This window comes from Sorex fumeus, unplaced genomic scaffold (assembly GCF_029834395.1).
Source record: "Sorex fumeus unplaced genomic scaffold, SorFum_2.1 ptg000019l, whole genome shotgun sequence".
Classification (NCBI taxonomy): Eukaryota; Metazoa; Chordata; class Mammalia; order Eulipotyphla; family Soricidae; genus Sorex; species Sorex fumeus.
In genome coordinates this window covers 39,619,784-39,691,266 of record NW_026606076.1, presented here as the reverse complement: position 1 = coordinate 39,691,266, position 71,483 = coordinate 39,619,784, and the positions used below count along the sequence as shown (strand labels likewise).

General features: G+C 43.9%; 7 protein-coding genes across 7 annotated transcripts; 1 reads left to right on the top strand and 6 right to left on the bottom strand.

Moving 5' to 3' along the window:
* Window positions 1–731: 731 nt before the first annotated feature.
* On the top strand, window positions 732–1,661 carry LOC130022279 (olfactory receptor 7A10-like). The gene has a single exon (XM_056113028.1). The coding sequence runs from the start codon at window positions 732–734 to the stop codon at window positions 1,659–1,661; it is 930 nt and encodes a 309-aa protein (XP_055969003.1).
* A 9,573-nt stretch (window positions 1,662–11,234) lies between these two features.
* Window positions 11,235–12,164, bottom strand: LOC130022278 (olfactory receptor 7A10-like). Its single transcript, XM_056113027.1, has one exon. It carries the CDS (start codon window positions 12,162–12,164, stop codon window positions 11,235–11,237), a length of 930 nt encoding a protein of 309 aa, XP_055969002.1.
* Window positions 12,165–22,635: 10,471 nt separating this feature from the next.
* Window positions 22,636–23,565, bottom strand: LOC130022359 (olfactory receptor 7A10-like). Its single transcript, XM_056113105.1, has one exon. The coding sequence runs from the start codon at window positions 23,563–23,565 to the stop codon at window positions 22,636–22,638; it is 930 nt and encodes a 309-aa protein (XP_055969080.1).
* Window positions 23,566–33,140: 9,575 nt separating this feature from the next.
* LOC130022277 (olfactory receptor 7A10-like) lies at window positions 33,141–34,070 on the bottom strand. The gene has a single exon (XM_056113026.1). It carries the CDS (start codon window positions 34,068–34,070, stop codon window positions 33,141–33,143), a length of 930 nt encoding a protein of 309 aa, XP_055969001.1.
* Window positions 34,071–47,761: 13,691 nt separating this feature from the next.
* LOC130022462 (olfactory receptor 7A10-like) lies at window positions 47,762–48,385 on the bottom strand. Its single transcript, XM_056113235.1, has one exon. The coding sequence runs from the start codon at window positions 48,383–48,385 to the stop codon at window positions 47,762–47,764; it is 624 nt and encodes a 207-aa protein (XP_055969210.1).
* Window positions 48,386–59,409: 11,024 nt separating this feature from the next.
* LOC130022327 (olfactory receptor 7A10-like) lies at window positions 59,410–60,240 on the bottom strand. The gene is made up of 2 exons (XM_056113075.1): window positions 59,889–60,240; window positions 59,410–59,603 (listed from the first exon to the last, which is right to left on the bottom strand). Exons 1-2 carry the CDS (start codon window positions 60,238–60,240, stop codon window positions 59,410–59,412), a joined length of 546 nt encoding a protein of 181 aa, XP_055969050.1.
* A 6,679-nt stretch (window positions 60,241–66,919) lies between these two features.
* On the bottom strand, window positions 66,920–67,849 carry LOC130022276 (olfactory receptor 7A10-like). Its single transcript, XM_056113025.1, has one exon. It carries the CDS (start codon window positions 67,847–67,849, stop codon window positions 66,920–66,922), a length of 930 nt encoding a protein of 309 aa, XP_055969000.1.
* Between the last annotated feature and the right edge of the window lie 3,634 nt (window positions 67,850–71,483).

Genomic DNA, 71,483 nt, shown 5'->3' with positions numbered 1-71,483 from the left:
TGTTAGTTTCATATTATGTTACTTTATATACCACAAATGAGTGGTCGTTCTATGTCTGTCCCTCTTTTTCTAATTACACTTTGCATGATACTCCCCATGGCCATCTACTGACATGCAAATTTCATGATTTCATCTTTTCTAACAGTTGCATAGTATTCCATTGGGTAGATGTCTTAAAATTTCTAAATAGGAAACATTTACTGGGGTGTGTTCCCGGGCAGAACCCTACAAATCTCTGAAGAGGCTGGGGTAGAGCCAGGCCTAGGGAGAGACTAAGCAAGATTTTAAAGTAGTCTTGGGCAGGAAAATGAACAGAGACCAGTGGGACTAGTATGCTTGGTCTGGCCTTCTTTTATCTCTAGGGAGTTGAGAAGAGGAAGCACGGGGTGCAGCCTGGTGGCTTCCGGTTGCCAGATGGGCCATAAGTCCTGCCCTCTGTGCTGGGGACAGAGTCGTTTTTTATTCTGGAAATGTCACTATTTCATCAGTTATCCACCATTCGGTCCCAAGGGAACCTTACAAGAGCAGGAAACTAGAGTTGAGAGATTTCTCTATTTTTCATCTGTTTAACTTTCTTCATTCACAATCCTGCAACCCAATGTGACCACAAAAAAATGTTAAAAATTAAACAAAAACAACTGCCCGACCCCACCCCAGACCCCAATGTCATGCCTGCCACTTTGGAAAGTAATCATGTATCTTAATTCAAAACTTGCAGTTTTCTCCAGCACATGGAACCAGGAAACCTGACAGGAATTACAGAATTTCTTCTTCTAGGATTCTCAGAGGAACCAGAACTGCAGTCCTTCATCTTTTACCTTTTCCTGTCCATGTACCTGATCACCGTGATGGGCAACCTGCTCATCATCCTGGCCGTCAGCTCAGACCCCCACCTCCACACGCCCATGTACTTCTTCCTGTCCAACCTGTCCTTCGTGGACATCTGCTTCATCTCCACCACCATCCCCAAGATGCTGGTGAACATCCAGACACACAGCAAGGCCATCACCTATGGGGGCTGCCTTGCCCAAATGTACTTTTTCCTCCTCTTTGGAGTGTTGGACAACTTTCTCCTGACCGTGATGGCCTATGACCGCTATGTGGCCATCTGCCACCCCCTGCACTACACAGTCATCATGAACCCCCGGCTCTGTGCACTGTTGGTTGGTATTTCATGGAACATGAGTGCCCTGCATTCCTTGTTGGAAGTCACAATGGTGTTGTCACTGTCCTTCTGTGCTCATGTGGAAATCCCTCACTTTTTCTGTGAACTCAATCAAGTGGTCCACCTAGCTTGTTCTGACACTTTTCTTAATGACTTAGTGATGTACTTTTTTGCTGTTCTCCTGGCAGGTGGTCCCCCTTTTGGGATCCTTTACTCTTACGTTAAGATTGTATCCTCTGTACAGAGAATCTCCTCAGCTCAGGGGAAGTATAAAGCATTTTCCACCTGTGCATCTCATCTCTCCGTGGTCTCCTTATTTTATGGCACATCCATTGGCGTGTACCTGAGTTCTGCTGTGACAGAGAACTCCCAGCGCACTACCATCGCCTCGGTGATGTACACAGTGGTCACCCCCATGCTGAACCCCTTCATCTACAGCCTCAGGAACAAAGATATCAAAGGTGCTCTGACAAGTCTCCTTGTGAAGAAACAGTGAAACAGCACTTGTCTTAGAATTGGTGAACTGCATCATTTCAGGACTCAACTCCTGAGAAAAAGAAATGGTGATTTTTAAAATCACCGTGTAAGCAAGGGACTGTGAATTTTAAACCCAAATTAATGTTGAACTTTAAATTCAACTTTAAAACGTGCCTGTTAAGGGGAGGAGGGGTTGGGGAGGGACCCTGGGGAAGAGTTGGGTGGCCCTGGAGAAAGACTCTTTGAAGCCTGTGTATGCAGTTCTGCTGCTGCCCCAGGGGACATTTCATCCCTGAATCCCTGGAACCCACAGCAAAAGACAATCTACCTGACCTTGGTGCTGAAAAAGGAAGCCTCAATTTCCCCTTGCCAGTTTTCTCCTTTCTGATGTTTCATCTCTGCCCCATCAATCCAACACACATTGTATCCCCAAGGTTCTGTCTTGGCATTCCCAGAGGTTCCCAGTGATGTCGGTGGGCCCCACTGGTGACTTATGTGAAGCAGAAAAAAGAAATAGGGCCACTTTCTCCCCATCCACCTCTGCCACCCTGGACCCAGGGTTACTGGGTTCTTATCTCGCCTTGCAGATAAGGAGTAGACGAAGAGTGAAGTAAAACAGATTTTATTTGGAGATTTTGAAGGGAAGGAGGGAGGGAAAGTGGAAGAAAGTGGAGAGTAATGTGCTCAAGAAAGAACCCAGGTTTTTCCGAGGGCAGAGAGAGCCCCTACACACATTCCAGCATTAGACATGAAAGCATGAATGTTCACAACTCAAGAGGAGAGATGTGGGTGACACATGTGCTCAGGTACTGATGTAGGCAGGTAGACAGGGAGGGCCCCCTCCCCATGCAACGACAAAAGCCAGCCCTGCAGAAAATAGCAAAACAGGAACTAAGGCTTGATAAGACCCTCACAGCAACAGACCCAAAGCTCCGCTTCACATAAGTCACCCATGGGGCCCACCGACATCAGTACCATATGTGCACCATTCCTTTGTTCAAGGTAGCCTTTATGGGGTTTCTCCAGCTTGTCCCCATGTGGGGCTTCTACCTAAGTAAAAGTCCCATTTCTAAGGAGGTTATCAAGGGGTTTGGGAGTGGTGATGGTCTTCTTTGAAATTCCTTAACTGGCCTTTTGTTTCTGCAAGAGCTTCTCTGGGTTTGTTGCTATAGATTGGTGAGGGTCTTTTCTGGCCTTAGTTCCTGTTTTTTCCTGTTTTCTGCAGGATGCAAGTTTTTGCCATTGCCTTGGGAGGGGGCCTTCCCTATTCTGCCTACATCACATTCACGGTGCATATGGTTGCCCTCTCTTAGATCAATAAAGATGAAAGACAGAGCAATCATCACAAAAATAAATTAATAAAAAAAATCTGCCCATTGTGTCTGTACTCAGGATGAACTTCCTGTTCCTAGCTAAGATAATGCTGATTTTAGGAAAGTCTCTATACCGTAACTGATGCCATCCTGTGTGTGCGTCACTACGCTGCTTGAGCATGAAGCAAAGCAGTGAGTTTGCCTTAAATTAATTAAAGTAAAGGCCCTCCCGTTGATCATCGATTTGCTTGAGCGGGCCCAGTAACGTGTCCATTGGAGACTTTGTTGTTACTGTGTTTGGCATATCGAATACGTCACAGGGAGCTTGCCAGGCTCTGCCGTGCGGGCAAGATACTCTCGGTAGCTTGCCGGGCTCTCCGAGAGGGGCGGAGGAATCGAACTCGGGTCGGCCATGTTGGCTGCGTGCAAGGCAAACGCCCTACCGCTGTGCTATCGCTCCAGCCCTTACACACCTATAAAAACAGGCTCTGGAGCATCTGGGCCTCATCTAAAACTTCAGATGCTGGCCTAGCCTAGACCCAGGGGTCTCATCTGCTGGTGTAATAAAGACTGTGTTCCCCCACCATAGATAATCTTCTTGCTCTATGGGAACACCCTTTCCAACAAAATAGCCTAGGAAAATATCTGTGCAATCTGTAGTTGGAGCAGGTAGGCTGCTAATAGGGAAACAGGCCCCTGCTCTTCCCCACCCCTACCCCCATGACAGTGAGTTCTTTCCAAGTCATAAAACCATCTAGCCCTAAGGCTGCCAGGACCCACCTCTGGACACAAGAACTAAAGACCAGATAAGACCTCTAACTGGAATCAGAAAGGACCCAGAGAGCCTAGAAATGAGCCCCTCCCCCAGCCTGCCCCCCCACACCCTCACCTTCCCAGAGAAGCTCCAGCAGGAACAAAGGCCAACAAAGGAATATCAAAGAAGACCATCAAATACCCTCAGCTATTCCCCGAGGCAACCTCCCTACAATGAACTCTTTCTTTTTTTTTTTTTTTGCTTTTTTGGGTCACACCCTACTATGCACAGGGGTTACTCCTGGCTCTGCACTCAGGAATTACTCCTGGCAGTGCTCAGGGGACCATATGGGATGCTGGGATTTGAACCCGGGTCGGGCACATGCAAGGCAAACGCCCTAACTGCTGTGCTATCGCTCCAGCCCCACCAATGATCTCTTGCCCATGGAGAAAATCCCACATAGTGAAAGATAGCCTCATGACAATTGGGCCCTAGCAAAGCAAGTCCCAGCCCATATCCTGTCCTGCAGCTGTGGCAGGCTAGCAACACCAAGTACCCCCATCCCCTCCCTGCACCTGGAATTCGCCAGATAAGGCCACAAGGCCGGGAAGGCCTAATGAGGCATCTCCTTGTCCTGGAATCTGACTAACAAGGCCCAACACCAAGTACCCCCATTCCCTCCTTGCACCTGGAATTCACCAGATAAGGCCACAAGGTCGGAGAAGGCCTAATGAAAAGGCCTAATTGACTGCCCATTGGGAGGGCCTGGTAACAGGTACACAAGAGAGTGGCTGGTGCTGATGCCGTGTTGCAAAATGATTGGCTGCCTGCGTGCAGCATCTAATGTGATAATTCAAATGTATTGGGTGATTTGTGCACGGGCTTTCTGAAATGCGCGGGAAGATGCCCTATAAAAAGCCCCCTTTGAAGAGGCTCAGGGCTCTCAGTCACTGACGGTTTGCGGTCATGCTGTGAGCCCAAGCATGCTCGAATAAACCTCTTGCTTTTGCATGGACTTGGTCTCTCAGAGTTTTCCTTGACAGGTGAGGCTGTCCTGAGCTCGGACCCTAACAATAGTAGGGTAGCTCAGGAGAAGCCAGCTTGACCAAAGGAAGCAGGTCCAGGTGCCAGCTGACCAAGCACTTGTGGCACTCAAGCACACATGCCACTCACATTCTCCTCTAGATATGTGAATTTTTATCCTTTTATGCCTGGGACTCCCTCTTCACTCTTGAGAAGCCCACATTTTCTTTGAGTGCCTTATTCTCTGCTCCCCTCTTCCTCAAAACTTAATAATAAAACGTGTTATACTTCACTGCTTGTCTCCTGACCTTCCTTTCCTGCAAAGGGCAAGGCTCACAGCTGACTCTTACCAGTCCTACATTTCCCCCTCCATTCCCAGGGTGTCAGAGGAGGGTAGAGAGAAAGCCATAGATTCCTTCTCACCCAGGGACCCCAGTGGCTTCAGAGTCAAATGTCAAGGAAAATGGTTTCTATGATGGTGGAATATTATGCAGCTTTGAAAAATAGAGCTACTCCCAAAAGGCCCTCAAAATTTAAGACTGGAGAGAGATGTGAAAAGAAATAGAAAATATGAGTGAAGGGTCATTAGTCATAAGTAAGCATGTGGATGAACCTTCACTTTGCCTTTAAAGCAAGGTTATCACTGTGAAAATTATTTAGGTGATTGATTAATTCTTTCAACTAAAACACATACACAGAGTAAGACCATCTCTATTGACTAAAAAATTAGTAAGATTTTATGCATCCTCCCTAACATAACAGTATAGGCATAAATTAGTCAAATGGAAAAAGAACACGTGAGAATTGTCATTGTTTTCAATGAATCTAAGAAAAACATAATGGTGGTAAGAAGGTGCACTGGTTATGGAATTGATTTTGTAATATTGAATGTAATGAATCATAAACAATTTTATAAAATAAATAAGAAAAACAGGAGAGAGACCAGAGCAATAGCACAGTGGAGAGAGCATTTGCCTTGCACACAGCCAACATGGGTTCCATCCCCAGCATCCCATATGGTCCTCTGAGCACCGCCAGGAGTCATTCCTGAGTGCAGAGCCAGGAGTAACCCCTAAGCATCGCCAGGTGTGACCCAAAAAGCAAAAAAAAAAAATCATTGTTCCTCCATCATACTAAACAAACTACTTGAGAGACAATTTATATGAAAAATCGACACGTGGCTCAAGTATGCAGGTATATTTAGTCACACAGGATATGAAACAACTAGAAAATAAGGTTTATTATCACATCCCTTTCTACATGCATACTTTTCTTTGTCAGAAATATCTTCCTGAGTGGATACCATTGTATCAACTGTCTGTTGTTGCATATCTGTTTACACATTTCTTTATCTAAGTCTTTCTCGTGTACAGGTAAACCAAGTCAAGTGCACTGTATCGTGATAATAACAGAAATGTGTCCACAATGTGAGTTCAAAAAATATATGGGTGTTGTGTGACACGTGCATTCAGTGGCTGAGTGCCGCCTCCCACCCTACCCAGGCTCCTCAGCAGAGAGAGAAAGAGGCAGGGGACCACAGGGTAGTGGTGAAAATGGCCCGCTTCTTGCAGAGATGCCAGCACACTTGCAGAACATCTGAAGGGGTCAGAGGAATCGGACTACATGTCTGTGTGATTTACAGGGGTAGAACATTCCAGCAGAGGCACATCTCTGGGGGAGAAAAACTCAACAAATCTCACACAAACAAATCTCAGAACCCAGTGGCTTTTGGCAGAAATTCCTCCATATTTAATTATTAAAATTTCAGAATTCCAAAATCTTGCCAAGATTATTCCAAGATGCTGCTCAAGACCATGTGATGCTTGTGTTCATGTGGTCGCTCACGTGTGGTGCCCAAGAACATGTGTCGCCCGCATCTCCCCTCTTGAGATGTGGACTTTCATGCTTTCCTGTCTAATGCTGGAATGTGTATAGGGGCTCTCTCCATCCTTGGGGAAACCCGGGTTCTTTCTTGAGCACGTTACTCTCCACTCTCTCCCACTTTCTCTCCCTCCGCCCCTTCGAAACTCCAAATAAAATCTGTTTTACTTCATTGCTCGTCTACTCCTGAAATTCTTTGCTGTGAGGCGAGACAAGAACCCAGTAACCCTGGGTCCAGGGTGGCAGAGGTGGATAGGGAGAAAGTGGCCCTATTTCTTTTTTCTGCTTCACATAAGCCACCAGTGGGGCCCACTGACATCACTGGGAACCCCCAGGAATGCAGAGACAGAACCTTGGGGGTGCAATGTGTGTCAGATTGATGGGGCAGAGATGGAATATCTGAAAGAAGAAATTTGTGGCCTTCTCTCTGACTGGCAAGGGGAAACTGAGGCTTCCTCTTTCAGTGCCAAGTTCAGGTAGATTGTCTTTTGCTGTGGGTTCCAGGGATTCGGGGATAAGATATGACCTGGAGCAGCAGCAGAACTGCATACACAGGTTTCAAAGAGTCTTTCTCCAGGGCCACCGATCTCTTCCCCAAGGTCCCTCTGACACTCCTCTTCTTCTTAACAGGCTTAACAGGCACATATTAAAGCTGAATTTATAATTCAACATTCTCTCAACAAAATACTAGAAAATAGAATTCAACAACTCATCAAAAAGATCATACACCATGACCAAGTGGGATTCATCCCAGGGATGCAAGGATGGTTTAACATTTGGAAATCAGTCAACATAATCCATCATATCAACAAAAGAAAAGGTAAAACCCATATGATCATATCAATAGATGCAGAGAAAGCATTTCACAAGATCCAGCACCTGATGAAAACCCTCGCCAAAATGGGAATAGAAGGGACTTTTCTCAATATAGTTAAAGCCATCTACCACAAGCCAATGGCAAGATTCATCCTCAATGGGGAAAAACTAAGAGCCTTCCCTCTAAGATCAGGGACAAGACAAGGATGCCCACTCTCTACACTGCTGTTCAATATAGTACTGGAAGTACTTGCAATAGCGGTTAGGCAAGAGCCTGGCAAGCTACCCGTGACGTATTCAATATGCCAAACACAGTAAGAATAAGTCTCATGATGGAGACGTTACTGGGCCTGCTCGAGCAAATCGATGAACAATGGGAGGACCGTGACCGTGACTGTGACAAGTAGGAAAGGAAGAAATCAAGCTCTCACTATTCGCAGATAATATGATACTATACTTGGAGTACCCTAAAACCTCTACCAAGAAACTCCTAGAAACAACAGACTTGTATAGTAAAGTTGCAGGCTATAAAATCAATATCCAAAAATCCATGGCTTTTCTATACACAAATAATGAGAGAGAAGAAAGTGACATGAATAAAACAATCCCGTTCACAATTGTGCCCAAGAAAATCAAGTACCTAGGAATCAGCTTAACTAAGGACATAAAAGACCTGTACAAAGAAAACTACAAAACACTACTTCAGGAAATAAAACAGGACACAAGGAAATGGAAAGATATCCCCTGCTCATGGATTGGGAGAATTAATATTGTCAAAATGGCAATACTCCCCAAAGCATGGTACAAATTCAATCACTTAATCACTTAACTTCCTGTTAGTCGGCGATTTGCTTGAGCGGGTGCCAGTAACGTCTCCATTTGTCCCTGTCGCGTGCTAGTGTAGCCCAATGGCATCTGTTCGCTCTGGGAACATGAGGAGCCTCAAACCGATCGGTCATGATCTTTATGACGAAGTCTGACCATCTGGTAGGTGGGCGGCTATGCGGTCTTTTGACATCCCATGGAATCCAGTCTGTAACAGCTCTAGTCTAGCGGTCGTCTTTAAATCTCATTACATGACCAGCCCATCTGATTTTTGACACCTTGGCAAATGAGACAGTGTCCCTGATTCTTGATCGTCAACGGATTTCGGAACTCTGGATTCTTTCTCTCAAATTCAATGTGATCCCTATAAAAATACCCATGACATTCTTCAAAGAAATGAAGCAAACACCCCTGAAATTCATATGGAACAATAATCCCCCACGAATACCTAAAGCAACAACACTGTCCTCCCATTGTTCATCGATTTGCTCGAGCAGGCCCAGTAACGTCTCCATTTTGAGACTTGTTACTGTGTTTGGCATATCCAATATGTCACGGGTAGCTTGCCAGGCTTTGCTGTGTGGGCAAGATACTCTTGGTAGCTTACCAGGCTCTCCAAGAGAGGCAGAGGAATCAAACCTGGCTCGGCCAGGCTGGCTGTGTGCAAGGCAAACGCCCTACCGCTGTGCTATCACTCCAGCCCAGCTAACGCAATTCTTGAGAAAAAGAAAATGGGAGGAATCAACCTCCCCAACCTCAAACTCTACTACTACTACAAAATAATGAAAACAGCATGGTACTGGAACAAAGGCAGAGTCACAGACCAATGTAACAGGGTTGAATATACTGACATCTCCTCCCAAACATATAATCATCTAATCTTTGATAAGGGAGCAAGAAATGTGAAGTAGAGCAAGGAAAACCTCTTTAACAAATTGTGCTGGCAAAACTGGACAGCTAAATTTAAAAAAATGGGCTCAGATCTCTGCCTAACACCATGTAAAAAGTAAGATCAAAATGGATTAAAGACCTCAGCATCAGAATGGAATCCATAAGGTATATTGAAAACACGGTACATTGGCAAAACCCTCCACGACATTGAAGCTAATGGTATCTTCAAAGATGACACTCCACTGGCCAAGCAAGTGAAAACAGAGATATACAAATGAGACTATCTTAAACCAAGAAGCTTCTGCACCTCCAAAGAAACAGTGATCAAAATACAAAGACAGTCTACAGAATGGTAAAAGATATCGCCCAATACCCATCCTATAAGGAGTTGACATCAAAGATATACAAATCACTGGTTGAACTCCACAAGAAGAAAACATCCAACCCCATCAAAAAATGGGGCAAGGAAATGAACAGAAACTTTCTCAAAGAAGAAATTCGAATGGCAAAAAGACACATGAGAAAATGCTCTACATCATTAATCATCAGGGAGATGCTGATCAAAACAACAATGAGATATCATTTCACACCACAGAGACTGGCCCACATCCAAAAGAACAAAAGCAACCCGTGTTGGTGCGGATGTGGCAAGAAAGGGACCCTCCTTCACTGCTGGTGGGAATGCCGACTGGTTCAGCTCTTCTGGAAAACAGTATGGACGGTTCTCAAAAAATTAGAAATTTGGGCTGGAGCAATAGCACAGCGAGTAGGGCGTTGGCCTTGCATGCAGCCAACATGGCCGACACAGGTTCGATTCCCAGCATCTCATATGGTCCCCCGAGCACCGCCAGGAGTGATTCCTGAGTGCATGAGCCAGGAGTGACCCCTGAGCATCGCTGGGTATGACCCAAAAAGCAAAAAAAAAAAAATAGAAATTGAGCTCCCATTTGACCCAGCAATACCACTCCTGGGAATATATCCTGGAGAGGCAAAAAAGTATAGTCGAAATGACATCTGCACTTCTCTGTTCATTGCTGCACTGTTCACAATAGTGAAAATTTGGGAAAAACCTGAGTGCCTGAGAACAGATGACTGTCTAAAGAAACTTTGGTACATCTACACAATGGAATATTATACAGCTATTGAAAAGATGAAGTCATGAAATTTACATACAAGTGGTACTACATGGAAAGTATCATGCTAAGTGAAATGAGCCAGAAGGAGAGGGACAGACATAGAAAGGCTGCATTCATCTGGGGAATATAAAGTAACAGAATGGGAGTTGAACAACCCCAGAATAGTTGAGATAAGTACCAGGATGTCTGCTTCAGGGCTTGGAAGTTGGCAGCATGTGCTGGGAGAAAAAGCAGCTCAGATAGAGAAGGGAAGACCAAGTAAAGGATGTTTGGAGGACTCGCTCGGATGCGAGATGAGTGCTGAAAGTAGACTATAGACCAAACACGATGGCCACTCAATACCTCTATTGCAAGCTACAATACCCTGAAGAAAACAGTGAGCAAAAGTGAATTCCCTGCCACAGAGGCGGGGGAGGGGTTAAGGGGTGGGGTTATGAGGGCTACTAGGATCATTGATGGTAGAGAATGGGCACTGGTGGAGGGATGGGTACTCGATCATTGTATAACTGAAACCCAAGCAAGAAAGTTTGTAAGTCTACAACTGCTGGAGTGATAGCACAGCGGTAGGGTGTTCGCCTTAGAAGCGGCCAACATGGCCGACCCGAGTTCGATTCCTCCGCCCCTCTCGGAGAGCCCGGCAAGCTACCAAGAGTATTCGATATGCCAAACACAGTAACAACAAAGTCTCCAATGGAGACGTTACTGGGCCCGCTTGAACAAATCGACGATCAACTGGAGGGCCTTTACAACTGTACTCTTGTTGTTTCACTAATAAATAAATAAATAAATAAATAATAACAATAAAAAAATAAAATTCAACTTTCATTTTGGTTTAACAGTCGCAGTCATTTGAGTCTCTTGTTTACTTTGTGATTTTAAAAATCATCATTCCTTTTTCTGAGGAGTTGAGTCCTGAAATGATGCAGTTCACCAATTCTAGGACAAGTGCTGTTTCATTGTTTCTTCCCAAGAAGACTTGTCAGAGCTCCTTTGATGTCTTTGTTCCTGAGGCTGTAAATGAAGGGGTTCAGCATGGGGGTGACCACCGTGTACATCACTGAGGCGATGGTAGTGCGCTGTGAATTCTCCGTCACAGCGGAGCTCAGGTACACGCCTACGACTGTGCCATAAAACAAGGAGACCACGGAGAGGTGAGATGCACAGGTGGAAAATGCTTTATACTTCCCCTGTGCTGAGGAGATCCTCTGTACAGAGGAAACGATCTTAACATAAGAGTAAAGGATACCAAAGGAGGGACCACCGGCCAGGAAAACAGCAAAAAAATACATCACAAAGTCATTAAGAAAAGTGTCAGAACAAGCTAGGTGGACCACTTGATTGAGCTCACAGAAAAAGTGAGGGATTTCCACACGTGCACAGAAGGACAGTGGCAAAACCATTGTGACTTCCAACAAGGAATGCAGGGCACTCATGTTCCAGGAAATACCAACCAACAGTGAACAGAGTCGGGGGTTCATGATGACCGTGTAATGCAGGGGATGGCAGATGGCCACATAGCGGTCATAGGCCATCACGGTCAGGAGAAAGTTGTCCAACACTCCAAAGAGGAGGAAAAAGTACATTTGGGCAAGGCAGCCCCCATAGGTGATGGTCTTGCTGTGTGTCTGGATGTTCACCAGCATCTTGGGGATGGTGGTGGAGATGAAGCAGATGTCCACAAAGGACAGGTTGGACAGAAAGAAGTACATGGGCTTGTGGAGGCGGGGGTCTGAGCTGACGGCCAGGATGATGAGAAGGTTGCCCAGCATGGTGATCAGGAACATGGACAGGAAAATTCCAAAGATAAGGGGCTCTAGTTCTGGTTCCTCTGAGAATTCTAGAAGAAGAAATTCTGTAATTCCTGTAAGATTTCCTGGTTCCATGTGCTGGATAAAACTGCAAGTTTTGAATTAAGATACATGATTACTTTCCAAAGTGGCAGACATGACATTGGAGTTTGGGGTGGGTTGGGGTGGTTGTTTGTTTCTGTTTTATTTTTAATATTTTCTTGTGGTCCGAAATATTTTCTTGGGTTGCAGGACTGTGAATGAAGAAAACTAAACAGACGTAACATAGAGAAATCTCTCAGCTCTAGTTTTCTCACTCTTGTAAGGTTCCCTGGGGACCGAATGGTGGATAACTGATGAAATAGTGACATTTCCAGAATCAAAAACCATTCTGTCCCCAGCACAGAGGACAGGGCTTATGGCCCATGTGGTGAGAGGAAGCCACCAGGCTGCACCCTGTGCTTTCTCATATTAACTTCCTAGAGATAAAAGAAGGCCAGGCCAAGCACACCAGTTCCACTGGTCTCTATTAATTTTCCTCCCCAAGACTACTTTAAAATCTTGCTTAGTCTCTCCCAAGGCCTGGCTCTACCCCAGCCTCGTCAGAGATTCATAGTATTATGCCCAGGAACACACCCCAGTAAATGTCTCCTATTTAGAAATTTTAAGACATCTACCCAATGGAATACTATGCAGCTGTTAGAAAAGATGAAATCATGAAATTTGCATGTAAGTAGATGGGGAATATAATGCAAAGTGAAATTAGAAAGAGAGGACAGACAGAGCATGACTGCATTCATTTGTGGAATATAAACTAACATAATATGAGACTACACCTAAGGACAGTAGAGATGAGGGCCAGCAGGATGGGTCCATGGTTTGGAAGTTGGCCTCATGTGCTGAGGAAAGGCAGTTGGGTTCCTTGGAATGAACCACTAAGTAAATGATGGCTGGAGGGATCGCTTGAGATGGGAGATATGTGTTGAAAGTAGACTAAGGACCAAACATGATGGCCTATTGGTATCTGCATTGCAAACCATAATGCCTAAAAGGAGAGAGTAAGAAGGAAGGTGCCTGCCACAGAGGCAGGAGGTGGGATGGGGTGGGGGTGGTGGGAAGGGTACTGGGGACATTGGTGGTGGAAAATGTGCACTGATGGAGGGAAGGGTGCTCAAACATTGGATGATTGAAATATAATCATGAAAGTTTGTAATTGTATCTCATGGCGATTCAATCAATCAATCAATCAATCAATCTATGAATAAATAAAAGCAACTAAAACAAAAAAATCTTGCTATTTCTTCAGTTTTACTCATCTCTGTCCCAGTGTCTGTATCTGGTGAAGTCTCCAACATATCAACTCTCAGCACTGTGATTCTCTGGAAGGATCACTGTCTTCTGGCCTGGTAGGATATTCTCTTTGCCTTGGAGAATATTCAGAAGAGCCCTATTCTCGACCTAACTTGTTGCAAGTTTGCAGCAAAAATATCCTTGGTAACAGTGTTTAGAGAAAATATTCCTCATATTAACTCAGTCTCACAACTAATTTTGATGGTTATATTTATAATTAAAAATGTTAGCCACACCTGGCAGTCCTCAGACTTACTCATGGGATCACTGTGCTCAGGGATCACTCCTACTGTCACTGACAAACCAGGTGGGGTGCTGGGGACCAAACCAAGAGTTGACCATGTGCAAAGCAGCACTCTACTTGCGGTACTAACTTGGACCCTATAATCTTTATAAATATAATGAAAGAGCCTCAAAATCTGTCCCTCCGTGACTTATTATAACCAACTACATAACCAACCAGCCTCACACTAGTGTCTCAAAGTCAAGTTCATATTGAGTTACAAGAATATTGGAAAAAGAATAATTCACATAGAAGCTCTAGTTTCATGTTCTTTGCAGATGCGTGATCTCAGACATGCAAGGAAAATAAAAAGTCATCTGTAGTCAATTGTTCAAGGAGAATGGCTTCTATGATGGTAGAATATCAGGCAGCTTTGAGAAACAGATCTAGTCCCAACAGACCAAAGGAAATCTAAGAATGATATTTGGCAATGATCAGTCTGGATAAGAACTTAGTGCTGAAAGTAGGTAAAGGGTTATACACGATAACCTTTCAGTATCTGTGTTGCACACCACAATGCCCAAAAGGGAGGCACAAAGAGAGAGAGAGAGAGAGAGAGAGAGAGTGAAAGAGAGAGAGAGAGAGTGAAAGAGAGAGAGATGCCTGTTAGTGGCTGTTACAGAGACAGGCTGATAGGTAGGGGTATGGTAGGAGGGAAGCCAGGGGCATTTGTGGAGGGAAATGTACACTGGTGATCAAACGGTGTTAGAACATTGTATGACTGAAACCCAACCAGGAACAGCTTCATGTATGTCACAGTGATTCAATTTTTAAAATGATAAAAAAAATTAAAAAAGAAATGTGAGAATGAATAGAGAGGTGAGAAGAAAATAGAAAATATATATGAAGGGTGATTAGTCTGAGGTATTTATATGGGTGAGCCTTCACTTTGTTTTTAAAGCAAGACTATCCCTCTGAGGAACAGTGAAGTGAATGATTAATTCTTTCAACTGAAACAAAATCCCCAACCTACAGTAAGAGGGTCCTAATTGACTCTTAAAAATAAGTGATGTTTTATACATCCTCCCTAATATACCTATACATGCATAAATTAGCTAAATGGACTCAAATAACATGAGAACTGTCATTCCTCTGAATAAATCTAAGAAAAACAGGAACAAAACCACCCTTCCCCCATCATAGTAAGCAAACAGCTAAAGAAACAGTTTTCATGACACTAGAAACGAGTCTCAAGTATGCAGATGTGTTTTGTCACACTGGAAACTAATCAATTAGAAAATAACTCTAATTAGCATATATTCCTTTCCACACATATATGCTTTTCTTCCCTACAAATATCTTCAAGAGCGGATTCCATGGTATAAAATTCTGTTGCTGCAAGTTCTATTCACACATTTTTTTGGTCTCAGTCTCTCATGCATAGGCAGTCATGTGCACTGTATCACAATAGGTAAAAGGTAAAGGCCCTCCCGTTGATCATCGATTTGCTCGAGCGGGCCCAGTAACGTCTCCATTGGAGACTTTGTTGTTACTGTGTCTGGCATATCGAATACTCTCACAATAATAATCAAAAAAAGTTTCCACAAGGTAGCCCCAGACATCAACTGCAATATTTACACATTTCCATTAATTTCAAAGATCCTTGGGCTTTACTTTTCCTGGAAAATGACAGCCCTCCATTTCCTCTTCTATTTTAACCTGTATAATTATCATGTAATTGCCAGGATTGACCCCTCTGTTGCATTTTAAATAACACTTACCTTTTGGTCATTAAAAATTATATATATACATATATACATATATTAAATATTCAACCCTAAAACATATGAACGTTGTTACCTGAGCTAGGCTGGCCATTCTTAGGTGGTCTCAGGCAAATGATCTTGCCTTTTCTTCTGTCAAACAAGCATCTGTAGAATCTACATGACATTTCAACTCATGTGGGTAGGATTTCTGAGCAATGCAGAATTCTTGGATCCTATTATGGAAACTTCTAGCTGAGTTCCATAAGTATCTCTGAGAGGGTCCCGGTTCCCCTTGCTGTCCTTGAGTCATCCCCTCAATAATTGAAGGAACGGGTGGCCTTGGGAAAGTGTACACAGCCACAGGACCTATGGAAATAGCAGGCAAATCCCAACAGTGGCCCAATGTTTATTAATGAGGCAACTGCTAGCAATTGTTTGTGAAAAGTTAAGAAATGTTTACCAGGGCTGGAGCGATAGCACAGCAGGTAGGACGTCTGCCTTGCACGCGGCCAACCCAGGTCCATTTCCAGCATCTCAAAGGGTTCCCCGAGCCAGGAGTAATTCCTGAGTGCAGAGCCAGGAGTAACCCCTGAGCATCACCAGGTGTGACCCAAAACATAAAAAGCAAAAAAACAAAACAAACAAGCAAACAAAAAAACAAACAAAGTAAAAAAAATGTTTATCACAATAACCCTGCAAAACTCATTGAATGACGCATTGTGAATGAAGTTTCACACCATTCTCAAGTGACCACCCTTAATGTTTGGACACATTTGTGAAGTGTTGGGTCTCAGAGAAACCATTTAAAATGGCACTGAGAGCATGGATGCTCTTTCACCGTTGGGGCTATTGGCTCTCTGTCCAGTTGAGACTGGTGGGGTCTGTCCTGTGACCTGAGATAAGGTCAGAGCATCCCCAGCCTCCACCCAGTGTCCTCCAGTCTTGCACCTAAACTATCTGTGGAAATTTCTCAATGTCTTCTAGGAACTAGCCAGGGAATGCGCTAGAGTTGTCCTTAATCATGAAAGCCTTGTTTTGGGATTTGGCCTCTTGACAAATTCTATAAATATTCTTAAAGCTCATCAAAGGCATAAAAAGCCACACCATGGACGATGATGAAGCATTGAAGTCAGGAATTGATGAGTCACTTACGATAGCGCATGAATCCCTGACTAATGGGTGAATCAACCAGCCCCGCTGTGAGTTAAGCTGATTGTGTAGAGGGACCCACATTCTGGGTGAAAGGTGGAAAAACAGCTTCCACGTTGAAACTCCACTTCCCCTCTTAGAACACTCAATATCTGTACCTCTCACAAGACCTCAGGAAGCAGCCCTGCTGGTCATTCTCTGTGACAGGTGACTTTCATTCCCCGCAGAGGCTGCCTGACAGCTGGACTCACCGATGTTGGGGTCTTCTCCAGGCCTCTGTCCAGCACGCTCACTCATCCAGCAAGGGGCCGCTGCTCAGGGTCCTGAGGACAGGGCCGAGCTTCCCTCCAGCTAAGGGGAGGGGTCCGAAGGAGAGAGCAAACCTTGCCACCGCCTCCTCCAAGGGAAGAGAAATAAGCACACGAGCACGGTGGGGGTCCTGTAAAGCAGATCCACTTTATTGAGGGACATCAAGCCTTTATGTAGGCTGGGGAGGGTGGTGGGTCAACACACCTGGGTACAATCGAAGAGGAAGCCTCTGAGTGCAAAGAGAGATTGCTTCCTGCAAGGTTGATGGTGGAGTCTAGAGTCCAGACCAGGCAGCAGGAAGGAGAGGAAGCTTTGCTCCACGGACACATTCAGGACTGCAAAAGCATCATCCATGCCCCCATGCATCCCCAGAGTGAACACCAGAGGGACCGGGCAGAGGAACATTTATTTATAGCCACTGTGTTGGCTCATTAGCCTGTTTCCTTTCTCACTCCAGCCCCTGAGAGCACTTGATCCCCAGGGGTCACTGGTGCACACAGGATGGAAATTTCCTGCAGGGGCTCAGGAGGCAGGAGAGCATGTTAGGACAGGTGTAACCAACTGCGTTTCCTTCTTCCTGAGCCCCTGACTCACTGAGGGTCATCACCCAGGACTGTCCCAGCCCTGATTGTCCCAGATTGCAATGTCTAAGAGTGGGACGAGGGTTTTAGATAAGGTCCCTGCATATTTAGTCCATCAGCACAGCACTGACACGACCCCCAGTTCGACAGAGATGGACCCCACAGTCCTTCACTCGGTGTCACTTTTGCCAGACCAAGGAGGAATTTTTCACATTTACATGAGGTACTGATAAATACCATTTTTAATTTGAAGAGATCTTTGTTTTTGTTTGTTTGGGGGTTTTGTTTTTGAATCACCCTGGTATCCAGTTACAAAGCTTTCATGATTGAGTTTCAGTCATACAGTGACTTCCTTCCTTCCATCCTTCCACCAGTGTACTTTTCCCACCACCAATGTCCCCAGTATCTCTCCCACACCCCCCACTGAAACCCACCCCCTAACTCTATGACAGACAATTTTCTTCTTACTCTCTCTCTACTTTGGGGCATTATGGTTTGAATACAGATACTGAGAGACCATTGTGTTTGATCCTTTATCCACTTTCAGCCGACATCTGGAGAGACATTTGTGTAAAAACAGAATTATATATAGAACATTCAATAAATGATTAAATGTTTGTCCTGATAGACTCAGGCCCTGGAATGTGTAAAAGTCTCTCGAGTAGAAGAGAGGTAGGCATCTGATCAAGGAATGTTGTTCTTCTACTTCTGATGATTGTTGGTTCGAAGCGATAAATGTTCTAAGTGCAGGTCAGCCCAGGCTCTGGCTCTGTGAGGCTGTGAGCCCCCCTGAATCCATGCTTTATCTCTATTTTACTTTTTCTGTCTCTTTTTGCTCCTGCTCCAGACCTTTTCATCAGGGGCCTGAGCAAAAGACATTTGCAACTGGCATAGGCAGGTGTTAGACAGAATGTGCATGATATTGTCTACTCAGAGTCTCTGAATACTTGAGAAAACCAGATAGTTCATTGTGAACAAGGCAAAGAATCACATTTGTAGACACTGCTGGGAGTTTGAAGCAAAAACAGGATCCTAATGAGATCAACACTATGACCTTGATACACACTGTCTGCACATCAGGAAGAATCGTGAATTCAGTGATATGCATAGAGATGTATATAATTCACTCCCTCGTGGAAAACTATAGTATCAAATTTTTATTATTTAAGAATTATAGGGGCTTCAAAAGTCCATGGCTTTCCTATATGCAAATAGTGAAAGAGAAGAAAAAGACATGAAGAAAACAATCCCATTCACAATTGTGCCCCAGAAAATCAAGTACCTAGGAATCACCTTAACTAAGGAAGTAAAGGACCTGTACAAAGAAAACTACAAAACTCTACTTCAGGAAATAAAAGAGGATACGAGGAAATGGAAAAATATCCCCTGTTCATGGATCGGGAGAATTAACATTGTCAAAATGGCAATACTTCCCAAAACACTGTATAAATTCAAAGCAATCCCTATTAGGATACCCATGACATTCTTCAAAGAATTGGAGCAAACACTCCTGAAATTCATATGGAACAATAAGCCCCCACGAATAGCTAAAGCAATTCTTGGGAAAAAGAAAATGGGAGAAATCAACCTCCCTAACTTCAAACTCTACTACAAGGCAGTAATAATTAAAACAGCATGGTACTGGAACAAAGGCAGAGCTGTAGACCAATGGAACAGGGTTGAATATACTGACGTCCCCCCCCCCCAAGTATACGAGCATCTAATCTTCGATAAGGGGGCAAGAAAAGTGAAGTGGAGCAGGGAAAGTCTCTTTAACAAATTATGCTGGCAAAACTGGACGGCTATATGCAAAAAAATGGGCTCAGATCTCTGCCTAACTCCATGTACAAAAGTAAGATCTAAGTGGATTAAAGACCTCAACATCAGACCGGAATCTATAAGATACATTGAGGAAAATGTTGGCAAAACCCTTCATGACATAGAAGCTAATAGTGTCTTCAAAGATGTCACACCGCTGGCCAAGCAAGTGAAAACAGAGATAGATAAATGGGACTATCTTAAACTAAGAAGCTTCTGCACCTCAAAAGAAACAGTGACCAAAATACAAAGACAGTCAACTGAATGGGAAAGGATATTCGCCAACTACACATCTGATAAGGGGTTAATTTCAAGGATATACAAAATACTGGTTCAACTCCACAAAAAGAAAACATTCAACCCCATCAAAAAATGGGGAGATGAAATGAATAGAAACTTTGACAAAGAAGAAATCCGAATGGCTAAAAGACACATGAGAAAATGTTCCACATCATTAATCATCAGGGAGATGCAGATCAAAACCACAATGAGGTATCACCTCACACCACAGAGACTGGCCCATATCCACAAGAACAAAAGCAACCGGTGCTGGCGCGGATGTGGTGAGAAAGGGACACTCCTTCACTGTTGGTGGGAATGCCGACTAGTTCAGCCCTTCTGGAAAACAGTATGGATGATTCTCAAAAAACTAGAAATTGAGCTCCCATTTGACCCAGCAATACCACTCCTGGGAATATATCCCAGAGAGGCAAAAAAGTATAGCTGAAGTGACATCTGCAATTGTCTGTTTATTGCAGCACTCTTTACAATAGCCAGAATCTGGAAAAAACCTGAGTGCCCGAGAACAGATGACTGGTTGAAGAAACTCTGGCACATTTACACAATGGAGTACTATGTAGTTGTTAGAAAAGGCGAAGTCATGAAGTTTACATACAAGTGGTACTACATGGAGAGTATCATGTTAAGCGAAATGACTCAGAAAGAAAGGGATAGACATAGAAAGATTGCATTCATCTGGGGAACATAAAGTAACAAAATAGGAAACTAACACCCAAGTATCGCAGAGATTAGTACCAGGAATTTTACTCAATGACCCGGAGGACAACCACACATGTTAGGGGAAGGGGAAGCTCAGAAAGAGAAGGGAACACCAAATAAAGGGTGTTGGGAGGATCCGCCCATGATGGGAGAGCATGCTGAGGGTAGACTGTCGACCAAGCATGATTGCCACTCAATGCTTCTTTTGCCGACCATGGCACTCAAAAGGAGAGAGAGGGAAATGCCCTGCCACAGAGGCAGGGTGGGATAGGGGCTGGGGGGGGAGGGGATGCTGGGATCCGAGGTGGTAGGAAATGTGCACTGGTGGAGGGATGGGTGTTTGATCATTGTATAATCGAAACCCAAGCACAAAAATGTGTAAGTCTACAACTGTACCTCATGGTGCCTCACTATTAAAAAATAAATTAAAAAAAAGAATTATAGGGTCTGGAGCAATAGCACAGCGGGTAGGGCGTCTGCCTTGCACACGGCCAACTCGGATTCAATTCCCAGCATCCCATATGGTCCCCTGAGCTCGGCCAGGAGTGATTCCTGAGTGCAGAGCCAGGAGTAACCCCTGTGCATCACCGGGTGTGACCCAAAAAGAAAAAAAATTATAAAAATGCTAAGTATATCCTTCCTTTTTCAGTTATATTACATCTTGTTATTAGTCCCATTTAGCAAGTGAGTATGTAGGTCTTTTATGAATAAAGTGTTCTTAAAAAAATTACATAAAGGCCTGAATTATAGGACAACAGGGAGGACACTTGCCTTGTAAGCAGCTGAACTGAGTTCAGTTTCCAGCTCTTTGAGCCCAACAAGAATAATTCTTTTTTTTCTTGCTTTTTTGGGTCACACCCAGCGATGGACAGAGGTTACTCCTGGCTCTGCTAGAGGGACCATATGGGATGCTGGGAATTGAACCCAGGTCGGCCACATGCAAGGCAAATGCCATACCCGCTGTACTTTCACTCCAGCCCCAGAATAATTTTGTTTTTTTCCTTTTTTAAATTTTTATCTATTTATTTATTTTTATTAGTGAGACACTATGAGGAACAGTTGTAGACTTACACATTTTTGTGCTTGGATTTCAATTAGACAATGATCAAATACCCAGCCCTCCACCAGTGCCCATTTCCCACCACCAGGGATCCCAGTATCCCTCCTCCCCCATCCCACCCTGCCTCTGTGGCAGGGCATTCCCTTTTGTTCTCTCTCTCTCCTTTTGAGTGTTGTGGTTTGCAAAAGAGGCAATGTCTGGCAATCATGTTTGGTCTATAGTCTACTTTCAGGATGCTTCTCCCATCCTGGGAGGATCCTCCCAACACCCTTTAATTGGTGCTCCCTTCTCTATCTGAGCTCCCTTTTCCCCTAGCATGTGTGGTTGGCCTCCAAGCCATGGAGCAAACCTCCTGGTACTAATCCCAGCCATTCTTGGGTGTTAGTTTCCTATTTTGCTACTTTATGTTCCCCAGATGAATGCAATCTTTCTATGTCTATCGCCCCAGAATAACTCTTGAGCCCAGTCGATTTGGTCCAAGACAATAAAGTTTTCATAAACCTGTAAAGAGAAGATAATTTTTTTAACGAAAGGATAGTCCAGAGGGAAAAAAAGTAATAAATCAAATGTCCACACTTGGTGTTTAAATAAAATTTTTTTATTATATGCCCAGATTTAAAAATGAATTAATGAAGAAGATGGAGTGATAGAGTAGGGAGTTTGCCTTCATGCAGCCAACTCAGGTTCGACTCCCAGCATCCCATATAGTCACCCGAGCACTTCCAGGAGTAATACTTGAGTGTAGAGCCAGGAGTAAACCCTGTGCATCGCTGGGTGTGACCCAAAAAGAAAAAAAAATGAACAAATGAAACTCAGTGACTTTCTCTGGCTCGTAATTTAAAACTTTTTATCTGGTTGAAATGTAGGCACCATTGATTGCCAAATCCTTCAACAATGGAATTAAGACATATTATGTCCCATCTCCAATATCATCATGAGTGTCAATATCCCTGACTGATGTCCCCAGATTCCTTCCCCAGTTCCTCGCCTCCTTAACAGGCATGTTTTTAATTTTATTTTTGTTTGGGGGAGACAAAGGCTATGTTTAAGGGTTACTCCTGACTCTAAATTCAGGAATCACTACTGGTGGTGCTCGGGAACCATATGGAATGTCGGGGATCGAACCCAGGTCAGCCACTGCAAAGCAAGTGATTGGACCCACTGTGCTATCTGTCCAGCCCCACATTATAACGTTCCATGAGTGTAGTTTGGGTTCCAAGCTTGGACTCTGATTTAAGAGATCACATTTTCTTATTCCCAGGATTTGACTACAAAAATGACACAATTCACCAACTCTAGGAAAAATGTCATTTCATTGTTTCTTCCTGAGGAGACTGGTCAGAGCCCCCTTGATGTCTTTGTTCCTCAGGCTATAGATGAAAGGGTTCAGCATGGGGGTGACCACCGTGTACATCACCGAGGCAATGGTAGTGTGCTGTGAGTTCTCCGACACAGTATTGCTCAGGTACACACCTAGGGAAGTGCCATAAAACAAGGAGACCACAGAGAGGTGAGACACACAGGTGGAAAATGCCTTATACTTCCCCTGAGCTGAGGAGATTCTGCGAACGGAGGAAATGATCTTAGAATAAGAATAAAGGATCCCAGTGAGGGGGCCAACCCCCAGGAGCACAATTGATGAATACATCACCAAGTCACTAAGAAATGTCTTAGAACAAGCTAGATGGACCACTTGATTAAGCTCACAGAAAAAGTGAGGGATTTCCACATGTTCACAGAAGGACAGTGACAATATCATGAGGATTTCTAACAAGGAATCCAGGGCACCAATGACCCAGGAAACCAGAAGCAACAGCCCACAGAGCCGGGGATTCATGATGACGGTGTAATGCAGGGGTTGGCAGATGGCCACATAGCGGTCATAGGCCATTATGGTCAACATAAGGATGTCCAATACTATAAAGAATATGAAAAAAAACACCTGGGTGAGGCAGCCCTCATAGCTGATGGCTTTGCTATGTGTCTGGATGTTTACCAGCATCTTGGGGACAGTGGTGGAGGTGAAGCAGATGTCTACAAAGGACAAGTTGGACAGGAAGAAGTACATGGGCGTGTGGAGGCGGGAGTCAGAGCTGACGGCCAGGATGATGAGCAGGTTCCCCAGCACAGTGATCAGGTACATAGACAAGAAAAGGTAAAAGATGAGGGGCTTCAGTTCTGGTTCTTCAGAAAGTCCTAGAAGAAGGAATTCTGTGATTTCTGTAACGTTTCCTGGTTCCATGTGGTGGAGAAACCTGCAAGTTTTATGTCAAGATATACAATTACTTTCCAAAGGGATAGGCATTATTTAGAGTGGTCTGTGTGTATGTTTTAATGTGTTGTGTGTGTGTGTATGTGTGTGTGTGTGCAGTCACATTGGGTTGCAGGACTGTGGACAAAGAAAGCTACATATATGAAAAACAGAGAAATTGTTAGCTCTGATTTCCTCATTCTCAGCACCATGATTCTCTGGTAAGATCACTTTCTTTTGGCCCGGAAGAATATTCAGAACTACCCTGATCTCTACTTATTCTGTTGGAGTCAAGTTCATATTGAGATACAAGAAACAGGAAAAGAAGAATTCATATAGAAACTCTAGTTTCATGTTCTTTGCAGATACATGTTCTCAGATATGCAAGGAAAATAAAAATTCATCTGTAGTCAAACGTCAAGTGGAATGGTTTCTATGATGGTAGAATATCAGTCAGCTTTGGGGAACAGATCTACTCTCAACAGACTAAAGGAAATCTACGAATGATAGTTGGAAGTGATCATCCTGGACAAGAACTGAGTGCTGAAAGTAAGTAAAGAGGTATACATAATAACTTTCAGTAAGGACATTGCAAGCCATAATGCCCAGTGGTGGGAAATGTACACTGATGGGGCCTGGAGCGATAGAGCAGCAGGTAGAATTTTTGCCTTGCCCACAGCTGACCCACGTTCGATGTCCAGCATTCCCCCCACACCCATCACGGCCAGTAGTGATTCCTGAGTGCATGAGCCAAGAGTAACCCCTGTGCCTTGCTAGGTGTGACCCAAAATGAAAAAAAATAAAGATACACTGTTAAAGAGATGGGTGTTAGAACATTGTACGACTGAAACCCAATCGAAACCCAATCATGAACAACTTTGCATATCTCATGGTGATTCAATTAAAAGAATAATATAAGATAAAAAAGATAAAAGGCCCTCCCGTTGATCGTCGATTTGCTCGAGCGGGCCCAGTAACGTGTCCATTGGAGACTTTGTTGTTACTGTGTCTGGTATATCCAATACTCTCGGTAGCTTGCCGGGCTCCCCGAGAGGGGCGGAGGAATCGAACTCGGGTCGGCCATGTTGGCCGCGTGCAAGGCGAACGCCCTACCCGCTGTGCTATTTAAAAAAAACTTTTTAAACAAATAAATGTAAGAATGAAGAGAGATGTAAGAAGAAATAGAAAATGTGTGTGAAGTTGATTATTCAGAGGCATTTATATGGTATTCGCTTGGATTTTATTATCACTTGGATTTGAAAGCAAGGATATCTCTCTGAAGAATTTTGAAGTGAATCATAAATTCTTTCAGCTAAAAATAATCCCCAAGATATACACAGAGTGAGAGGGTCTAATTGACTCTTTAAAATTAGTAAACCTTTAATTAAACTAGTAAATTAGTAAAACTAGTAAACTAAGTAAAGTAAAAAGTAAAGGCCCTCCTGTTGATCATCGATTTGCTCGAGCGGGCCCAGTAACGTGTCCATTGGAGACTTTGTTGTTACTGTGTTTGGCATATCGAATACGTCACAGGGAGCTTGCCAGGCTCTGCCGTGCGGGCAAGATACTCTCGGTAGCTTGCCGGGCTCTCCGAGAGGGGCGAAGGAATCAAACTCGGGTCGGCCATGTTGGCTGCATGTAAGGCAGACGCCCTACCCGCTGTGCTATCGCTCCAGCCCATAAGTAAATTAGTAAAACTCCCTAATAAAACTATACACGCATAAATTAGCCAAACTTACTAAATTAGTAGCACTATAGCACTGTCCTCCCATTGTTCATCTATTTGCTCAAGCCGGCACCAGTAACGTCTGTGAGACTTCCTGTTACTGTTTTTGGCATATCCAGTACGTCAGGGGTAGCTTGCCCGGCTTTGCAGTGCGGGCAGGATACTCTTGGCAGCTTGCCAGGCTCTCCAAGAGGGGCAGATAAATCAAACCCGGTTCAGCGCGTGCAAGGCAAACACCCTATCAGCTGTGTTATCACTCCAGCCCAACAGAATTCGTAACTTAGTAAAATTAGGAAACTAGTAAATCAGTAAAACTTCCTAATAAAACTGTACATGCATAAATCAGCTAAATGGAATCAAATAATTTGAGAACTATCATTGAATAAATCCATGAAAAACAGGAGCAAAAACTCCCTTCCCCCGTCAGAGTAGGCAAATGGCTCAAGAAGCAATTTACATGAAAACTAGACCAGAGTCTCAAGTATGCAGATATGTTTCATCGTACAGGAAGTGAATCAATTAAAAAAACCAATTAGCACATCCCATTGCTTGTATACTTTTGTTTCTCATAAATGTCTTGATGAGTGGATACCATGGTGTGAACTGTCTGTTGTTGCAGATCTATTCACACATCGCTTAGTTTGGTTCTTTCTCATGTAGAAACTGTCAAGTACACTGTATGTAATAATCACTGGATAGCTCCAGACATCAAATGTCATATTTACACGCTTTCTTTTTTTAATAGAATCACTGTGAGATATAGTTACAAAACTTTCAAGTTTGAGTTTCAGTCATACAATGACCGAACACCCATCTCTCCACAAGTGTGCATTCTACAACACGCCCACCTTTCCAGCCCTTCTCCTGCCTCTATGTCAGACAATTTCCCCCATAGTCTCTCTCTCTCTCTACTTATGGGCATTATGGTTTGCAATACAGATACTGAGAAGCTGTCACCTGTGGTCTTTTATCTACTTTCAGCACACATCTCCCATCCCGAATGATTCCTCCAACCGTCATTGACTTAGTGATCCCTTCTCTATTCTAGCTGCCTTCTCCCCCAGCTCATGATACATTTCCGTTAAATTCCAAGATCTTTGGACTTCATGATACTCTTCCGTTCCCTCTTTCACTTTACCCTTTATATTATTATCATGCAATTGCCAAGAATGACCACTGTATTGCCTTTTAAATAATCACTTACCTTTTGGTCATTAAAAAATAATATATATTTAATATTCAACTCTAAAACACACAGACTCTGCTATCCAATCCAGGTTGGTCATTCTTAGGTGGCCTGAGGTACATGTTCTTGCTTTGCCTTCTGTCAAACAAGCATCTAGAGACCCTCCGTGACATTTCAACTCATCTGGGTAGAATTTCTGAGCCATGCAGAATTCTTGGATTCTATCATAGAACCTTCCAGCTGAGTTGTTAAGTATCTCTGAGTGAGTCTCAGGCTCCCTTCGCTTGTTCTCAGACAATATCCCCAGTAACTGAAAGAGCAGGTGGCCACAGGAAAGTATGTGGAGCCGGGGCTGAAGAGATAGTACAGTGGATAAAATGTTTGTCTTGAATACAGCCCATCCGAGTTCAACCCCTGGCATCCCATATGATCCCCCAAGCACTGCCAGGAGTAATTCCTGAGTGCTGAACCAGAAAGTAATCCCTGAGCATCCCTGGATGTGGCCCAAAAAAGCAAAAGAAAGAAAGATAGAAAGAAAGAAAGAAAGAAAGAAAGAAAGAAAGAGAGAAAGGAAGGAAGAGAAAGAAAGAAAGAAAGAAAGAGAGAGAAAGGAAGGAAGAGAAAGAAAGAAAGAAAGAAAGAAAGAAAGAAAGAAAGAAAGAAAGAGAGAGAGAAAGAAAGAAAGAGAGAGAGAGAAAGCAAGGAAGAGAAAGAAAGAAAGAAAGAGAGAGAGAAAGGAAGGAAGAGAAAGAAAGAAAGAAAGAAAGAAAGAAAGGAGAAAAGAAAAAAAAGAAAGTATGCGTAGCCTGCAGGGCCTTGGAAACAGCAGGCAACTCCAAACAGGGACCCAACGTTTATTAATGATAGCTTTGTGAGCAACCTTTAGTGTAAAGTGAAGAAATCTTAATGACAATAGGCAACCTGCAAAACCCTTTGAATGACGCCTTGTGAAAGGATTTTCACACCACTATCAGGGGCCCCCCTAACTGTTGGGACCGAGTTGTGAAGTGCTGAGTGTTGGAGAAACCATTTGAAGATGGCACTGAGAGCATGGATGCTCTTTCACTCTGGGGCTATTGACTCTCTGTCCAAATCACACTCTGGTGGCTTCTGTCGTGTGACCTGTGACCTGTCCAGAGCATCCTCAGACCCCATTCGGTCTGCTCCAGTATTGCCGATAAAATATCGGTGGAAATTTCTCAGAATTTTCTAGGAAACATATTCATCCAAGGTAGAAACTAGATCTCTTCATAATATATATATATATATATATATATATATATTTGTTTTTGTTTTATTAGTGAAACATCATGACGGACAGTTGTATACTTAGAAGTTGTTGTGCTTGGGTTTCAGTTATACAATGATCGAGTACCCATCCCATCACCAGTGCCCATTCTCCACCCCCACCAATCCCAGTATCCCTCCCACCCCCCCATCCCCCATCCTACCCTGCCTCTGTGGCAAGGCACTCCCTTTTGTTCTCTCCTTTTGGGTGCTGTGGTCTGCAGAATAGACATTGGTTGGCAATCATGTTCGGTCTATAGTCTACTTTCAGCATGCATCTCCCATCCTGGGCAGATCTTCCCAGCACCCTTTATTTGGTGCTCCCTTCTCTATCTGAGCTGCCTTTACCCCTAGATTGTGCGGCTGGCCTCTAAGCCATGGGGTGAACAACCTGGTATTTATCACAGCTGTACTTGGGTGTTAGTCTCTTATTTTGTTACTTTGACTTGGGCTGGAGCGAAAACACAGCGGTAGGGCATTTGCCTTGCATGCAGCCAACATCGCCGACCCGAGTTCGATTCCTCTGCCCCTCTCGGAGAGCCCGGCAAGCTACCAAGAATATCTCACCCACACGGCAGAGCCTGTCAAGCTACCCGTGACGTATTCGATATGCCAAACACAGTAACAACAGGTCTCATGATGGAGACGTTACTGGGCCCGCTTGAGCAAATCGATGAACAACGGGAGGACAGTGACAGTGACAGTGACTTGGTATATTTCCTAATTCTGTAATGCTTTTGAAGGCCCATCAAAGTTATATATTGTTGCCACACTCTGAACTATCATAAAGAATCTTAGAAATAGATGAGAAGTTATGAATTGATTCCTGGGCGAAACAATCAGCCCAGTGTAGAGCAAGGCTCACACTTTAGAGGGAACCTCATTCTGAATGACAAGGAAAGAGAGAAAATGTGGACAAGAAGCTGCCACATTGAACCTCTACTTCCCCTCCTAGAACACGCGTTATCTGTATCTCTCACGAGACCTCAGGGGAGCAGCCTTGCTGGTCATTCTCTGTGACAGATGTCTTTCATTCTCTGCAGAGGCTGCCTGACAGCTGGACTCACCTGGGTGCAATCCAAGAGGAAACCTCTGAGTGCAAACAGATTCCTCCCTGCAAGGTTGATGGTGGAGTCTGGAGTTCAGACAAGGCAGCAGGAAGGAGAGGAAGCTTCGCTCCACCAACACATTCAGGACTGCAAAAGCATCATCCACACCCCGTGCATCCCCAGAGTGAACATGCAGAGGGACCAGGCAAAGGCATATTTACAGCTGCTGTGTTGGCTCATTAGCCTGTTTCCTTTCTCACTCCAGCCTCTGAGAGCACTTGATCCCCAGGGGTCACTGGTGCACACAGGATGGAAATTTCCGCGGCAGCAGAGCATGTTAGGATAGGTGTAACCAACTGCGTTTCCTCCTTCCTGAGCCCCTGACTCACTGAGGGGTCATCTTCCAGGACTGTCCCAGCATTGATTGTCCCAGATTGCAATGTCTAAGGGTGGACGTGGGTTTTAGATAAGGTCCCTGCATATTTAGTCCATCAGCACAGCACTGACACGACCCCCCAGATTGCCAGAGATGGACCCTACAGTCCTTCACTCGGTGTCACTTTCGCCAGACCAAGGAGGAATTTTTCACATTTCGATTCCTCTGCCCCTCTCGAGGGGCGCGGAAAGCTACTGAGAGTATCTTGCCCCCATGATGTATTCCATTTGCCAAACACAGTAACAACAAGTCTCACAATGGAGACGTTACTGGGCCCGCTCGAACAAATCAATGAACAATGGGAGGACAGTGCTACAGTGCTACATAAGACATTAATAAATGCCACTTTATCCCAACTACTTTAATTTGGAGAGATCTCTGTTTCTGTTTATTTGTTTGTTTTTGGTTTTTGTTTTTGAATCACCCTAGGATACAGTTACAAAGCTTTCAATGTTTGAGTTTCAGTCATACAATGATTGAACACCCATCCCTCTACCAGAGTACATTTCCCACCACCAATGTCCCCAGTATCTCTCTCCCTATCCCCCACCAGACCCTACCCCCTGCCTCTATGGCAGATAATTTCCTTTTCACTTTCTCTATACTTTGGGGCATTATGGTTTGAATACAGATACTGAGAGGCCATTGTGTTTAATCTTTTATCCATTTTCAGCACACATCTGGAGAGACCTTTATGTAAAAACAGAATTATATATAGAATATTCAATAAATGATGAAATGTTTGTCTTGATAGATCAGGCCCTTGAATGTGTAAAAGTTTCTCCAGAAGAAAGGTAGGTATTTAATCAAGGAATTTTGTTCTTCTTCTGGTGATTATTGATTTGAAGATAATCATTGTAAGTGCAGGTCATCCCAGGCTCTGGCTCTGTGAGGCTGTGAGCCCCCCTGAATCCATGCTTTATCTCTCTCTTATTTTTTGGTCTCTTTTTGCTCCTGCTCCAGACCTTTTCATCAGGGGCCAGTCCTGGGCAAAAGACATTTGCAGCTAGCATAAGCAGGTGTTAGACAGAATTTGCATGATATTGTTTACTCAGAATCCCTGAATTCATGAGAAAAGCAGAGAGTGCATTGTGAACAAGGCAAAGAATCACATTTGTAGACAGTGCTGGGAGTTCGATGTAAAAACAGGGTCCTGATGAGATCAACACTATGACCTTGATACATACTGTCTACACATCAGGCCCTCCCGATGATCGTCGATTTGCTCAAGCGGGCCCAGTAACGTCTCCATTGGAGACTTTGTTGTTACTGTGTTTGGCGTATCTAATACTCTCGGTAGCTTGCCGGGAAGAATCATGAATTCAGTGATATGCATAGAGATATATATATAATGCTCCCCATGGAAAAATATGGTATCAAATTTTTATTATTTAAGAATTATAAAATGCTCAGTATATCATTTCTTCTTCAGTTATATTACACCTTGCTATTAGTCCCATTTAGCAAGTGAGTATATAGATATTTTATGAGAAAAGGATTCTTAGAAATTCACGTAAGGGCAGAATCTTCCGACCCCATGCCAGGCTGTCTTCACTGGGACATCTTGGAGGGGGGTGGATTGAGTTTCCCTCCCCACCCCAAGCAGAGCCCTGGCAGCCAAAAACCTCCAGAACCCAGCCACAGCCATGCCCAAGGCCACTCTCCACATGCTCGGATCAGCCTCACCCATGAAGGAACTGGCAGAGGAACTCAGGTATACGGGCCCCCTGATTGAGATCTCCAAGCCTGCTTGGATTGGGACTGGGTCTCCTCCACCCAGACCCCCCAGTTTTCCAGTAGCTTGGCAGTCACACCCACAAACTGCCCCCAGCGTCATGTAATCTCATCCACAGTCAAGATCAAGAGAGTATAAAACAAAGCTCCCGGAAGAGAGCGATGCAGTATTTCCTGGACCTCTTATACTCTGGCCCACTGTTATACCTGAAGTAGCACACATGTGTTTGCTTTTAACATACTTGCTTGTATTCTTGTATATAAGGGCTTAAATGGCCAGAATGAAGTACAACAACCTTCACACACTTCCCTCTTACGTGGTGGGAAGATGCTCATTGGTTGGGTGGGTGTTTGATTATTATCTGTAATAAACTATTGTGAACTACTTTATGAAAATAAAATGTATAAAAATCGGAAAATAAAGAAAAAGAAAGCAGCCTTTGTGTTTTTTTTTATCAGCAAGAAAGGACGTATCACTGGATAGCAGGAAGAGACAAAAATAGTCATGTTTTCTAACTTTTGTATATCATGATGGTATGTTACATAAATGGTAAGCAGCAGTTAACCCAGTTAAAAAAGACAAAACAGCTCACTTGGACCAGGATGGTGTGGGTGGCCTTGATCTCCAGAGAGGATTGTGGGCAAAGACTGTGCCTAAGGATGTGCTGGACGTTCTTGCAATAGTTGAAGAGGAACATTACCATGTGCACGCTGGTCCAGATCATGTATATCATGTATATAGGGGCTTAAATGGCCCCAAGATGAAATACAACAACTTTCACACACAATTCCCTCTTATTGTGGTGGGAAAATACTCCCTGGTTGGGTGGGTGCTTGAATATTATCTGTTATGAACTACTGTGAACTGTCACTCTCACTCTCCTCCCGTTGTTCATCGATTTGCTCAAGCGGGGCCAGTAACGTCTCCATTGGAGACTTTGTTGTTACTGTGTTTGGCATATTGAATACATCACGGGGAGCTTGCCAGGCTCTGCCGTGCGGGAGAGATACTCTCGGTAGCTTGCCGGGCTCTCTGAGAGGGGCGGAGGAATCAAACTCGGGTCGGCAATGTTGGCTGCGTGCAAGGCAAACGCTCTACCGCTGTGCTATCACTCCAGCCCACTGTGAACTACTTTATGAAAATACAATGTATAAAAAATCGAAAAAGAAAAGAAAAGAAAAAAGAAATTCGCATAAGGGCCCGGATATAGCACAGGCATTTGTCTTGCAAGCGGCTGATCCAGGTTCAATTCCCAGATCCTTAAGCCCAACAAGAGTAATTCCTGAGTATAGCCACATTAGGCCCAAGACAATAAAGTTTTCATATAGCTATAAAGAGAAGATAATTTTTCTTCTTTTACGGTCATACCCAGTGATGCTCAGGGATTAATCCTGACTCTGCACTCAGAAATTACTCCTGGTGGTCCTTGAGGGGACCATAAGGGATGCAGGGATCGAACCCAGGTCGCCTGCGTCAAGACAAACGCCCTACTTGCTGTACTATTTCTTTGGCCCTGAAGATAAATTTTTTTAACAAAGGAAAGTCCTGAAAATAAACAAAAGTAATAAATCAAATGTTCACACTCTGGTGTATAAGTAAAAAAAAATTTATTATGTGCCCAGATTTTAAAATAAATTAAATGAAAATAAGTGCGTTTCTCTGTCTTTTAATTTAATTTTTTTTAGTTGAAATGTAGGCACCGTTGATTGCCAAAGCCTTCAAAGAAAATTTGGAAATATTGTGTCCCAACTCCAAAATCAACATGAGTGTCAAAGTCAGTGACTGATGACCCCAGATTCCTTCTGAAGTTCCTTCCCTCCTTAACAGGCATGTTTTTAATTTAATTAATTTATTTTTACTTGGGGGACACAATGGCAATGTTTAAGGGTTACTCCTGACTCTAAATTCAGGAATCACTACTGGTGGTGCTCTGGGGACCATACGGGATGTCAGAGATAAAACCCAGGTCAGCCATTGCAAAGCAAGTGAATGGACCCACTGTGCTATCTGTCCAGCCCCACATTATAATGTTTCATCAGTGTAGTTTGGGTCCCAGGCTTGGACTCTGATTTAAGAGATCACAATTTCTTAGTCTCAGAATCTGACTACAAATGACACAATTCACCAATTCTAGGACAAATGTCATTTCATTGTTTCTTCTCAAGGAGACTCATCAGAGCCCCCTTGATGTCTTTGTTCCTGAGGCTGTAGATGAAGGGGTTCAGCATGGGGGTGACCACTGTGTACATCACCGAGGCAATGGTAGTGTGCTGTGAGTTCTCTGTCACAGCAGAGCTCAAGTACACACCTAGGGAAGTGCCATAAAACAAGGAGACCACAGAGAGGTGAGACACACAGGTGGAAAATGCCTTATACTTCCCCTGAGCTGAGGAGATTCTGCGAACGGAGGAAATGATCTTAGAATAAGAATAAAGGATCCCAGTGAGGGGGCCAACCCCCAGGAGCACAGCTGACGAATACATCACCAAGTCACTAAGAAACGTCTTAGAACAAGCCAGATGGACCACTTGATTGAGCTCACAGAAAAAGTGAGGGATTTCCACATGTTCACAGAAGGACAGTGACAATATCATGAGGATTTCTAACAAGGAATCCAGGGCACCAATGACCCAGGAAACCAGAAGCAGCAGCCCACAGAGCCGGGGGTTCATGATGATGGTGTAATGCAGGGGGTGGCATATGGCCACATAGCGGTCATAGGCCATCACGGTCAATATAAGGATGTCCAATACCACAAACAATATGAAAAAAAACATCTGGGTGATGCAGCCCTCATAGCTGATGGCTTTGCTGTGGATTTGGATGTTCACCAGCATTCTGGGGATGGTGGTGGAGGTGAAGCAGATGTCCACAAAGGACAGGTTGGACAGGAAGAAGTACATGGGCGTGTGGAGGCGGGAGTCGGAGCTGACGGCCAGGATGATGAGCAGGTTCCCCAGGACGGTGATCAGGTACATGGACAGGAAAAGGTAAAAGATAAGGGGCTGAACTTCTGGTTCTTCAGAGAATCCTAGAAGAAGAAATTCTGTGATTTCTGTGAAGTTTCCTGGTTCCATGTGGTGGAGAAGCCTGCAAGTTTTCTGTCAAGATAAACAATTACTTTCCAAAGTGACAGACATGATTTAGGGTGGTGTGTGCTTGTGCGTGCATGTGTGTGTGTTTTAATTTTTTCTTTTTTTTATGGTCACATGGGTTGCAGGACTGTGGACAAAGAAAACTATATATATGAAAAACAGAGAAATTTGTTAGCTCTGATTTCCTCATTCTCAGCACTATGATTCTCTGGAAAAATCACTCTCTTCTGGCCCAGGAGAATATTCAGAACTACCCTGATCTCTACGTATCCTGTTGGAGTTCAGTATTTACAGAAAATATTCCTCTCTTTGTTGGAAGGACCATATTAACTCAGTCACACAAATATTTTTGGTGAATGTGTCTACAATTATTATTTTTTATTGGCCAAAGCTGGCAATACTCAAGCCCTACTCCTGGGGCTGTGCTCAGGGAGCACTCCTAGTGGCACTTGGAAAACATTTGGGGTGCTGGAGATGCAATCAGGTTGGTCACATGCAAAGCAAGTGCCCTTCACACTATACTATGTCTCCAGCCCTGATAATTTTTATAAATATAATGGAAGAACCTAAAACTCTGTCACTCCATAATATATGAAGACCATATAAGGAACCAACCAGCATCATATTGGTTGCTTAGAATCAAGTTAATATTGAAATACAAGGAAACTGGGAAAGAAGAATTCATATAGAAGCTGTAGTTTCATGTTTTTGCAGATGCATGGTCTCAGATGGGCTGGAGTGATAGCACAGCGGTAGGGCAGTTGCCTTGCGTGTGGCCGACCAGGTTGACCCAGGTTCGATTCCTCTGCCCCTCTTGGAGAGCCCGGCAAGCTACTAAGAGTATCTCATCCACACGGCAAAGCCTGGCAAGCTACCTGTGATGTATTCAATATGCCAAATATAGTAACAACAAGCCTCACAATGGAGACATTACTGGGCCCGCTCAGGAGCAAATACATGAACAACTGGAGGACAGTGCTACATAGTCTCAGATATGCAAGGAAAATAGAAAGTCATCTGTAGTCAAATGTCAAGAAGAATGGTTTCTATGATGGTAGAATATCAGGCAGCTTTGAGGAACAGATCTACTCCCAACAGACCAAAGGAAATCTTAGAATGATAGTTGGAAGTGATCAGCCTGGACAAGAACTGAGTGCTGAAAGTAGGTAAAGAGGTATACATAATAACTTTCAGTATCAGTATTGCAAACCATAATGACCAGTGGTGGGAAATGTACACTGACGGGGACTGGAGCAATAGCACAGTGGTTTGGGGTTTGCCTTGCATGTGACCGACCCGGGTTCGATTCCCAGCATCTCATACATGAGCACGGCCAAGAGTGAGTGATTCCTGAGTGCATGAGCCAGGAGTAACCCCTGTGCATTGTTGGGTGTGACCCAAAAAGAAAAGAAAAAGGTACAATGATGAAGAGATGGGTGTTAGAACATTGTATGACTGAAATCCAATCATGAATAACTTTACATATCTCATGATGATTCAATTAAAAATAATAATGATAATTTTTAAATAAGTTTTTTTAACAGGGGGCTGGAGCAATAGCACAGTGGTAGGGAGTTTGCCTTGCATGTGGCCAACCCAGGTTCGATCCCCAGCATCTCATATAGTCCCCCAAGCACCATCAGGAGTAATTCCTGAGTGCATGAGCCAGGAGTAACCCCTGTGCAACACCGGGTGTGACCCAAAAATAAAAAAAGAATTTTTAACAAATAAATGTAAGAATGAAGAGAGATGTGAGAAGAAATACAAAATGTGTGTGAAGGGTGCTTATTCAGAGGTATTTATATGGGTGAACCTTCACTTGTCTTTTAAAGCAAGGATATCTCTCCGAAGAATTTTGAAGAGAATGATAAATTCTTTCAGTTAAGAAAAAAATCCCCAAGATACACAGAGTAAGAGGGTCTAATTTACTTTTTTTAAAAATTAAATTAAATTAATTTATTTATTTATTTTGCTTTTTGGGTCACAAAAAGCGATGCTCAGGGGTTACTCCTGGCTCTGCACTCAGGAATTACTCCTGGCGGTGCTCAGGGGACCATATGGGATGCTGGGATTCGAACCCTGGTCAGCCGCGTGCAAGGCAACCGCCCTACCCATTGTGCTATCACTCCAGCCCCCTAATTTACTCTTAAGATTAGTAAAACTGTAGTTAAACTAGTAAATTAATAAAACCAGTAAACTAGTTAATTAGTAAAACTCCCCGATAAAACTGTACATGCATAAATTAACTAAACGGAATCAAATCATTTGAGAACTATCATTGAATAAATTCATGAAATACTGAAGCAAAGACACCCTTCCCCCATCAGAGTAAGAAAATGGCTCAAGAAGCAATTTACGTGAAAACTAGACATGAGTCTCAAGTATGCAAATATATTTGTCATACAGGATGTGAATCAATTAAAAATTAAAACTCATTAGCACATCCCATTGCTTGTATACTTTTGTTTCTCATAAATGTCTTGATGAGTGGATACCACGGTGTGAACTGTCTGTTGTTGCAGATCTATTCACACATCGCTTTGGTTCTTTCTCGTGTAGAGAGAAACTGTCGAGTACACTGTACGTAATAATCGTTGGATAGCCCCAGACATCAACTGTCATATTTACACATTTCCTTTTTTTAAAATTAATCACTATGAGATGCAGTTACAAAACTTTCATGTTTGAGTTTCAATCATACAATGACTGAATACCCATCCCTCCACACATTCTCCACCACCAATGTCCCCAGTATTACACACACACACACACACCTCCCGCTTTCCTGCCCTCCCCCTGCCTCTATGGCAGACAATTTCCCCCATACTCCTTCCTACTTTTGGACATTATGGTTTGCAATATAGGTACTGGGAGGCTCTGACATTTGGTCCTTTACTTTCAACACATATCTCCCATCCTGAAAGATTCCTCCAACCATCATTGATTTAGTGATCCCCTCTCTATTCAACTGCCTTCTCCCCCAGTTCATGATACATTTTCTTTAAATTCCAAGATCTTTGGACTTTATTACACTGTTCCATTTCCTTTTTTACTTTACCCTATATAATTTTCATGCAATATCCAGAGTTAACCACTGTATTGCCTTTTAAATAATCACTTACCTTTTGGTCATTAAAAAATAATATATATATTTAATATTGAACTCTAAAACACACAGACTCTGCTATCAAATCCAGGTTGGTCATTCTTAGGTGGCCACAGGTACATGTTCTTGTCTTTCCTTCTGTCAAACAAGCATCTAGAGATCGTCCATGACATTTCAACTCATCTGGGTAGGATTTCTGAGCAATGCAGAATTCTTGGATTCTATCATAGAACCTTCCAGCTGAGTTGTTAAGTATCTCTGAGTGAGTCTCAGGCTTCCTTTGCTTGTCCTCAGACAATATATCCAATAATTGAAAGGGCTGATGGCCACAGGAAAGCGTGCATAGCCACGGCTGGAGAGATAGTACAGTGGATAGGGCATTTGCCTTGCACACAGCCGACCCGAGTTCGATCTCTGGCATCCCATATGGTCCCCCAAGTACCACCAGGAATAATTCCTGAGTGAAGAGCCAGGAGTAAAGCCTATCACTGGGTGTGGCCCAAAGGTAAAGGTAAAGGCCCTCCCGTTGATCATCGATGTGCTCGAGCGGGCCCAGTAACATCTCCATTGGAGACTTTGTTGTTACTGTGTCTGGCATATCGAATACTCTCGGTAGCTTGCCGGGCTCTCCGAGAGGGGCGGAGGAATCGAACTGGGGTCGGCCATGTTGGCTGTGTGCAAGGCAAACGCCCTACCGCTGTGCTATCGCTCCAGCCCAAAAGGTTAAAAAAAAAAAGAAAGAAAGAAAACAAAAGAAAAGAAGGTATGCATAGCCTGCAGGGCCTTGGAAATAGCAGGCAACTCCAAACAGGGACCCAACGTTTATTAATTACACCACTGTAAGCAATCATTTGTGGGCAGCAAAGAAATGTTGATGAACAATAGCCAACCTGCAAAACCCCTTGAATGACACCTTGTGAAAGGAGTTTCACACCATTATCAGGGGCCACCCTAACTGTTGGGACCTATTTGTGAAATGCTGAGTGTTGAAGAAACACTGAGAGCATGAATGCTCTTTCACACGGAGATATTAATTCTTGGTCCAAGTCACACTCTGGTGGTTTCTGTCCTCTGACCTGGGGAACATTCAGAGCATCCCTGACCCTACCCATCTTCTCCAGTACTGCTAATAAAACATCGGTGGAAATTTCCCAGGGTTTTTTAGAAAATGTATTTATCCAGGGTAGAAACTAGATCTTTTCTTAATCTTGAAAAAAAATTTTTTAACTTGTTGTATTTACCATATCTGTAAGGCTTATGAAAGACCATAAAGGTATATTTGCTGCCACATTATGAACTATGAACTATCTTAGGCATAAATGAAAAGTTATTAATTGATGCCTGGACTAAACAACCAGTCCAGTGAAGAGTGGAGCTGGTACTTTAGAGGGAGCCTATTCTGAGTAAAAAGGAAAGAGAGAAAATGTGGACAAGCAGCTGCCACATTGAAGCTCTACTTCCCCTCCTAGAATACGCGTTATCTGTATCTCTCACGAGACCTCAGGGGAGCAGCCTTGCTGGTCATTCTCTGTGACAGGTGTCTTTCATTCCCTGCAGAGGCTGCCTGACAGCTGGACTCACCTGGGTGCAATCCAAGAGGAAACCTCTGAGTGCAAACAGATTCCTCCCTGCAAGGTTGATGGTGGAGTCTAGAGTTTCAGACAAGGCAGCAAGAAGGAGAGGAAGCTTCGCTCCACCAACACATTCAGGACTGCAAAAGCATCATCCACACCCCATGCATCCCCAGAGTGAACATGCAGAGGGACCAGGCAAAGGCATATTTACAGATGCTGTGTTGGCTCATTAGCCTGTTTCCTTTCTCACTCCAGCCTCTGAGAGTGCCCATTCCCCAAGGGTCACTGTTCCACACAGGGTGGAAATTTCCTGCAAAAGTTTAGGCGCCAGGAGAGCGTGTTAGGAGTCAGGTGAAACCAACTGTGTTTCCTCCTTCCTGAGCCCCTGACTCACTGAGGGGTCATCTCCCAGGATTGTCCCAAACCTGGGTGGTCAGATCACAAAGAAATGGGAAGTGAGTCTTAGAGAAGGTCCCTGCATCTTCAGTGCATCCATACAGCTCAGACACAACGCCTGAGATCAGCAGAGATGGACCCCACAGTCCTTCACTTGGTGTCACTTTTGCCAAACCAAGGAGGAATTTCACATTTACATAAGATGTTAATAAATGTCACTTGATCCCAACTACTGACCTAGAGAGACATTCATGTAAAAAACTAATCATATTGAGAACATTTAATCACTGTATCACTGTCATTCTGTTGTTCATCGATTTCCTTGAGCAGGCACCAGTAACGTCTCCTTCATCCTAGCCCTGAGATTTTATAAAGTGCCACATTTGAGGCTCTTTCAGGGTCAAGGGAATGAGACCCATCATTGCTACTGGGTTTTGGCATATTAAATACACCACTGGGAGTTTTCCAGACTCTGCTGTGTGGGCAGGATACTCTCAGTAGCCTGCCAGGTTCTCCAAAAGTAAGAACTAGATAATAAGAGGTCTTCTCCACCCAGATCCCCCATCTTCCAGGAGGTAGGCGTCACACCCACCAACTGCCCCTGGCACCGTGTTATCCCATCAACGGCCAAGACCCAGACACGATAAAACCCAGCTCCCAGAAGAGAACAGGGCAGTGTCTCGGGCTCCCACACCTGGCTGTCCTCACCGGGGCCCCTTGGAGGGGGGCGGGTTGAGTTTTCCTCCCTGTCCTGAGCAGAACCCCGGCAGCCGAAGACTTCCAGAACCAGCCACACCCATGCTTAAGACCACTCTCCACGCATTCATTCGGGCGAGTCCCACACATGAAGGAACCTGCAGAGGAACACATGCATGTGGGACCCGGGGCTGAGAACATTTAATAAACAATGAGATATCAATTTGTTACTGAAAATGTATGAAATCCTTAGTGAGCTTGGAGTAAAACATAACTTTTTCTTATTATGTTTTGTATTTGAGGAGATTTTGGTGATGCTTAGGCCTTCCTCATGGCTCTACACTTAGAGATCACTCCGGGTAGGCTCAGGAACCAGATGAGGTGCTGGGCATCAACCCCAGGTCAGCTAAATACAACCCACTATGGTATTTCTCAGGCTTCAAAAGACCTTCCTTACTGCAGCAGAGGACAGTTATAAGCACTGTGAGTGAGTGCCTTCAGTTTGTTTTGATCTTAATTGTTTCATGGGATAGACCATATTTTCCCTGCATGTAGCAAAATGCCACGGATCATCAAACACCTAGAATTATTCATGCAAAAATTCAAATGAAGAATGTCAAGAAACATTCAGACTGGCCCTTCTCTATTTTTTTGTTTGTTTGCTTTTGGGGTCACACCTCGTGATGCACAGGGTTTACTCCTGGCTCTGCACTCAGTTATTCCTCTTGACGGTGCTGGGGGACCATATGGGATGCTGGGAATCAAACCCAGGTTGGCCTCTTGCAAGGCAAATGCCCTACCAGCTGTGCCATCACTCCAGTCTCCCAAAAGAATTTTTTAAAAATTTATTTTTTAAATGGAATCACAGTAAGATGCACAGTTAAAATGTTGTTCATAAAGGAAAAGGGGAGAGAGAGCGCAGGAAGGAAAGAGCCTTTCATAGAGGTGCATAGCTGGGTAAGACCCAAAAAAGCAAAAAAAAAATTTTTTTGGTAGGGAATTTGAGCCACAGTTGGCAGTGCTTGGGACTATTCATGGCTGTGTTCTTAGGGATCACTCCTTAAGGATGCTTGGGGACCACTCTATGCAATGCTGGAAGTCAAACTGGGGCAGCTGCATGCAAGGTCTTAATCCCTCTATGATTTCTCTCGCCTCTATTCCACAGAATCTTAATAGTGACTGCACTGAATTCCCAACAGACGCCACAGAAAAGACTAATGGACAGGAATGAGGCCGGAAATGGGGTTAAGAGGAATCAGAGGTTGAATATCAATGATTTGGTCTTCCCATCTAGACATTCTTGATTTCTGAAGGGATCTGATTTCCTCTATTTCCATCTTTATATAGGTTTTTGTGGGAAATTATTTCCCTAATGACAGCCCCAAAGTTAGAAAATGCCTTCCCCCAAAAAAGTTCAGCTCAAGTTTTGTCATTGGGGGCTGCCAGGAAGATCTGCTAGAACAGACCAGGTCACACTGAAATCAATGATAGACATTAAAGGTGCTTGCTGCTGGCACATCACCCTATGGGCACAGCTAGATTTTGTACTCACTGTCTGTTTAGGCCTAAAGAATGGTCCCACGATGGTCCTGCAATGGGTGCCAGAGGGGAAATGATGCTTAACTAATAAATAAGCCTATAGTGTTCCTTTCTAGAGGGGGCCCAAGCCAACCTGCCACCAGGGCTCTCTATGGGGTTGAAGATGTTGGAAATTAGATTAATAAAGCAGGCAGACAGGGTGTGGAGTTAATAGGTCTTTTAAATCCAGAATGCTGGTGCCCTGTAGTGGAAGGCTGCCCCTGACTGGGTTCTCTAACTGCTCAATCTCTGCTCTTCCTCTCAGGAGAATCTCCCTTTGAGAAAGACCATAACAAAGACTTTTGTCCTGACATACTAAGGACCTTGGATGTGTAAAAGTCTAGCCAGGATAAATTAAGAGAGTTATTCAATGAAGAATGTTGTTCATCTCCTTCTGATGACTACTTGTTCAAAGAAAAATATATTTTATATATAGTAGAAGAGTAATATCCATGGCCAGAATAAACAGGGGTTAGGAGGACTGGTCAATGGTTGGAACTAACCACTAGTGTGTGGGGGGCTGAGGGCAGGTAAGATAGAGAAGAGACCAGTATGATAATAATAGCTGGGAATGATCACGCTGGACCAGATTTGGGGATTAAAAGCAGATAAGGGATAATTTTGATAACCTTTCAGTATCAATATTGCAAACCACAATGCCCTAAAAGAGAGAGAGAGAAAGAGAAAGAGAGAGAGAGAGAGAGAGAGAGAGAGAGAGAGAGAGCACCTGCCATAGAGGCAGGCAGGGGGTGGGGTGGGGGTGATGGGTGGAAACCTGGGGACATGGGTGCTGGGAAATGGATGCTTGTGGAGGGATGGGTGTTGGAACATTGTATGACTGAAATCCAATCATGAACAGCTTTGTAATTCTCTATCCCACAGTGATTCAATAAAAAAGTTTATATATGTAGCACCGTAGCACTGTCCTCCCATTGTTCATCGATTTGCTTGAGTGGGCACCAGTAACATCTCCATTGTGAGACTTGTTACTGTTTTTGGCATATCGAATACACCACGGGGAGCTTGCCAGGCTTTGCTGTGGGGGCGGAATACTCTCGGTAGCTTGCTGGGCTCTCCGAGAGGAACAGAGGAATCGAACCTGGGTCGGCCACATGCAAGGCAAACTCCCTACCCACTATGCTATGCTATCGCTCCAGCTATATATATATAAAAGGCCCTCCCGTTGATCGTCGATTTGCTCGAGCGGGCCCAGTAACGTCTCCATTGGAGACTTTGTTGTTACTGTGTCTGGCATATCAAATACTCTCGGTAGCTTGCCGGGCTCTCCGAGAGGGGCGGAGGAATCGAACTCGGGTCGGCCATGTTGGCCGCTTGTAAGGCGAACGCCCTACCCGCTGTGCTAGACACAGTAACAACAAAGTCTCCAATGGAGACGTTACTGGGCCTGCTCGAGCAAATATATATATATCCGGCTATATATATGTGTGTGTATATATATATAGTATATATACATATATACATGTATATATATATATATACATATATGAATCAGTTTCCAACAAATGATAGAAAAATAGAGAAAGCAAGTAGGGGGCTAACATGGATTGAAAGTATTGACTATATATATATATATATATATATATCCGGCTATATATATATGTGTGTATATATACTATATATGTGTGTGTATATACTATATATATATGTATATATACTATATATATACACACACATATATATAGCCGGATATATATATATATATAGTCAATACTTTCAATCCATGTTAGCCCCCTACTTGCTTTCTCTATTTTTCTATCATTTGTTGGAAACTCACACCTATTCACTGGGGGCCAGTAGCAGGCAGAAGCAGGGAGCAGCTGTTAGAGTTTGCTTGATGCTGTTTACTCAGAATCCCTTTAGTTGTTAGAAAACCTGAGAAAGCCCATTTTGAACAAAGCAAAGAATCACATTCGTCAGCAACACCACTCTCCTGGTGCAGAAATAGTGACTCTGGCAGACACGCTAGACGTGGACCAGAGAGAACCCAAGATCCTAGTGAAGAGCTTATGATGCAAGCAGCACATGGGCGTGGGCAGTACATGCTCACCCTCCCTTTGTTCAAGGAGACTTTTATAGGTTTTCTCCAACCTGCCCTCACCTGGGGCTTCTACCTAGGTAAAAGTCTGTAGCTGGGGAGGTTGCCAAAGCCGGGTAGGGTTGGGAGTGGTGATGGTCATCTTTGAAATTTTGTTCTGGCCCTCTGTTTCTGCTGGAGCTTCTGTTGCAGGGTGGGAGGGGAGTGTGTGTGTGTGTGGGGGGGGGGGTAGTCCAAACAAACTCTCTGGGTTTGTTGCTGCCAGTGAAAGTCTTATCAAGCTTTAATTCTTGTTTTCTGCAAAGTTGGTTTTTTGCAACTTCAGGGCTACTGATATCATTAGTTCCCAGGAAATTCGTTGCCATTGTCTTGAGGGAGGAGGCCTTCCCTCCCTGCCTGCTCACATCAATTAGACCCAGGACCATGATACATGATGTCTACATCATGTAGAAGAGTAAGTTCAGTGATACACATATGGATATGCATGTATCAGTTTCCCCCCAAAGGAAAATTATGCTATCAGGCTTTCCATTTTAATAAAATTATAAAAAGTACTTGGCCATAATATACACCCTTTCCTTTGGTTGTCTTGTTAAGTGGCCTCAAGCCTGAGCTCAGCCGCCAACTAAGACACACAAAGACAGGACAGAATTTTTCAGGTTTTATTGACACACACTGAAACTCACTCATGCAAGGGACTCAGTGCTGAGGTGTACAAGCTGGGACCGCTCCCTGGGCTTGGAACCCCAACACTGGGCCGACTCTCCTTATACATTTTTCTTCCAGGGCAAATGGAACATATATCATGCCCCTAATTTCCCCATCTAGGCAAAGCAGATGTACAGAAGCAAACCAAGAGATTAATTGACTAATCTTACTTGTTTATTGCAAGTTAGAAATTAAGCGAAGTTTTAACCCATGTCATAAGGCAGAAGTTAGTCAAGTATCTATATGTCTTGAGGCAGTTACCTCCTTATCTGTGGTTGGGTATTGGAATCTACTTGTCACCAACCTTGGGGTTTTTTTCTCGCTTACTTTTATTTATTTATTTATTTATTTGCTTTTTGGGTCACACCCAGTGATGCACAGGGGTTCCTCATGGCTCTGCACCCAGGAATTACTCCTGGCAGTGCTGGGGGACCACATGGGATTCTGGGAATCGAACCCGGACTGGCCACATGTAAGGCAAACGCCCTACCCACTGTACTATTGCTCCAGTCCCACCTCACTTACTTTTTAAATTCACCACCTTTAGGCACAAAATAGAGTCTAGTTTCAAAATGGGGCCCCAGTGGTCCTGTTAACTTTCAGTTTTACATCTTGTCACTAGTCTGCAAGACCTTACATCCATTTAACAAGTGAGCATGCAGATCTTTTAGGAAGAAAGTGTTCTTAAGAAATCCATGTGTGAAAGTATCATGCTAAGCGAAATGAGTCAGAAAGAGAGGGACAGACATAGAAAGATTGCATTCATCTGGGGAACATAAAGAAACAAAATAAGAGACTAACACCCAAGAATAGCCGAGATAAGTACCAGGAGGTTTACTCCATGGATTGGAGGCCAGCTGCACACGCTAGGGGAAAAGGCAACTCAGATATAGAAGGGAGCACCAAATAAAGGGTGTTGGAAGGATCCTCCCAGGATGGGAGAAACATGCTGAGAGTAGACTATAGACTGAACATGATTGCCACTCAATGCCTCTTTTGCAAACCACAGCACCCAAAAGGAGAGAGCGAACAAAAGGGAATGTCCTGCCACAGAGGCAGGGTGGAATGGGGGGATGGGGGTGGGAGGGATACTGGGATCAGTGGTGGTGGAGAATGGGCACTTGTGGAGGGATGGGTACTCGATCATTGTATAACTGAAACCCAAGCACAAAAATTTGTAAGTCTACAACTGGAGCGATAGCACAGCGGGTAGGGCGTTCGTCTTACACGCGGCCAACATGCCCGACCCGAGTTCGATTCCTCAGCCCCTCTCAGAGAGCCCGGCAAGCTACCGAGAGTATTCGATATGCCAGACACAGTAACAAATGGAGACGTTACTGGGCCCGCTCGAGCAAATCGACGATCAACGGGAGGGCCTTTACCTTTACCTTACCTACAACTGTACCTTATGGTGTTTCACTAATAAAAATTTTTTAAAAAGTGTTCTTAAGAAATTCATGTGTGGCAGCGGGTAGGGCACTTGTCTTCCACGTGGTCAGCCTGAGTTCGATTCCCAGCATCCCATAGGGTCCCCCAAGCACCACCAGGAGTAATTCCTGAGTGTAGAGCCAGGAGTAACCCCTGAGCATTGCCTGGTGTGACCCAAAAACAACAACAACAACAACAAAAAAAAAACAGAAAGAAAGAAATCCAGGTGTGGGCGAGAGAGACAGGGAAGCCTTCAGTTGTTCCCCAGCTCCCTTTGTATGACCTGACCAGCTTCCATCCCCAGCACCCAATAGAGTCCCTTTGCGCCTTCCATGGGTGATCCCTGAGTGCAGAGTCCGGAGTAAACCCTAAGGACAGCCGGGTATGCCCTCTTCCCCCACTTCTCCCACACAAAAAATTCTTTTAGTCATAGTTCAATGGTGGTTTTCAAATATTTCATAAGAAATGTTTGAAATACATTTGAGAGCTAAGAATAGAGAAACTAGATCTCTATTGCAAAGAAAGCTGAAAGAGGAAAAAGTATTCCTAGAGGTATAAAAACAGGATAATTTTTTCTCACAAAGGGAAACACTCAGAACATAAACAAAAGCAGCAGGTCCAGTATCCAGACTCTGTTTTTTTAAGTGAAGAATTTTTATTACCATCTGCCATAGAGGCAGGGGGAAGGGTGGAGTGGAGGAGTAGGAATACCAGGGACATTGAGAGTGGAAAATGTACACTGGTGGAGGGATGGGTGTTCAGTCATTGTAGGACTGAAACTCAAACATAAAAGCTTATAACTGAAGCTCACGGTGATTCAATAAAAATAAATAAATAAATAAATAAAAGATTTTTATTAGGTGTTCAGATTTTTTTTAAAAAACACACACATAAAATTAGAAGTTTCTCTGTCTTCTAATTTTAAAATTTTTTTCGGGGGGAGGTTGAAATTTAGGCACCAGTGGTTAATAAAGCCGTCATCAGTAGACTCTCACATACAATGTTCTACCTCCAAGACCAACCTGTGTCGGGGTTCTCCCACTAATGCCCCAGGTTCCCTCCCCGACCCCTCATCTCCTTAACAGGCACATGTTAAAGTTGAATCATTGTCAATGGGGTACCATGCTGACACTCTGATTTAACAGATCACAATTTCTTTCTTTCTTTTTGTTTTATTAGTGAAGCACCATGAGGTACAGTTGTAGATTTACAAATCTTTGTGCTTGGGTTTCGGTCATACAATGATCAAATACCCATCCCTCCACCAGTGCCCATTCTCCACCACCATGGATAATATCCCCCCCACCCCCACCCCCCTCCCCCTGCCTCTGTGGCAGGGCATTCCCTTTTGTTCTCTCTCTCCTTTTGGGTGTTGTGGTCTGCAAAAGAGGCATTGAGTGGCAAACATGTTCAGTCCATAGTCTACTTTCAACATGCATCTCTCCTCCTTGGGAGGATCCTCCAAACAGCCTTTATTTGGTGCTCCCTTCTCTATCTGAACTGCCCTTTCCCCTAGAATACCCGGCTGGCCTCTAAGCTATGGAGTAATCCTCCTGGTGTTGATCTCAGCTATTCTTGGGTATTAATCTCATATTTTTTTACTTTATATCCCCCAGATGAATGCAATCTTTCTATGGCTATCCCTCTCTTTCTGACTCATTTCACTTAGCATGGTACTTTCCATATTGTACCACTTGTATGTAAATTTCATGACTTCATCTTTTCTAAGAGCTACATAGTACTCCATTGTGTAGATGTACCAAAGTTTCTTTAACCAGTCATCTGTTCTTGGGCACTCAGGTTTCTTCCAGTTTCTGGCTATTGTAAAGAGTGCTGCAATGAACAAACAAGTGCAGATGTCACTTTGACTACACATTTTTGCCTCTCTGGGATATATTCCCAGGAGTGGTATCGCTGGGTCAACAGATCACAATTTCTTGTTCTCAGGATTCGTAGCCCTGAAATGATGCAGTTCACTAGTACTAGGACACGTGCCGTTTCATTTTTTCTTCCCAAGGAGATGTGTCAGAGCACCCTTGATGTCTTTGTTCCTGAGGCTGTAGATGAAGGGGTTCAGCATGGGACTGACCACCATGTACATCACCGAGGCAATGGTAGTGCTCTGTGAGTTCTATGTCACAGCAGAGCTCAGGTACACTCCGATGGATGTGCCGTAAAACAAGGAGACCACGGAGAGGTGAGACGCGCACGTGGAAAACGCTTTATACTTGCCCTGAGCTGAGGAGATTCTGCGGATGGAGGAAACTATCTTAGAGTAGAAATAAAGGATCCCAATGAGGGTGCCGACCCCCAGGAGCACTGCTGAAATATACATCACCAAGTCACTAAAAAAAGTGTCAGAACACGCCAGATGGACCACTTGATTGATTTCACAGAAAAAGTGAGGGATTTCCACATGCACACAGAAGGACAGTGGCAACACCGTGAGGATTTCTAACAAGGAATCCAGGACACTCGTGATCCAGCACACCAGAAGGAGCAGCCCACAAAGCCGGGGGTTCATGATGACTGGGTAGTGCAGGGGGTGGCAGATGGCCACAAAGCGGTCATAGGCCATCACTGTCAGGATGTAATCATCCAGGCCTGTGAAGAGGATGAAAAAGTACATCTGGGTGATGCATCCTGCATAGCTGATGGCTTTGCTATGTGTCTGGATGTTCACCAACATTCTGGTGACGGTGGTGGGGGTGAAGCAGATGTCCACGAAGGACAGATTGGACAGGAAGAAGTACATGGGTGTGTGGAGGTGGAGGTCTGAGCTGACGGCCAGGATGAGGAGCAGATTCCCCAGCACGGTGATCAGGTACATGGACCGGAAATGGTAAACGATGAGGGGCTGAACTTCCAGTTCCTCAGAGAATCCTAGAAGAAGAAATTCTGTAACTCCTGTAAGGTTTTCTGGTTCTATGTGCTGGAGAAGACTGTAAATTTTGAATAGAGAAACACAATTACTTTTCAATGAGACAGACAGGACTTAGGTTCTTGTTTTATTTATTTTAATTTTTTAATTTTTTTTTTGCTTTTTGGGTCATACCTGGTGATGCACAGGGGTTATTTCTGGCTCTGCACTCAGGAACTACTCCTGGCAGTGCTCGGGGGATGATATGGGATGCTGGGAACCGAACCCGAGTCGACTGCATGCATGGCAAATGCCCTCCCCACTGTGCTATCACTCTAACCCCAGTTCTTGTTTTAATTAATGTTCTATTGTGGTCACATTGGCTTGTAGGACTGTGGATGAAGCAAGCGAGACAGGTGGAGAACAATGAAATCTCTTAGCTCTGGTTTCTGCACTCTCAGCTCAGTCATGCTCTGGACAGGTCACTCTCCTAGGAGCTGGGATCTCTTTGTGCCTTGAAGCATTATTCAGAGCAAATCCTGTTTGAGGCTTGCAGAAAATATGTCTTTGGTAACAGCCCACTGTTTTAAAAAATATGTATTCCTTTTTCTTTGAAGGAACAAGATCAACTCCATCATACAAATATTTTGTTGCATTCATATATTTTTAATTAAAAAAAAAAACCTGGCCACACCCGGCACTCCTTTGGGCTTACTCTTGGGTCTGCACTCAGAAATGACTCAAGAGCTTCGGAGACCCTATGGTGTGCTGGGATCAAATCCTGGTTGGCCATAACAAAGAAAGTGCCCTACCCACACTACTATCTTCCTGGTTGCTATAATTTTTACAAAGATAATAAAAGGTCATCATATCAGCCTTCCCGTGATATATTATGTACCATCTAAGTAACTAACGAGATTCATTCATTCATTCAACTTAGAGCAAAGTTCATATTGAGATACAAGAGACTGCAAAAGAATTCATGTTGAAGCTCTAGTGTCATGTTCTATAAAGATATATGGACACAAATTGTTATGATGGAAATTTATTTTATGTATCTTTGGTTTGGGGGCTGGAGCGATAGCACAGCGGTAGAGCGCTTGCCTTGCACACAGCCAACATTGCCGACCCGAGTTCGATTCCTCCGCCCCTCTCGGAGAGCCCGGCAAGCTACCGAGAGTATCTCACCCGGACGGCAGAGCCTGGCAAACTCCCCGTGACGTATTCAATATGCCAAACACAGTAACAACAAAGTCTCCAATGGAGACGTTACTGGGCCCGCTCGAGCAAATTGATGAACAACGGGAGGGCCTTTACCTTTACCTTACTTTAAAGAGAGGATTTTACTTGCAGGTGGGGAGTTTTTAAGAAATGCAAGAAGCGTTAAAACAGTTCCTTTAAAGAACAGAGAAACTGCCCAACATATGGCACTCATTTGATGTCTGTGGGTCCCCCTGGTGACCGATGTGAAGCAGGGAGGAGAAAGATGGTCACTTTCTCCCCATCCGTCTCTGCCACCTGGGATCCAGGGTTACTGGGTTCTTGTTTCACCTCGCAGAAAAGAATTTCTGGAGTAGACAAGCAGTGAAGTCAAACAGATTTTATTTGGAGGTTTTGAAGGTGTGGAGGGAGAGAGAGAGAGTAATGTGCTCAAAAGAGAACGTGGGCTTCTCCAAGGGTGGAGAGAGCCCCTAAACATATGCCAGCATTAGACAGGAAAGCATGAAAGTACACATCTTGAGAGGAGATGCGGGGGACACATGTGCTCGGACATCACATGTGCTCAGCCATGTGGGCACAAGCAGCACATGGGCTCAGACAGCGTAAGTGCGCCCTTCCTTTGTTAAAGGTGGCCTTTATAGGGTTTCTCCAGTCTGTCCCCAAGTCTGGCTTCTACCTAGGTCAAAGTCCATTGCTAAGTAGGTTACCAAGGGGGGTGGGAGGAGCTGAGGGTCTTCTTTGAAATTCCTTTCCTGGCCTTTTGTTTCTGCAGGAGCTTCTCTGGGTCTGTTGCTGTAGATAGGTGAGGGTCTTAACAGACCATAGTTTCTGCTTTTTCCTGTTTTCTGCAAGATGCGAATTTTTGCCATTGACTTGGGAGGGGGCCTTCCCTGTCCTGCCTACATCATATTCATGGTGCATATGGTTGCTCTCTCTTAGATCAATAAATATGAAAGACAGAGCAATCATCACAAAAATAAATGAATAAATAAATAAATAAATAAATAAAAAGCTGCCCATTCTGTCTGTACTTGGGATGAACTTCCTGTTCCAAGCTAAGATAATGCTGATTTTAGGAAAGTCTCTATACCGTAACTGATGCCATCCTGTGTGTGCTTCGCTACACTGCTTGATCATGAAGCAACGCAGTGAGTTTGCAGTACACTCTTATTTAAAAAAAAAAAAAGCCCTGGAGCACCTGGGCCTCATCTAAGACTTCAGATGCTGGCCTAGCCTAGACCCAGGGGTCTCATTAGCTGGTGTAATAAAGACCTTCTTGTTTCCCCACCATAGATAATCTCCTTGCTTGGTTAAGGGAACACCCTTTCCAACAAAATAACCTAGGAAAATATCAATGCAATCTGTAGTTGTGTAGTTGGAGCAGGTAGGCTTGCAGATAGGGAAACAACCCCTGCTCTTCTCCACCTACCCCTCACCCCCACCCCCATGACAATAGTGAGCTCTTGTGAAGTCATAAAACCCATTTGCCCTAAGGCTGCTAGGACCCACCTTGTGGACACAAGAACTAAGACCATATAAGACCCCTAACTGAAACCAGAACAGACCCAGGTAAAGGTAAAGGTAAAGGCCCTCCCGTTGATCATCGATTTGCTTGAGCGGGCCCAGTAACGTCTCCATTGGAGACTTTGTTGTTACTGGGTCTGGCATATCGAATACGTCACGGGGAGCTTGCCAGGCTCTGCTGGGCAGGAGAGATACTCTCAGTAGCTTGCCGGGCTCTCCGAGAGGGGCGGAGGAATCGAACTCAGGTCGGCCATGTTGGCTGCATGCAAGGCAAACGCCCTACCGCTGTGCTATCGCTCCAGCCCCGAACAGACCCAGAGGAGGCTAGAAACAGACCTCTCCTCCTCCCCCTCCCCCCTCCCAGAAGCTCCAGCAGGAACAAAGGCCAGCAAAGGAATGTCAAAGAAGACCCTCAACTAACCCCAGTTCTATCCCTTGGCAATCTCCCTACCAATGAACTTTTTTTGGGGGGGGGGGGGGGTAGTGTCACACCCGGGGATGCACTTGGGAGACTTCTGGCTTTTCACTCAGGAATTCCTCCTGTCAGTGCTTGGAGGTACGTTATGGGATGCTGGGGATTGAACCCATGTCCGCCACGTGCAAGGCAAATGCACTAACCGCTGTGCTATCACTCCAGCCCCACCAATGCACTCTTGCCCAGGGAAAAAAAACCCACGTAGTAGTAGCAGCAGTAGTAGTAGTAGCAGTAGTAGTAGTAGGGTCACTGTCACTGTCACTGTCCTCCTGTTATTCATCAATTTGCTCGAGCGGGCCCAGTAACATCTCCATTGTGACAATTGTTAACTGTGTTTGGCATATTGAATACGTCACAGGTAGCTTGCCAGGCTTTGCTGTTTGGGCGAGATACTCTCAGTAGCTTGCTGGGCTCTCCGAGAGGGGTGGAGGAATCGAACTCGGGTAGCTCAGGAGAAACCCTATAAAGCCAGCTTAAACAAAGGAAGTGGGCCCATGTGCCAGCTGACCAAGCATTTGGGTCACTGTGGTGCTCAAGCACACATGTCACTCACATTCTCCTCTTGACATATGGACTTTTATCCTTTTATGCTGGAATGTGTCCTGGGGCTCCCTCTTCACTCTTGAGAAGCCCACATTCTCTTCAAGTGCCTTATTCTCTGCTCCCCTCTTCCTCAAAACTTAATAATAAAACGTGTTATACTTGACTGCTTGTCTCCTGACCTTCTTTTCCTACAAAGGGCAAGGCTCACAGCTGACTCTTACCAGTCCTACACTTCCCCTCCATTCCCATGTTGGCAGAGGATGGTAGAGAGAAAGCTCTTGATTCCTTCTGGAGGTGGCTGCCTCTCTCCTCGCCACCTCTTATAAGTCACCCGGGACCCCAATAGCTACATAGTCAAATGTCAAGGAAAACAGTTTCTATGATGGTGGAATATTATGCAACTTTGAGAAATAGAGCTGCTCCCAAAAATACTCTAGCACTGTAGCACTGTCCTCCCAATGTTCATCAATTTGTTCGAGTGGGCCCAGTAACGTCTCCATTATGAGACTTGTTGTTACTGTGTTTGGCATATCAAATATGTCATGGGTAGCTTACCAGGCTTTGCTATGTGGGCAAGATACTCTTGGTAGCTTGCTGGGCTATCTGAGAGGGGCAGAGGAATTGAACCCGGGTCAGCCAGGTCAGCTGAGTGCAAGGCCCTACCACTGTGCTATCACTCCAGTGCTCCAGTTGTTATTGTTAAACTCCCAAAAGATACCGTGAAATTTAAGAATGGAGAGATGTGAAAAGAAATAAAAAAAATGTGTATTAGGGGCATTAGTTAGACTAATTAGGGTCATTAGTCATAAGTTAGCATGTGGGTGAACCTTTACTTTGCCTTTAAAGCAAGGGTATCTCTGTGAAAAATATTTAAGTGACTGATCAATTCTTTCAACTAAAACACACACACAGAGTAAGACCAACTCTATTGACTAAAAAATTAGTAAGATTTTATACATCCTTCCTAACATAACAGTATAAGTATAAATTAGCCAAATGGAAACAAAACACGTGAAAATTGTCACTGTCTTCAATGAATATAAGAAAAAACATAAAGGTGGTAAGAAGGTGCACTGGTTTTGGAATTGATTTTGGAATACTGAATGTAATAAATCATAAAAAAACTTTATATAAACAAAGAATAAGAAAAACTGGAGAAAAATCATTGTTCCTCCATCATACTAAACAAACTATTCAAGAGACAATTTATAGGAAAAATAGACATGTGTCTCAAGTATACAGGTATGTTTAGTCACACAAGATATGAAACAGCTAGAAAACAAAGCTTATTAGCACGTTCCTTTCCACATACATACTTTTTTTTCAGGAATATCTTCATGAGTGGACACCATAGTATCAACTGACTGTTGTTGCACATCTGTTCACACATTTCTTTGTGTGTGTGTGTGTGTGTATGTGTGTGTGTGGCACCCAGTGATGCTCAGGGTTAACCCTAGCTCTGCACTCAGGAATTACTCCTGGCGGTGCTCAGGCGACCATATGGGATGCTGGGAATCGAACCTGGGTAGACTATGCAAGGTAAATGCTCTCCCTGCTGTACTATCACTCCGGCCCACGTTCACACATTTCTTTATCTAAGTCTTTCTCGTGTATAGGCAAACAAAGTCAAGTGCACTGTATCACGATGTAAAGTAAAGTAAAGTAAAGGCCCTCCCGTTGATCATCGATTTGCTCGAGCGGGCCCAGTAACGTCTCCATTGGAGACTTTGTTGTTACTGTGTTTGGCATATCGAATACGTCACAGGGAGCTTGCCAGGCTCTGCCGTGTGGGCGAGATACTCTCGGTAGCTTGCCGGGCTCTCCGAGAGGGGCGGAGGAATCGAACTTGGGTCGGCCATGTTGGCTGCGTGCAAGGCAAACGCCCTACCGCTGTGCTATCGCTCCAGCCCACTGTATCACGATAATAACAGAAATGTGTCCACAAGATGAGTTCAAAAAATATGGTGGTGCTGTGTGACACATGCATTCAGTGGCCGAGAGATGCTTCCCATCCTACCCAGGACTCCCCAGCAGAGAGACAGCGAAATGGGGGACGACAGCCTGATGGTGAAAATGGCCCATTTCATGCAGACCTGCTAACATAATTGTAGAACATCTGAAGGGGTTCGAGGAATAGGACCACATGTCTGTGTAATTTACAGAGGTAAAACATTCCGGCAGGGAGATAAACTCAAGGAGATGCTCTGTCTCTCAGGGACATCTACATTGCTTTTCTCTTTCCTTCTAGTCATATATATCAAACAACTAAGTCAAACAATCAAACATTTTAGTCTATTTTTATCAATACTTGCACTCGTTTGGATAAACATAGTAAGGTAAGTAAAGGTAAAGGCCCTCCCGTTGTTCGTCGATTTGCTCGAGTGGGCCCAGTAATGTCTCCATTGGAGACTTTGTTGTTACTGTGTTTGGCATATCGAATACGTCACGGGGAGCTTGCCAGGCTCTGCCGTGCGGGCGAGATACTCTCGGTAGCCTGCCCGGCTCTCCGAGAGGGGTGGAGGAATCGAACTCGGGTTGGCCATGTTGGCTGCGTGCAAGGCAAACGCCCTACCGCTATGCTATCACTCCAGCCCTATAAACATAGTAAGAGACAAAGATCCCAAAACTTATTTCTCTTGGCTCATAGTTCTCTAGAAGCAAGCAAGACTTTTACCGTAAATCCCAGACTAAGTCTCCTCAGGCCAGTTCAGCTTGTCCTTTCCCATGTGGGTCCTGTCTCTTAAGTCATAATATCTTGCACCAAAACCATGCATTGATGTGGTTTCTAGACTGTCCCATTTCGATGCCAGGGTAGTTAGCCACTCTTTCGGGTCCATCCCCGCCCCATGGCGGGACCTCAATTTTGGGGTGTTAGGAGCTACAAAAACTGAAGCCTGAGTCAAGTACTTATGATGGATGCCCAATGATGGAGTCAATCAAATATTGGGAGCACAGTATTAACAGTCTTCCTGTGTTTAAGCAAAGAACAACATTGCTCTATAGTAAAATATGAAATGCAACAATGCAACAGCTACGTGTACCTAGGTCGAGAAGTCAACATGACAAATGACCTGGCACCTGAGCTGCTTAGGAGGAAGAGAGCGGCTTGGAACACCTTCAAGAACATCGAAGAAATAGCTAAGAGGACGAAGTACCTCCGGCTCCGGGCACTTCTCTTTGATTCCACTGTTCTTCCTGCATTAACATATGCCTCAGAGACCTGGGCCCTACGCAAACAGGATGAGAACGCTATTCAGGTCTCCCAAAGAAGAATTGAAAGAGCTATGCTTGGAATATCAAGTTTCACTCAAATGAGAGAAAGAATCCGGAGTTCCGACAGATGGGCTGGTCACGTAATGAGATTTGAAGACGACCACTGGACTAGAGCTGTTACCGACTGGATTCCACGGGATGTCAAAAGACCGTGTGGCTGCCCACCTACCAGATGGTCAGACTTCTTCATCAAGATCATGAACGATCAGTTTGAGGCTCTTCAGGTTCCCAAGAGCGAACAGATGCCATTGGGCTACACTAGCACGCGACCGGGACAAATGGAGACGTTACTGGCGCCCGCTCGAGCAAATCGACGACTAACGGGAAGTTAAGTGATTAAGTGAAAATAAAAAGGCTTTAGGGGTAATAGAAAATACCTACAAATACAAAATCCAGAATGACCAGAAAGTTTTGACTTATAAGTAACCAAGATTGACTTGGGGAACTATGACAATGAGATGTAAATCACAAGGAAAGATTAAAGATAAACTTGGGATTAGGGATACTCGAAAGAGCACTGTAAGTTTCTCTGGGAGGAGAAAAAAGGGGAAATTCGCTGAAGAAGCCTATAACACTTAAGGTTAATATCCAACACACATGATAGCCCTGAACATCATCTGTAATATTTACACACTTCAATGAAATTTAAAGATCTTTGGACTTGACTTGTACTTTTACTGGAAAATCACAAGCCTCCACTCTCCACTTCCTCTTCTACTTCCCCCTCTATTACTACCATGTAATTTTCAGAATTGACCCTTGAAAGGCTTTTAAATAATACTTATCTTTGGTATTATAAATAATACATAACTTATGTATGAATCAAAGAATTGGCCCTAAAACTCTTGGACTGACATCTGGCCTAGGCTGGTCATTCTTAGGTTATTCTCAGGTAGACTCCCTGAACTTTTCTTCTCTCTGACCTTTTGCTGAGGGCACATGACATATGAACTTACCTGGGTGGGGTGTCTGGGAGGGGGACCCCTGAGTGTTTCCAAACTCCTTCCGGGGAAGTTTCTTCTGGAGACTGAAACCCAGAAAAAGACAGCAGGAAGGAGGGAAGCTTGGGGCCCCAGAAAAACTCAGGACTTGGAGATCAACAACCGTGTCCACCATATACCCCAGAGTGAACAAGCCAAGGGACTCTACGAGGAGATATTTACAGCTCCCTGTGTTTGCTCATTAAGCCCTGTTTACTCCCTCACTCCAACCCCTGAGAACATGACCGCCCCGTGGGACACAGGTCTGGACACAGGAATGGAAGTTTCCAGATTTCCTGGAGTTCTTTTGAATAAACACCAGATGTTCATGGTTCACCTGGTGTTTATTCACACTTGACAACCCCACCCTTGCATCTTCTGACTTGCAGATACTTACCACCCCACATCTTAAGCCAAAGCCAAATTACAGTTTCCAAGAGCCAACAGTGGAAAATCAGGCTTGGCTAAATTCCCTGCATTTTCCAAGTCTTGATAGAAATGGGACTTAACCTATGAGATCTCTGGAGAATTCTACGGCCCAGGATAAACAAAGAGAATTGTGCTACTTTGATGAAAAACCTTGAATATCACAAAAGTCAGGCCACACTTTCGTCAAATCAATGAGGAGTTTCACATTTATATTAGAAGTGGAGAATATAAAGTAACAAAATAGGAGACTAAAATCCTAGAATAGTCGAGATAAGTTACAGGAGGTTTACTCCATGGCTTGAAGGCCATCTGCACATGCTAGGGGAAAGGGCAGCTCAGACAGAGAAGGGACCACCAAGTAAAGGGTGTTGGGAGGATCCTCCCAGAATGGGAGATGCATGCTGAAAGTAGACTATGGACCGAACATGTTTGCCACTCAATGCCTCTTTTGCAAACCTCAGCAACCAAAGGGAGAGAGAGAACAAAAGGGAACGTCCTGCCACAGATGTGGAATGGGATGGGGGTATGTGAGGGGTGAGAGGGATACTGGGATCATTGGTGGTGGAGAATGGGCACTGGTGGAGGGATGGGTACTCTATCATTGTCTAACTGAAACCCAAGTACAAAAACTTGTAAGGTCAACAACTGTACCTCATGGTGTTTCACTAATAATAAAAAAAAGAAGTGGAGAGCCGTCACTTAAAGAGTCAATAAGAGGAGGAATTTTTTTTCATTTTAGAAAAGAATTAGCGAGGTTGACAAACACACTTAGCATGACTCATGAAGAAAAGATAAAAACTCAGATAAGGTGTACCAGAGATAGAAAGTGGAATACATATTTCAGGAGGAGAAGAGATTCTAAGCCATTATTATGACTACATTTATGTCTCTAATATGGGGGATCTGCAAGCTCAATCAGGAGGTTGCAGGAAGCCCAAACAGCCCAATCAGGAGAAAGGGAATTGTTACTGTGTAAAAATTCCCACACACTCACAAAAATAAAAATATAATAGAATCCAGATCTGAACAGGTTCACTAATAAATTGTATCAAAGCATCAAGAAAAACCTACTACCTAAAGTCCTTAAACTTGTCTAAAAATAAGTCAAGATAAAGTAATCGAAAACATCCACATTTGGGGGCGATAGCACAGCAGATAGTGCATTTGCCTTGCACACGGCGGACCCGGGTTTAATTTCCAGCATCCCATATGGTCCCCCGAGCACTGGCAGGAGTAGTTCCTGAGTGCATGAGCCAGGAGTAACCCCTGAGCATCGCCGGGTATGACCCAAAAAGAAAAAAAAAACATCCACATTGGAAAACAAATAGAAGTTTTTGTTTAACTATTAACAGGTGACCTGATAGTATATATTATCTCTAAGTGACATTTAGTTATCTGCCCAAAGTTATAAGAGAGGGAAGGGATGGGCATTGATGAAATTCCTCAGGATGCTCAAGAGTCTCTGGGAGGGCCCATTCCCCAGTTTCCTGAGCTCCACTGAGGAGATCTCACACACACACACACCCACACACACCAAAAAAATTCACAGAAATATAAAATGCAGTTTGCAATTATGTTTCACCACATTTGATTTTTCTCTGGGCTGGAATGATACCACAGCAGGTAGGGCGTTTGCCTTGCACACAGCCAACATGGTCGACCCGAGTTCTATTCCTCCGCCCTTCTCGGAGAGCCCGGCAAGCTACCGAGAGTATCTTGCCCGCACGGCAGAGCCTGGCAAGCTACCTGTGATGTATTCAATATGCCAAACACAGTAACAACAAGTCTCATGATGGAGATGTTACTGGGCCCGCTTGAGCAAATCGATGAACAACGGGAGGACCGTGATCCGTGATGAAACTTTTATGAAACCACAATGGTCCCCTTTTCTTTAGTAGTATTATACTTTGGGGTGACACTCTCAGTAAATCTCCTTACCCTAATAAGCATGGTAAGATTTTGACCTTTGAGAATCAGACGCTGTTTTAGGAATTCCCTGTAGTTCATAATATAAGTGAGGATTTCCAAATATTTCAGACCCGAGGCTGGGGATCTATTTGAGAGAGTCAGCACAGCCCAGGGAAAAAGCCTTCCATATCAAAGAAAGGAGAAAGCTGAATGAAGTTTGTCATACAGATTGCCAAAGGAGGTTGCAATAAAAGAAATGGAAACTTCAGAAATCAATAAATGTCTCAGGGGGACAGGAGCAATAGTACAGCGGGTAGGGTGTTTGTCTTGCTCGTGGCCAACCCGGGTTCGATTCCCAGCATCCCATATGATCCCCTCAGTACCGCCAGGAGTAATTCCTGAGTGCAAAGCCAGGAGTTAACACCTGTGCATCATTGGGTGTGACCCAAACAGTCAAAAAAAAATTTCAAGTTCCATATTCCTCTTTGAGAGATATCTCAGGGCTGGGTTCTTATGATTTGGTCCAGAAATGACATGCATTTTCCCATCTTAGGATACTTGCCCTGTTACTTTTTCTTCCCAATCAGATTTGCCAGAGCGCCCTTGATGTCCTTATTTCTGAGGCTGTAGATGAAGGGGTTCAGCATGGGGGTGACCACTGTGTACATCACGGAGGCAAGTGCCAGGGACTGTGAGTTCTGGGTCACAGCAGAGCTCAAATACACACCTAGTATCGTACCATAAAATAAACAGACCACGGACAGGTGAGACGCACATGTGGAAAATGCTTTATGTTTGCCCTGAGCGGATGAAATTCTGCGTATGGCGAAAACTATTTTACAGTAGGAGTAAAGGATCCCAGCAAATGCCCCACAGCCCAGAAGACCAGCTGACAAATAGATCACTAAATCATTAACGAAAGTGTCAGAGCAGGCAAGATGGACCACCTGGTTGAGCTCACAGAAGAAGTGAGGGATCTCCACGTCTCTGCAGAAGGACAGACGTAACACCATTAAGATTTCTAACAAGGAATCCAGAGCACCAATGAGAAAGGAAGCCAGAAGCAGCAGCCCACAGAGCCGGGGGTTCATGATAACCGTGTAGTGCAGGGGGTGGCAGATGGCCACATAGCGGTCATAGGCCATCACGGTCAGGAGAAAGTTGTCCAGTGCTACAAAGATTAGGAAGAAATACATCTGGGTGAGGCAGCCCTCGTAGGTGATGGCTTTGCTGTGTGTCTGGATGTTCACCAGCATCTTGGGGACGGTGGTGGAGGTGAAGCAGATGTCCACGAAGGACAGGTTGGACAGGAAGAAGTACATGGGCGTGTGGAGGTGGGGGTCTGAGCTGACGGCCAGGATGATGAGCAGGTTCCCCAGGACGGTGATCAGGTACATGGATAGGAAAAGCACAAAGATGAGGGATTGAACCTTCGGTTCCTCAGAAAATCCCAGAAGAAGAAATTCTCTATTTCCCGTCACGTTCTCAGATTCCATGGAGTGGAAAAACCTACAAGGAAAGAACATGATTATTTCCCACATACATAGCATTACTTACATTTTTTTGAGGTAATGTTAGATTACAAACGTTATTTGTTTTAGAGTCAAAATTTCACTCCGTAAGATGTATGAGCTTCTCCTTATATTCAAACTCGAGAAATTAACTTGAGTATCTTATGAATATACCTTGTTTCTCTAGGAATCCTTTTTCAGCATTTCCATATACATCTATGCAAATATTTGCCTGGTATTTTCAGCATTTCATAAGATAACATTCATTATAGCATTTGAATTGCAATTTTTTAAATATAAATGTTAAATTTGACATTCTTTATGTTACCCTCCATAGCACAGCGGGTAGGGCGTTCGCCTTACACGCAGCCGACATGGCCGACCCGAGTTCGATTCCTCCGCCCCTCTCGGAGAGCCCGGCAAGCTACCGAGAGTATTCGATATGCCAGACACAGTAACAACAAAGTCTCCAATGGAGACGTTACTGGGCCCGCTCGAGCAAATCGACGATCAACGGGAGGGCCTTTACCTTTACCTTTACCCTCCATATATTCATTGGGAAAAATGTGCATTTTTTAATACCATAGTCCTTTATTTATTTTTTTTATCAGCTCACCATGAGATACAGAGTTAAAAGTTTTTCATGATTGAGTTTCAGTCACACAAATTGCAATTTCTCAGGAATGTGATAAATGCTAAATAAATACTGATTTAAATACTAAATATGATGATATTAGAGGTTCTGTATAGGGCACATGTCTAAACACTCCAAAAATCTAAGCAGAGAGGGATTGTGATTAAGAGGAGAAGTTTTAAAGCAGAACATATACAATGAATGTTATTTTTTTTGTTTGTTATTTTTGGTAACCGGTGATAGGGGTCACCCCTTCCTCTATACTCAGGAACTACTCCTCATGATTCTTGGGGCACCACATGGGATGCCAGGGATCAAACCCAGTTCAACTGGCAAGAGAAGCACATTACCAGTGAGAAAATGATATATTGTAAATACTGCTGAAGTACCTGTAATAATAAGTAAAAAAGTTGTAATAAAAATCTTCATGGAATCAGATTACCTTCTTTTTAAAGAAAGGATTTTCAGGTGAAGAAAATCAAATGACAGGTCAATGATTCGGATTAAACAACACACACATACATACGCAAAAGGGGTCATAATAGACCCATGTAATCAAGAAAGTCTTACACATTTTCCATAATACAGTTTGGCATGCATAAATGAACTAAAGAAAAACAACCTAATGCCAAAAAAACTATAATTATGTGGAAATATTGTAATAAATCTCACTGTGCTCACACCCTATACAAGCAGAGTATCCCATGGACAATGAACACACAAATCTCACATCCACCAGGCCGGCAGATGTGCCGTCACATAGGGAATGAACAGCCCTTCCTCTGATATGTCATTGTCTTGAACATGAATCCACAGGGAGAAAGAGAGGGTGTCATATATGAACAACTTCCTCCTGTTTCAAGCTCTTGCTCTTCAAACAATCCTTTACCTGAGTCTATCTCACAGGTAAACAAACCCAAACGTGCAACATCTGCGTAATAACACAGAGATGCATTCACTATACGACGTCTGCAACCAACACAGACCTCGTAGACTTCCATTCATTGCTGCTATTTTTACTTTCCGTGAAAGAGTTTCTTTTATTTCATTTGATTTGACTTCAGGGTATTTATTTTGTTTGTTTGTTTGTTTAGGGTCAACCAGCAGTATTCAGGTTTACTCCTGGCTCTCAGCTCAGGAATCATTACTCAAAGTACTCAGAGGACCCTGTGGGGTGACAGGGATTGAATCTGAGTCGATCCATGTAAATCAAGCATCCTACATGATGGGCCAACCCCTATTTATTATTATTAATAATGTTAGTGGGGCCACTCGAGCAAATCGATGAACAACGGAAGGACAGTGCTACAATGCAGTGTTACTACTACTACTACTATTATTATTATTATTATTATTATTATAAAGGTTTATTGGAAAGGAACAGTAAAGAAACTCCCCAGTCAATGTATTTTAGTTCATCTATCAGTTTAGAGGCTACACCTAGGACTTCAGGGAGGCACTCCTGGTTCAGTGCTCGGGGTCACCCCCAACCTAGTCCACTGTAAATCTCTTCCATCTTCTGCGTTTCTCTCAGTCACTCTACTTTCACTGCCTACACAGTTACTCATAGCGTACCTTTGGGGTCACCCTAAGTAATACATCAACGTAGATTAGTCAAGTCATCATACAAAGCAACAACAAAGGCCATGAACTGTTCATTCTGGCATCCTTCCAAGGCAGGCAGTGTTCTCACCTTTTATTCTTTTATTCTCTCACACGTTTCCCTGCATCATTTACACCACTCGCATTTATTGCATCACTGCAGTGTTTACTCACCTGAGTGGGGCTGCAGGGAAAAACGCGAGTGGAAACCCAAATTGCTCCCTAGGTGCTTAAGGATGGAGGTGGGAGCAGGATGGGCCAGCAGGAAGGATGCAAACTGCAAACCTGGCTTCTCCCAACACACTCACAATTCCACAGCTGCAATCCTGTCCTGAGCAACCCAGGCTGACCCAACTGAAGAGCTGAGCAGAGCAGGAGATATTTACAGCCTCCCCAAGTCTGCTCATTAATCCCCGCTTCATTCCTGACTTGACCTCTGAGACACCACTTCCCTATGGGAGGCTGGTCTGGGCAGGATGGAAATTTCCCGCAGGTAGGGGCTATTCTAGGAGGTCTTGTTAGAAGTCAGGTGTATGGAATTCTCAGGGCTGTCCCTTGAGTCTCCTGATTGACATAGATGACACCTCCCATTTCTTGGTATCAAACCCCTGGGATCAGTAGAAGTGTCATACATCTATCTGCTTTGTTTTTTCAGAAAACCAAATTTCAGTTTCTTGATACATTCATTAGACTTAACATGAACAGATATTTGGCATTAAAATCCAGCTTCATCAGAGAAAACCTAAATTATGTGGCAGGGTTTGTCCACCATGTGCTGATAGGGAGAATCCTCCATCCTGTCCATGTTCATGAGCTCTTGATAAAGAAGAGGTATCGGGAAATTAGCAGGGCTGTTGCACCCCGAGTTCTCCCAAACTCAATGAGGGCCACCTAAGCCAAATAGGAGAGATGGACAAACAGCTCAATTTTAGACAATGGATGCTGCTAGCAAACAGAGAATCCCTGATTAAAAAGACTAGATCACTCTCAGTTAAAGATGCTATTCATGGCTTATCACCCTCTGGACACATGGAAATATCTGAGTCTTTGTTCCAACTTGTATGTTAACTCTTAAAGAATGATCCCATGATGACCCTGTGATGGGCCCTGGGAGGATGGTGACTCTTAGCTGTTGGATGCCCTCTGGTACAGATCCCCATCCATTTCGGTGATGTTGTCCTGCTGATTACATCTGGGGGCTCTCCTTGAGGTGAGAGATCTTTGGAGATATTGCTCAGAGGCAAAGAACAGTGCCAAAGAGTGAGTGCCCCCCCCATCATTTATAATCATTGCTTCTCTATTATGAGAGGTTAGGCTTGACTCTGGTGTACTGCTTTTGCTAGGCCGTTCTGTTGAGTTCCCTGCCACCCTTTTGTCTCACCCATTGAGGTGCTTCCATGGCTTCTGGCCTCCCCGGGGCTCCTTATCCTTTAGCACAGGCCCCTGTGCTAAACTTCACTCAGTTAAACTTCACTGTGCTGTGCTTCCCTGCATTGATTCCCAGTCTATCAAAATCCCCCCACTCTCTGGCAGTTACTCTCCCCTATATCTGGTCTGCGGAATTGGGAATAAAGGTTCTTGGTGATTGTCTGGTGATCATTCTGCAACCCATCAATGGTGGGCGAGGAAAGTCTATCAGTCTCAAATGACCAGGTTTACCCAGGACCCCTGTTTCTGAGTTTAGATAATCAACTAATATGTTAAGCCAAAATATCCCTTTCAAGGGGCTTCCCAGGAGAGCTTGCTGGACAGTCACATGGAAATATCTGAGTCTTTAAATATCTGAGCTTGCTGAAATGAAAGGGGGCTTTCATTTCTGAGCCCTCTAGTGAGTTGAAGATGTTGGGAATGGATTAATAAAGCAGAAGACAGGATGGGGAGTTTATACACCTTTTATGCCCAGAATGCTGGTGCCCTGAGGTGGAAGGCTGCCCCCATGGGGGTCCTATAACTGCTCTACCTCTGCTCTCCCTCCCTGAAAAAACTCCCTTTGAGAAAGACCATTACAAAGTTGCTTGTCCTGGAAGACTCAGGCACTTGAATGTGTAAAAGTCTAGCCCAGGGAGATTAAGATGGATATTTGACAAAAGAATGTTGTTATTCTACTTCTGATGATTACTGGCTCTTATCAATAAATACTATACCTGGAGGTCAGTTGAAGCTTACAGTCTATGAGTCTATGAGTCCCTAAGGCCCTTGTCGCTCCCCCCCACACACACACCTCTCTCTCTCTTTCATTTCTGGGGGCTGGTCCCTAACAGAACTTTGTAGTAAGCAGTTGCCACATGTCTTAGAGTTTGCATGATGTTGTGTACTCAGAAACTTTTAGTCTTCGAGAAAACCAGAGATAGGTCTCCAAGAACAAGGAAAAGAATCCCATTTGCCAATCTTGTTGATAGTTTGGAGCAGAAATAGTGACTCTGGTTGACACCATAGACAGAGCAAATAAGATCCAGGATCCAGGAAATTAGATCCATGACTCTGAGACAGGATGTGTACACATCAGGAAACAGAGTGAGTTCAATAAAACAGACATGGACCTGTATGTATAATTTTCCCCCAAATGTAAAAATATGGTATCAAATTTTCCTTTATTATAAAATCATAAAAAGTCCCCTGTTGTGAAATATATGTCTTTCTTTAGTTTTATTACACCATGTCACTAGACTTTTAGAAACACCGTTCACCCATTTGTCAAGTGAGTGTGTTGGTCTTTTAAGAAAAAATTGTTCTGAGCTTGAGCAATAGCACAGCAGGTAGGGCGTTTGCCTTGCACATGGCCAACCCTGGTTTGATTCCCAGCATCCAATATGGTCACCCGGCACAGTCAAAACTAATTCCTGAGCGCAGAGCCAGGAGTAATCCCTGTGCATCACTGGATGTAACCCAAAAAGGAAAAAAAAACAGAAAGTGTTCTTAGATGATTGGTTAAAGTAACTTGCTACTTCTAAACAATGGAGTACTATTCAGCTGTTAGGAAAGATGAAGTCATGAAATTTGCTTATAAGTGGATGGTCCTGGAGAGTATCATGCTAAGTAAATTAAATAAGGAAGAAATGGACAGATATAGAATGACTGCATTCGTGTGTGGCATACAAAATTTTATAATATGAGACTAACACCCAGGGAAAGTAGAGACAAGGGCCAGATGATTGCTCCATAATTGGAAGCCTGCCTTATGCATAGAGGGGAAGGCAGCTAGGATAGAAATGGGATCACTAAGTCAATAATGGTTGGAGGGATTGTTTGGAATGAGAGATGTGTGCTGAAAGTAGATAAAGGACGAAACACGATGGCTTCTCAATATCTGTATTGCAAACCATAATGTCCCAAAGTAGAGAGAGAGTAAGAAGGAAATTGTCTGCCACAGAGGCAGGGGAGGGTTGGGAAGGGGGGTAATACATTGGTGTTGGAGAATGGGCACTGGTAGAGGAATGCATGTTCGATTGTTGTATGACAGAAACTCAAATATGAAAGCTTTATAAGTGTAGTTCATGGTGATTCAATAAAAATAATATAAATTAGAAGAAAAAAGAATAAAGTGTTTTGAACAAATCCATGTGTGGGCCATAGAGAAAGTACAGCAAGTAGGGTTTCCTTGCATGTGGCCGACCCAGGATTGATTCCTAGAACTCTATATGATCCCCTGAGTCTGTCAGGACTGGACCCTCAGTGAAAAGCCAGGAGAAAACCTGAGCACGGCCAGGGGTGCCCCATTCCTGCCCCCCAAAAACTCCATGTTGTCAGAGTTAAATGGTAATTCCTAATATTTCATTTTTTAAAAAGTATGGACTATATTTGAGAGCTAAGAATAGATCAGGGAAAATAGATTTCTACTGCAAAGAAAGCAGAAAGTGGATAAAAAATTTATACAGTTATAAAGAGAAGATAATATTTTATTAACAAAAAGGAAACTCAGAAATAATAAAATTAGCCTGTTTACAGTCCACACTGATTTTTCAAGTAAAGAATTTTTCTTACATGCCCAGATATAAAAAGAAAGAAAGAAAACTCAGTCTCTCTCTCTGCCTTATAATTTAAAAGAATTATTTTGAAATTTAGGCACCAGGTTTGCAAAGCCACCAACAATAGACTTTCAGGCACACAATGTTCCACGTCCAAGACCAACCTTTGTCAGGGTCCCACACTAATGCCCCAGATCCCTTCCCAACTTCTACACCTCAGCTTTTTAATAGTCACATTTTAAAGTTGAATACTTGTCTTTTGGGTCCCATGCTTATACTCTGGAAATAACACACCACAATATCTTATTATCAGTTATTGAGTCCTGAAATGATGCAGTTCACCAGAATAGGGACAAGTGCCATTTCACTGTTTCTTCCCAAAGAGACGTGTCAGAGCACCCTTGATGTCTTTGTTCCTGAGGCTGTAGATGAAGGGGTTCAGCATGGGGGTGGCCACTGTGTAAGCCACAGAGGCGACTGCAATGCTCTGTGAGTTCTCTGTCACAGCAGTGCTCAGGTACACACCTAGGACTGTGCCATAAAACAAGGAGACCACAAAGAGGTGAGATGCGCAGGTGGAAAAGGCTTTAAATTTCCCCTGAGCTGAGGAGATTCTGCGGATGCAGGACACGATCTTACAGTAGGAGTAAAGGATCCCAGTGAAGGCGCCACCCCCAAAGAGCACAGCTGACAAATACATCATCAAGTTACTAAAAAAAGTATCGGAACAAGCTAGGTGAACCATTTGATTGATTTCACAGAAAAAGTGATGGATTTCCACGTGTGCACAGAAGGACAGTGGTAGCACCATGAGGATTTGTAACAAGGAATCCAGGACACTCAAGGTCCAGCACATCAGAAGCAGCTGCCCACAGAGCCGGGGGTTCATGATGACCATGTAATGCAGGGGTTGGCAGATGGCCACATAGCGGTCAATGGCCATCACAGCCAGGAGAAAGTTGTCCAATGCTGCAAAGATTAGGAAGAAATACATCTGGGTGAAGCAGCCCGCATAGCTGATGGCTTTGCTGTGTGTCTGGTTGTTCACCAGCATCTGGGGGACGGTGGTGGAGGTGAAGCAGACGTCCACAAAGGACAGGTTGGACAAGAAGAAGTACATGGGTGTGTGGAGGTGGGGGTCTGAGCTGACGGCCATGATGATGAGCAGGTTCCCCAAGACGGTGATCAGGTACATGGACAGGAAAAGCACAAAGATGAGGGACTGAACTTCCGGTTCCTCAGAAAATCCTAGAAGAAGAAAATCTCTGTTTCCTGTCACGTTCTCAGACTCCATGGACCAGTAGGGCCTACAAGGAAAGAACACGATTATTTCCCACATAAACAGATTACATGCACAATCTTAATTTTTTATTGCGGTAGTGTTAGAGTACAATTGTTATTAGTTTTACAAGCTTATAAAACATATAAGCTTCTCAGCAGCAAGGTCAAAGAAGGAAATTACATATAAAGGAGCACCCCATAGATTTACAGCAGACCTATCAGAGGAAACCCACCTAGCCCAAAGACAATGGTACGATATAGTGAAAAAAAATCAATGAAATGAACGCCTCACCAAGAATACTTTATCCAGCTAAACTCTCACTCAAACTGATGGAACAATACACCATTTTAGAGATAAACAACAGCTCAGGAACTTCAAAGACTCAAAAACAAATCTAAAACAAGGACTAAAGGGGCTCCTGTAGGATAAGAAGGAAAACACTTATAAGCACAACCAACTCCTACAGAAAGATGGCACAAAACCCCACGACAATAATCTCTCTCAATGTCAATGGTCTAAATGCACCAATCAAGAGACACAGAGTGGCAAAATGGATCCAGAAACTGAAATCAATATTCTGCTGTCTGCAAGAAACCCATCTCTGAACAGTCAGAGCAAACACAAACTCAAAGTTAAAGGATGGAAAACAATCCTGCAAGCAAACTGCTCCCTAAAAAAGCTGGGGTGGCCATACTATTATCCAACAACATAAATTTCAGGATGAAGAAGATTAGAAGGGACAGAGAAGGCCATCTTCTATTTATCGAGTGATACATGCAACAGGAAGAAACTACATTCTTAAATGTATACGCACCTAATGAGGGAACAGCTAAATACTTTTAAAAAACTGCTAACAGATTTATGGAGGACATTGCTAGCAATACAATAGTACTCAGAGACTTCAACATCACCTTATCAATTCTAGATAGATCAACAAGAATAAAACTCAGCAAGGAAATACTGGCTTTGAAGGAAGAAATAGAAGAGAGAGGGCTAATAGACCTATACAGGGTTTTACACCCCAAAAAGGAATACACATTCTTCGCCAGGGGACATGGAATATTTTCCGAAATAGATCACGTGCTAGACCACAAAAAATACCTCAACAGAATCAGGAAGATAGAAGTAGTATCAACAATCTTTTCAGACCATGATGCACTAAAGATTGAAGCAGATCACACAAAGAGATGGAATAACAAATCAAACACCTGGAAATTAAACAACTCAATGTTGAACAATGAGTGGGTCAGGAAGAAAGTCACAAATTAGAAATTGAACTCCCATTTGATCCAGCAATACCACTCTTGGGAATATATCCCAAAGAGGCAAAAAAGTACAGTTGAAATGACATCTGCACTTCTATGTTCATTGCTCCACTGTTCACAATGGCCAAAATCTGGAAAAAACCCGAGTGCCCGAGAACAGATGACTGGTTAAAGAAACTTTGGTACGTCTACACAATAGAGTACTATGCAGCTGTTAGAAAAGATAAAATCATGAAATTTACATACAAGTGGCACTACATGAAAAGTATCATGCTAAGCGAAATGAGTCAGGAAGAGAGGGACATACATAGAAAGATTACATGCATATGGAGAATATAAAGTAACAAAATAGGAAACTAACATCTAAGAATAGTCGAGATAAATAACCAGGAGGTTCACTCCATGGCTTAAAGGCCAGCTGCACATGCTAGGGGAAAAGGCAGCTCAGATAGAGAAGGGAACACCAAGTAGAGGGTGTTGGGAGGATCCTCCCAGGATGGGAGATGCGTGCTGAAAGTAGATTATAGACCGAACATGTTTGCCACTCAATACCTCTTTTGCATACCGCAGCACCCAAAAGGAGAGAGAGAACAAAAGGGAATGTCCTGCCACAGTGACAGATGGGTTAGGGGGATGGGGGAGTGAGAGCGATACTGGGATCATTGGTGGTGGAGAATGGGTACTGGTGGAGGGATGGGTACTCTATCATTGTATAACTGAAACACAAGCACTAAAACTTGTGAGTCTACAACTGTACCTCATGGTGTGATAGCACAGCGGTAGGGCATTTGCCTTGCATGCAGCCAGCCTGGTCGAGCCGGTTTCGATTCCTCCGCCCCTCTAGGGTAGCCTGGCAAGCTACTGAGAGTATCTCGCCCGTACGGCAAAGCCTGGCAAGCCACTCGTGACGTATTCTATATGCCAAACACAGTAATAAGTCTCAAAATGGAGACATTCCTGGGCCCGCTCGAGCAAATCGATGAACAACGGGAGGACAGTGTTGTTTTGTTGGTGTTTCACAAATAAAAATTTTTAAAAAAGACATATAAGCTTCTCTTTCTATTCAAACTCAAGAAAATAACTTCATTAGCAAATCTTATGTATATATCTTGTTTATCTAGGGATTCTTTTTCACTATTTTCGTATATATCTAAGCATAGATTTTGCCCTGCTATTTCAGCCTTTCATTCATTATGGCATTTGAATTGCAATTTGTTAGGAATGTGAGGAACACTAAATAAGTAATGATCATATCAGAGGTGCTGTATATGGCAGTATATAGCCACCAAAAAAAAAAAACTCTAGGCAAGAGGGATGTGATGAAAAAAGGAAAAGGTTTAAAATAGAACGTTTATAGTGAATGTTTTTTGTTGTTTTGTTTTGTTTTATTTGTTTTTGGACCATGCCCCAAATGCTCAGGGTTATTCCTTGCTCTATGCTCAGGAAATATGCCTGGTGGTTCTTGGGGGTTCTTTGGATCAAAACTATGTTGGCTGCATCTAAGGCAAGCAACTCACCTGCTGTAATATCTCCCATCCCTGAATGTTACTTATTACTAGGATATTTAGATGAGATCAGCAAATGGGTAGAACTGAAGCAGAGATCTGAGGGGTTGGGAGCACCTGGATGCTCTCTGCAGGAAAGTTCGCGTGTAAATGCAGAAACTCAGGGGAAAAGCTCAGAAACAGCAGCAGGAGGAAAGTGGTTATAGATCACACTGCACAAGAAAATACACTTATTGAAATGGTGACCCAGTATTTACTTATCACAATCACAATCATCCTGTTGTTCGTTGATTTCCTCGAGCAGGCACCAGTAACGCCTCCTTCTTCCTAGCCCTGAGATTTTAAAAGAGCCATTTCAATACTCTTTCCGGATTAGGAGAATGAGACACATCATTGTTACTGGTATTTGGCATATTGTATACGACATGGGAAGTTTGCCAGACTCTGCCTTGCGGGCAGGACACTTTTGGTAGCCTGCCAGGTTCTCCAAAGGAAAAATAAGATAATAAGATGTCGCACGACCGCAAATGCGGCCGCGCTCTTCTGGGAGCTGGGTTTTACAGTCTCTGAGTCTTGGCCATTGATGGAACCAACCTGGCGCTGGTGGCAGCTGGTGGGTGTGACGCCTACCTACTGGAAGATGGAGGGTCTAGGTGGAGAAGGCCCAGTCTCAATCCGAGTAGGCTTGGAGACCTCAGCCCCAGGACCTACATGCCTGGGTTCCTTTGCCAGTGCTTTCATGCATGAGGCCCATCCGGACGTGTGGAGAGTTGTCCCAGCATGCCCGTGGCTGGTTCTGGAGGTCCTCAGCTGCTGGGGCTCTGCTCGGGGTGGCGGAGGGGGATAGAAACTCAACCCTCCCCCCTCCAAGGGGCC

Bases quoted from the DNA above. Each gene is read 5' to 3' on its own strand.
- LOC130022359 (XM_056113105.1), bottom strand. From the start codon at position 23,565: ATGGAACCAGGAAACGTTACAGAAATCACAGAATTCCTTCTTCTAGGA.
- LOC130022462 (XM_056113235.1), bottom strand. From the start codon at position 48,385: ATGTACTTCTTCCTGTCCAATCTGTCCTTCGTGGACATCTGCTTCACC.
- LOC130022279 (XM_056113028.1), top strand. From the start codon at position 732: ATGGAACCAGGAAACCTGACAGGAATTACAGAATTTCTTCTTCTAGGA.
- LOC130022327 (XM_056113075.1), bottom strand. From the start codon at position 60,240: ATGTACCTGATCACCGTCCTGGGGAACCTGCTCATCATCCTGGCCGTC. The intron at 59,604-59,888 runs TTGGTGCTCTGG...CGTCTCACCTGT, and splicing joins GCTTCTGGCTTCCTTTCTCA to CCGTGGTCTGTTTATTTTAT.
- LOC130022278 (XM_056113027.1), bottom strand. From the start codon at position 12,164: ATGGAACCAGGAAATCTTACAGGAATTACAGAATTTCTTCTTCTAGAA.
- LOC130022277 (XM_056113026.1), bottom strand. From the start codon at position 34,070: ATGGAACCAGGAAACTTCACAGAAATCACAGAATTTCTTCTTCTAGGA.
- LOC130022276 (XM_056113025.1), bottom strand. From the start codon at position 67,849: ATGGAGTCTGAGAACGTGACAGGAAACAGAGATTTTCTTCTTCTAGGA.